The sequence below is a fragment of the Malus domestica genome, chromosome 11, assembly GCF_042453785.1.
Source record: "Malus domestica chromosome 11, GDT2T_hap1".
NCBI classification, from domain to species: Eukaryota; Viridiplantae; Streptophyta; class Magnoliopsida; order Rosales; family Rosaceae; genus Malus; species Malus domestica.
Window position 1 is genome coordinate 24,835,339 of NC_091671.1, and position 72,089 is coordinate 24,907,427.

Sequence of the window (72,089 nt, forward strand, 5' to 3'; positions counted from 1 at the left end):
GTCTTGCAGGTAAGAACAAGGCCAAAGGAAAAGACAGGGAAAAAGCATGATATAGGATACTCTTTCTTTTAACCCTGATGATATGAAATATTCTTGCTCTGGTGTAGCTTGTTTGCAGAGGTATTATCGGGGGGAAAGAAAGCTGAGTATTTCGAGAGGCTTCGTTGGGAGTGCCCTCTCAGATATGAGGAAGGGTTGAGCATTTTTGAAGGTGCCTGTCCGTTGAGGATGGAGGTCGACATATATAGGAGTCTCCCTAATAACAAGTAGTAATGCTATTCCTTTACCTTGCTTGGTCACAGCACGGTAGTGGGAGCTGCCAGCTTCACGTGTGTCAGAGCACTTTGAAAAAGTGCTCTGTGGTATCTGGAAAGCTAATGTTACGTGTGAAGATTACAGACAAGCTTTATCCAAGGAGATTTGGCTCTCGAAGTTGAGAAAGCGGTGCCTCTTCGGTTTTTGAACAAGCAATCCTGTCGGGGATCTGGCTCTCGAGATTCGGAGAACGGTGCCTCTTCGATTTTTGAGAGAGCAATCCTGCTGGGAGTCTGGCTCTCGAGATTCGGAGAGCGGTGTCTCTTCGATTTTGGAGAAAGTAATCATGTTGGGAGTCTGGCTCTCGAGATTCAGAGGACGGTGCCTCTTCGATTTTGGAGCAAGCAATCTTGTTGGGAGTGTTTTCTCGAATGTGAGTAAAGGTAGGGCATGTTTGCTAGTCTACCTTACCACGGAGCATAAAGGTTGACACACAGGGACTTTCCAATTATCCAGCAGTGGTGCTGTTCCTTTACCCTTGTGGGTAATAATATGATAGCTAGACCTTCAAAATTTATATGTCTAAACTTTGTTAGTGCTGTTTCTTTGCTATTCTTTTACCCTTCTTGGTCATAGCGATGTAGTGGGAGCTGCAAGCTTCACGTGTCTAAACTTTGTCAGAGATCTTTGGCAAAGTTATCTGTGGTACCCATGAGCTGATGGTGCGTGTGAAAAATGGATGATTGAACAGTAAGGTTCACGTGCTTTCTACTTCACCAGAAATCTTCAACAGAATGCCTGTAATTTCAGCAAAGCTGAGTGTGCATGTGACAGGTGCTGACAAGGCTGAAAAAAGCAGGTGCCTCTTCGATTTCTGAGATCGGCCCTCGTGGTCTCTGAGCAGCCCAGCTTTTAAGAAAGCAAGCGCCTCTTCGATTTCTGAGATCGACCTTCATGGTCTTTGAGCAGCCCAGCTTTTGAGAAAGCAACCCAGCTTTTGAGAAAGCAAACGCCTCTTCGATTTCTAAGATCGGCCCTTGTGGTCTCTGAGCAGCCCAGCTTTTGAGAAAGCAAACGCCTTTTCGATTTCTGGGCAGACGCCTCTTCCATTTCTGAAGCTCCGTCGAGTGCAGATTTTTATAAAGGCTGACATTAAGTTTCAAAGCACACTTGAATCTTCACCAGTAGAAGCTCCCTTCTTGCACTTCTAAGATCTTGATTTGTCCGACCTCTTCTCTCTTCAACACCTTTGAAAATGTCTGGCCCCTCCGACCGTCGTTTTGACTTGAACCTTGTTGAAGAGGCAGCCACGCCTTCTCCAGACAACATATGGCGCCCATCCTTCTTATCCCCTACTGGTCCTCTTACCGTTGGGGATTCCGTGATGAAGAATGATATGACCGCTGCGGTGGTGGCCAGGAACCTTCTCACTCCCAAAGATAACAGACTACTTTCTAAACGGTCTAATGAATTGGCTGTTAAGGATTCTCTGGCTCTGAGTGTTCAGTGTGCAGGTTCTGTGTCTAATATGGCCCAACGCCTATTTGCTCGAACCCGCCAAGTTGAATCATTGGCGGCTGAAGTGATGAGTCTCAAACAGGAGATTATAGGGCTCAAGCATAAGAATAAAAAGTTGCACCGGCTTGCACATAACTATGCTACAAACATGAAGAGGAAGCTTGACCAGATGAAGGAATCTGATGGTCAGGTTTTACTTGATCATCAGCGGTTTGTGGGTTTGTTCCAAAGGCATTTATTGCCTTCGTCTTCTGGGGCTGTACCACATAATGAAGCTCCAAATGATCAACCTCTGATGCTTCCTCCTTCTAGGGTTCTGTCCAGTACTGAGGCTCCGAATGATCCCCCTCCGGTGCCTTCTCTTTCTGAGGCTCTACCGACTACTGAGACTTCTCCTAAGCAACCTTTGTGAAGGCTCCCTCTTGTTTGTTTATTTTGACTTATGTATATGTACATATTTGTAACTTATCGGAGATATCAATAAATAAGCTTTGCTTCGTTTCCAACATATTGTGTTAAATACACCAAAGCCTTCTTCACTGAGTGGGGTCGGCTATATGAATCTTAGAACGCCATTGTGCTCGGTCCTGTGTCATGTCCTCTGTTAGATCCAAATACTCTAAGTCTTTTCTTAGAGTCTCTTCCAAAGTTTTCCTAGGTCTTCCTCTCCCCCTTCGGCCCTGAACCTCTGTCCTGTAGTCGCATCTTCTAACCGAAGCGTCAGTAGGCCTTCTTTGCACATGTCCAAACCACCGTAACCGATTTTCTCTCAACTTTCCTACAATTTCGGCTACTCCTACTTTACCTCGGATATCCTCATTCCTAATCTTATCCTTTTTTAAATTGTTCTATGCATTTTATGCCATATATATATATATGTTAAAATACTATGGTATGGTTGAGTTTTAGATTGGATTATGGCATATCTATATGCATATTATCAGCATATAATTACTGTGAATGCTTTGAAGTACTAAGTTGAACTACGAATGACTTGATCCTGTTTAACGGTACGTAAGAAATCCAACAAGACAGTTAGACGCAGCCATAAAACAATCCAATTTTAACATGGTACTTGATTTCTTTAAGGAAAAAAGTTATGATGATTAACAGCATAGAGATTAACCATGATTTTATTCTGGTCTATCACTCGGTTTAGTTCCGATTAAGAATGTTGGGACGTTAAAGTGGTTATGCCAAATGACGTTGTGGATGCCCAGGTAAGCTTCAAGTGAGTACTTGTTGATGATAGTGATTTCAATGTGTATGGTTATGTTTTTATGCATTTAATGCTCATTATCCTGCACCTCGGTGTTAGTGCTCTGCTCGAGAATAGGGCCTAGCCTTCACATGATCGTAGCACTTGAGCATATTTATTTATACCCAGCCTGTCGTACAGACCACATTAAGTGGTTTCGACTCATGTGCAGGAATTGGTTGCCTATGAGTCATACAGGCTGCATTAGGCAACTCTGACTTATGTGCTAGCATTGATTGATGAGATATGGATGAGTCGTACAGGTCACTATAAGTGAATCCGACTTATGTGCTAGCATTGATTGATGAGATATGGATGAGTCATACAGGTCATTATAAGTGACTCCGATTATGTGCTAGCATTGATTCATGAGATATGGATGAGTCATACAGGTTACTATAGGTGACTCTGACTTATGTGCTAGCATTGATTGGTGAGATATGGATGAGTCGTACATGTCACTATAGGTGAGTCCGACTTATATGCTAGCATTGATTTATTGAGCATCTAATTATTTATATTGCTCATGAGATGTTGTGTCGTGATATATTTATGGATTTACTATTGATATACTTTTGATTTTACATTAATATATGGTATGAATTTTGGAAACTATACAAGTGTTACAGCGAGGGGTTATAACGATTTAGAAGGTTTTATTTAAAATTTTATTTTCAGGGCCATTCACCCTTGCTTTGTTTCGTCCCTCCAGGATTTTTTTTTTAGTTGAGCTTTCTTATCGACGACGATTTGTGGCAAGTCGTAGTATTGGAGATTACCTTTGACAGTATGATTTTCAATCCACTCTACTGTACTTTACTTATGCTCTAACATCACGTGTGAAATGGGTTCATTCCCGCTCACAGCGCTCTCTTATGTTTAGACACTTTTAGGTTTAAATTTATTCACATATTCCACCTCACCACACTTTATGGCTTTGTCACCTTCCAGGTGTCGGCCAACACAACTTGATTCAGAGTCCTGGTGGACAATCTGGGTCAAGATGTGTCATAAACTGTCTATGTCGCTTATAACTGACATTGACTGTCAATGTTACTTATAACCGACATAGTTTTTAATCTTTTTAAATGGTGGTGTCGTATAAAAAAAGAATGATGTGTAAATGGTGCGAATAATATAAGCACACAAATTAAACCCTCTTTTGACAATTGTAGCAAAGTATGTAAGTAGGGATCGTTCTAAACCGGGGATTATGAGGGCTTGCTAAAACCTCTAAACTGACTCAAAAACAAAAAGAAACAAAGTTAAAAATGTAAACCAAAGACTTTAAAACAAGAAAGTAAAAGGGGGATTTGGGTTTGGTGAAGTTGAAAGTAAAACAAATAAACTAAAACTTAAATAGATTTTTAAGTAGGCAGATTATAAAACGAATTTGAGAAATAAGATGATGGATGGATTAGTTAGAGGTCCGTTCTTCACATATGACACACTTGTACATGAATCGATTTCCAATTGCTTTTCAATAAACTATGATGCTCAACACCCCAGATTGACCGTGATGCACAAATTAACCCTCAGATTTTCCTTTACTTATTGAATTGGATGAATGCATGCGACAATCCAAATTATTCTCTAAAAAGTCCCCTATATGAATGCATAATAGAGATACAATCAGAGATCATTACGTTAAATGAAAATCATAAGTGTTGACGAGGCAATTGTAACTATGAATGCATGATACGTTTGCCAAGAATTCAATTAACGCGATTGTGACAAGCAACCTTCACTACTCATGAATATAAACTTGTAACAATTAGGTGAAACTCATTTATATTCTAGCATCTAATTCATGTATGAAAACTAAGTATGCATCCTTAATAAACATACAAGAATCAGTTATGAAGAAAATAGATAATTGAATTGCAACCATAACTTATCAAATCACAATTGGAAGAAATCAATTCATATCACAAGCATGTTCATGGCTTCAAACTTCCCCCTAACTAAATAGGGGTTTAGTTCCTCATGTTCACAAAGCAAAGATAAATAGAATTATACATTGAAAACAAAAGAAAGAAAACACCTAAACGTTCCAACGATCCATGTTGGATAGCAAGCACGTACAAGAACTTTCCTTTTCTTCTTTGCTGCAACACAAGGTTGGAGTGATGTTTTGAAGGGTTGGTTATGTGGAGGAATGGATGGGTAGGAGTTTAGATTGTAGGGAGAGGCAAGGAAAGGCTTAGAGAATGATTAATTTCTGGATGCCTTCAATGAGGCTGCTGCCATGGGTATTTATAGGGAGAAGATGGACTTGTTTAATTCAATTTTCTGGTGGAAATCAACAAGGATGCACACGGCATGAAGTGGAGGGTAATGGTGGGTTAGGTCTTGAATCATCCACTCAATTTCTGTGCACAATCCACTCATTTTCTGTTGAGTTGGGGATGAATCATCCACTCAAATGTCATGGTGAGCTAGGCATTGCATCATCTTAAATGTCATGGTGAGTTAGGCATTGCATCATCACTCAAATTTCTAGTGGAAAGCAACAAGGATGCACGGCAAGGATGTGTTTTTAGAGATGAATCATCTACTCAATTTCCTAGTGGGTTAGGTATTGAACAATCACTCAAATTTCTGGTGGAAGTGAGTCAATACCCACGGCATTGATGAATTTCTGGGGTAGGCATAGTTTTGAGTGAAATTTTGGTCAATCCTTCTAGAAACCTATCCCTTCTTGCAACTTGTATTTGTTTCACCAGATTTTTAGCATGTTCCTAGCCTCATTTGATCTTCAATTTCGTCCAAACTCCTTGCTCCATGCATATGCACTTCATTCCAAGCCCAATTTTGCTCCTAAAAGCTCCAAAATGCTCCTTTTTGCATACTTTGACAATAAAACCTGAAATTGCACGAAAATGACTTTAAACACTAAACTAACTAAGGAAAAATAACATAAATGCATGAGAACAAGCCAATTAAGTCGCATAAAAATGCTCCTATCAGTAAATTAACTTGACAAACAAATTAAACCTTATTGATGACAATTGTAGTATTAAGCAAGTAGGGATCGTTCTAGACCGGGGATTAACTAGGGATGCTAATCAACACAAATAAGACTCAAAAACACTAAACTAGACTCTATAGACTCAAAACTAACTTAAAACACTCAAAATAGCAAAACTTGATGAAATTGACTCAATTCTAGACCTAACAAGTGATTTGGACGAAAATAAACTTAACTTGACTCAAAAGACTAAAAGAAAACAGGTTTTGACTCTAAAAACAAGACTTAAGAAAAAGGGATTTTGTTTTGACGAACTTAAAACTTAAAAACAGAAACTTGTAAAACAAACTTAAGAAGACACGAAATTGATGAAATAGAATGGTGAAAGGCTAGTTAGAGGGTTCATTCTCCACACATGATATATGCATACAAATCGATTTCCAATTATTCCTTTGGCAAACCATGAACGACAATGCCCCAAATTAATTGTATTGAACTAATTAATTCTCAGATTTCCCTAGATTCATTGAATTGAATGGAAAACACATCACAACCAAATTATTCTTTATCAAGTTCCCTAACTATGGAATACGCATGATAGAAACACTTAACAAAGATCATTAAGTTGAATGGAAACCATAAGCATTGACGAGGCATTCATAACTATGAAAAGCATGTTACTCTTGCCTAGGATTTACTTAACACTATCGTGACTAGCGACTTTTACTACTCATGAATATAAGTTCATAACGATTAGGTGAAATTCCCTTATACTCTAGCATCAAATTCATGCATGCAAACTAAGTATGCATCCCTAATTAACACACAAGAACAAGTTCTTAATAAAACAGATAAGTAAACCACATCCACAATTCATGAAACAATAACTAGAGGAAATCAATTCATATAAAACATATGATCATGGCTTCGAATTCACCTCTAACTATAAAGAAATTAGTTCCTCATGTTTGCAAATAAACAAAGATAACTTAAATTAAACTTTGAAAATAAAAGATGGAAAACACCTAGAAATGCTCCAACGATCCCAAAGGCTGGGGCATAGGCACGGCACCAGTTAGCTCATTCTCCTTCCTTCCTTGCAATACTCACGGCACAATGAGGGGTGAATGTGTTTAAGGGATGTATGAGTGTAGAGTTGGAAGTATGCCCACAAAGCCACTCATTTGATGTAATAGCTTTTGGAATACTTATTGTATTAAAATATTATATGTTTAATAAAGGGCAAAGCTTATTGTTAATCACTATTTATTGTATCATGTGTTTAAGCAATAAGGGAATCCAAGGAATGTATTTAATCTAAGAGATAAGTGATTTAAGTAAGTTAGATTAACGAGACCTTTCTCTTATGTTCATTCCTAAAACATTCCTAGCCATAGGATTGAGTATGACTAGTCTCAAGTCATTTAGTGTTGGACACTAAGACAAACACATAGGTGCTCGAAAGAGTAATCGAGTACACTGAACAACGATCAAAAGAGAGTCCGAACATACATGTCATGTAAGAACTCGTTAGTTGCAATATGCAAAGTAGTCCTTTGACCTGAGGCATCATAGATGTCTAATGCTTAGGTCCTTGATCTTTGATCATGTCAAAGGGATTCCATCGAGAGTGTCCACGGCATTGTTGGGGTCAAGCTATCTAGTCATATAGGCATATGAATGCACAACAAGGGATCTCTAACCTTCCATGGTGGAAGGAGAATACTCTAAGATATGATTTGGGAGTCTTTGGCCAAAGCATACGAATATGACTTAGGAAGTATGTTCCAAATCATATTCAATTGAATCATATAGAAAAGTATTACATTGGATAGTAGACATGAAACAAACTATCACTCAAACAATGTGATTAAGAGTATTGTATTAGATGTTGGAAATGTGCCCTAAAACCAATCATATGATGATACTTTACGGACATTTCACAAGTTAAACTAATGCAGTTTAAATATAAAGGGCAAAGATTATTGTTTTAAGCCGTCTCATATAAATGTTATATGCTTAAACGATAAGTCCAAGGAATATGTGATTGGGAGAATGCAATCTAAAGAAGTTAGATTCATGAGACCATTCTTTCGTAGACACATCCTAAACGTTCCTAATCATAGGATTGCCAATTGGGCATTGACAGTCCGTTAAGATCAGTACGTGCTGTATCTTCTCTCAGGGAGAGTGACTAGTCTCGAGTCATTGGTGTGTGTGACATCAAGACAAGTACGTAGGTGCTCAATAGAGAATGAGTTCACTGAACACGATCAACGAAGAGTTCTCATATTCACGTCACATGAGAACTCATGGTTGGGATAATGCAAAGTAGTCCTTTGACCTGAGGCATCATAGTTGTCTTATGGTTAAGTCCTTGATCTTTGATTATGTCAAAAGTCACTCCAAAAGGAGGGTGTCCACGGCATAGTTGGGGTTAAGCCACTTAGCCATAGAGGCAATTAAATGCGCAACAAGGGATCTCTAACCTTCAAACCGTTTGAGGGAGAATACTCTATGATATGATTAAGAATCTCTGGCCAGAGTATGAATGAGATTTAGGAAAGTCGTTCCAAATCACATTCAAGGTAATCATATAAGCACACGAATCACATTGGATAGTAGACATGAATAAACTATCAAACCAAACAATGTGGTCAAGAGTATTGTATTAGAGAAAGACCGTATTGCATTTGTAATCCTAAACTGAATAGGTTCTCTACCTCTTCTGATTAGCTTGGGTAACCATGATATGCTGCTAGGTGTCACTCTTGGTTTGTGGAAGCCCTAAACGTGTATAAACACTAAAGGGAGAATTGAAAGTAAGTTTCAATTCACAATCGATTTGAAAGAGTTTTAATCGCCCACTGCCTCGCTAAAAGGAACCTAATGGATCGTACACCGTGTAAGGTGGAGATTGAAGAAACAATGGAGATGAGTAAGAATAATTAAATGGTTTAATTATTTATGGTAAAGATTAATTAATATGTTAATTAATCCAACGAATAAGTTTGTTAAAGACCTCGGGATAGTTTTGGACCTTAAGGCCCAATGGGCTTCGAATGTCAAGCCCATTGACTTAAGTTGTATGACAATTTAATGAATAAAGATTCACAAAGGCCCAAAAGCCCAAATCCCTTATGTGGCCGGCCATGTGTGTTGAATTAGGGTTTTTGGTTCTTTAGGTCATTTAAAGAAGTGACTATATAAAGAACTTTATAGCCTAAAATTCATTAAAGGGTTCTTTTGGAGAAAATTGGAGAGAACATATCTCTCCTTTTCTCTCTAGGAGGCCGGCCCCCTTGGAGGGATTAGCTAGCAATCCAACTCCTCCAAGGTCACTCATTTCTTCTCCAATCTAACCTTGGTGTAGACACTTAGAGGTTCTCAATTTTGGGAACTTGGAGAACCATATTCTTCCATCCAAATCCATGGATCTAAGAAGCAAGGAATGAAGGCCCTCTCTTTGGGTGATTAGCCTTTGCTTATGCAAAGAGGAATCTACAAAGGTATAAATTTCAACTCACTTTGTTTTGAGTTGAGTCTTGGTTCACCAATCTACTAGGCTTTGAATTTCATGGGTAATGTTTTATTTTTGAGTGCATGCTAGCATGTTTCCGCCTTTAATTGTTAATTGCATGCTATTTGATGTTGCTCAAATGAACATGTTTTCACAAAATCATCCTTCATTAGAGAAGGACCGTATTGCATTGTAATTGTAATTGGATAAGTTCTCCAACCAATTCTATTTAGCTTGGGTAGCCATGACATGCTGCTAGGTGTCACTCATGGTTTGTGGAAGGCCTGAAGATTAGCAAACACTAATCTTAATCAAAGGGAGAATTGAAATGAAGTTTCAATTCACAATCGATTGTTAAAGAGTAACAATCGCCCACTGCCTCGCTAATTGGAACCTAATGGATCGTACACCGAGTAAGGATGAAAGTGAAGAAATATAAATGAAATGGATAAGCAATTAAATGGTTTAATTGAAAATGGTCAAGGTTAATTAATTAGTTGATTAATTATACGAAAGGTTCGTATTGGCTTTTAAGTTAGTTTTGGGCTTCGGGGTCCAAAAGGGTTTGGTCCACTAGATCCATTATGTTTAAGTTGTATGACAACTAAAACAAATATGGGCAAATAGCCCAATCACTTAAGATGGCCGGCCATAGTGAGGGAAGTGGGAAGATTTGCTTAATTGCAAGTTTGCCACTCACCTAAGAAAAGAGATATAAAAGCATCTTTATAGCTTTTACCTCATTAGTGTTTTGTTTAGACAAAGATGAGAAACACTTTCTCTCTTTTTCTCTAAAAGAGGCCGGCCACTTAGGGAAGAGATAGCTAGCAATCGTTTCTTCTCTAAGTCATCCATTTCATCTTCACACCTCATCCTTGGTGTGGAGACTTAGAGACACCAAATCTTTGGTGTTTTTGGAGATCCTTTCCTCACATCCTCAAGGAGCAAAGGAGCATCAAAAGGAAGAAAATCACAAGGAAGATCCAAGGAGCTAGGAGGTGACTTGAAGGCCCTCCACTTGGGTGAATCCCTTGTGTAAACAAGGATGAGCTTCAAGGGTAATGAATCTCTAAATCCTTCTTTCTCTTTAATGTTGTTGAAGTGTCTCATGGTTCACCATTCACTAGGCTTTGAAAGTCATGGGTTTTAGAATTGTTTTTTAATGCATGCCTACTTGAATATGTTAATAGTTTGCCTATGTGTTCAAATATTCTCACATGTTCTTAGCTAGGACAAAATTTTTCCTTCATGTAGAATTATATGATAGAGGGTGGTGAATGATTTATGTGGCAAGGGTTGGTATTTATAGGTTAAAAACCCACTGCACAAGGTAGCAAAGGAAAAGGATTTTGAAGGCCTAATTTGTATAGGAAATTAATACACAATCCTTGAAGGAAAAGGGTCTTCTAGAAGTCAGAAATCCAAAGGAAATAGGGAGAATAGAATCAAGTTTCTAGAACTTCTAGAAAGGTTTAGGGCCCCAGATTTGTAGGACAAGGAATAAGGCCTTCTAGAAAGGTTGTTTTGTGGCTGATTTCCAAGAAAAACAAGGGATAATGTGCGGCACCGTTGTAGGAGTGGATAAGGGCTTCTAGAAACCAATTTTAATGTGTTTTATTTGTATAAATATCCCTTATAAATAGCTAGAGTTCAAGCACAAACTGATTTGGAAAGGATAAGATAAGATAAGGCTAGTTTGGATAAGATAAGGTTGGTTAAGGTTTTGGATAATGTTCCTTCTTTTGAACTAATTCCTTATCTTCTTTGTCTTGGATTTATTTCTTCACTCTTTTCAGCTCATTCCTAGCCTCTTGAACTTCAAATTCGTCCATCCATCTTGCTTCATTCATAAGCTATCCATTTGATGCCCAAAACTGCCTCAAAATGCTCCAAATTGCACTTTCTTGCCAACTTTGTCATATGGACCTACAAACACATGAAAATAGCATAAACACTATAATAAACACAAACTAACTATGAAAATGCAAGAAAACAAGCTAACTACGTCGCATAAATATGCTCCTATCAAATTCCCCCACATTTAGCTTTTGCTAGTCCTCGAGCAAAACGAAACAAACAAAATAAAACAAAGTAAACAAACCTAGACCTTCCAACATTCGCCTCAGAGATTTCCAATGCAACATGACATGCTAAAAATCACTACTCACATAGATTTTAGCTATCCTTACCCTCAAGCGCATACTTAATCGCAGTCACCACTCACTAGCTCGCATTTAATCAATTTAAAACATGGTTTTGATGGTAGTAACATGCCTTAGAGAATTCCCTTAATTCTTCACCGGATATACTCATCTATTTTCACACAGATTTTCTGACTACACTCCCTATACTAGGTATATGTGAGAAGATTGATGTAAACATGTAGACTAGCCACTCACATATGTTTTAAGCAAAGAAGCACTTTCTGGAATTATTAATGCATGCATATATATATGATCTCATGAATGGAATGCTACTACTTAGACGCGAGAACCAGGGATACCATATGCTCATACCAATCCCAAACTCCACAGATTGAAACACATAACACTCAAGATAAAAGTCTAAAGGTTGTAATGAGGCTAAGGGTATTGGCTAACAAAGAAAGGTTAAGGATAAACAAAGGTTCTTAAAGCAATAGTAAGCAAAGTAATGAAATTGACACTTAGAATTCACTTTTGAATGCAGCAAATAATTTGAAACACTAAGGGGATTTTGTACAACTTAAGGTCATATTCAAACTTTTTGGACCATTTCTTCAACAACCAATACTTGTGAGTTAATTCTCACTTATTTTCAACTCTTTTTCTTTTCTTTTCAAAACTTTTTTTTTAATTTATACCCGTGCCCTATTTCTTTGGCACACAAAAACACACTTTTGAAACCCTTCCCCCACACTTGTTTTCTGCAATAATGTTGATCAAAATGAATTCCCTCTAAGTCATGCTTCACCATACTTTAAGAACAAGGGTGTGGATAGTCCTATTCTAGGCTAGGTCGGGATAATGTGGCTAACAACGAAAATAGGCTAAAGAAGGCTCAAAAGGGTTAAACCTACAAAACAAATGCATGGGATGAAGGCTTTTTGGCTCTGGTGGTAACTACTAAACAACTTCATCTTGTTATATGTTATGCACTCAATTTTAAGCTTTGAATGAAACGGGCATGAGTTCTAGTATTTGGAACTAAAGTGATAAAACACATTCTAAGTAGCAACCAAGCAAAGAATAATGAGATCATGCAATGACTTTAGAAAACAAGAAATCATAGATTACTAACTCTCCAAATAAAGTTTAGGCTCAAGTCTCTCAGGGTTGTAGCGTTAGTTTGAGTTCCTTCCTTCAAGCATGTTACAAAACTGATTTTTCCTTTGTGATTACATGTGAATTCGTAAACTATAACTATAACCAAGCATAAACCAAAGAGTATATCAAACTTCCATCCATGTTTGTAACGTTCTTTAACAGTCATGCAATTAAAAACCAAATCCTCATCATTGTGTTGGAAGGTACCCTAAGACACAAACACACAAAAACAACTTTAAAACGACTCTTTTTGGGTTTTTCAAAACTCTTTTCGAATTTTTTCTTGAATTTTCGTATTTCTTGTTAAAGCCATATAAAGACACATCAAAACATACTAAAAACACTCAAAAACAATGAAAAACAACCTTTGAAATGTTAGGTGGTAAAATCCTACGAATTGTTCAACAAAAACATTTTGTTTACCCCCCCCCCCCACACTTAAACCAAACATTGTCCTCAATGTTGCAAACATAGACTCACATAAAAACAAGCAAATAACATAACTAGCAAATAAGACAAATATGGCAAAGTAAAAGCAATAAAGAGTAGGGTTTAGGAACGCAAATCTGGTTGTGATGCCGGAGCTTCCTAGGTCTTCCTTATTTGCATGGGTTGCCTCCCAAGAAGCGTTTGCTTTAACGTCTTCCAGCCGGACGATACCTCCGTTTAAGCTGCAATAGGGCCAACGGAGGGGTACATTGTCCATGACATACTCTTCAAAAGCTGCGTAATATGGCTTCAAACGATGTCCATTTACTTTGAATTCTTGTTGCGTCTTCAAACTTTGAATTTGAACTGCACCATGAGGAAAAACATTAGTAACAACAAAAGGACCAATCCATTTGGAACGCAACTTACCCGGAAACAAACGAAGATGGGAATTGAAGAGTAACACTTTCTGCCCTATAGAGAACGTCTTGCTACGAATCATCTTATCATGGAATGCCCTCATCTTCTCCTTGTAAATGTGAGAGTTATCATAAGCTTCGTTCCTAATTTCCTCAAGCTCATTTAATTGCAATTTTCTATGGAGACCTGCGGCATCAATGTCCATATTGAATGTTTTGACGGCCCAATGTGCACGATGCTCTAACTCAATGGGAAGATGACATGTTTTCCCATAGATGAGCCGAAATGGTGACATCCCAATTGGTGTTTTGTAGGCAGTACGTTATGCCAACAATGCATTATTCAAACGCAAGCTCCAATCTTTACGAGTTGGCCCAACGGTCTTTTCTAAAATCTATTTGATTTCCCTATTCGACACCTCGGCTTGCCCACTTGTTTGAGGACGATAAGGTGTTGAAACCTTATGGGTGACATTATACTTCTTGAGCAACGCCTCAATGGTTCGATTGCAAAAATGGGACCCTCCATCACTAATGAGTACTCTAGGCATTCCAAACCTTGCAAATATGTTAGTTCTAATAAAATCTGCAACCACTTTAGAATCATTAGTATGGGTGGCTTTTGCTTCCACCCATTTCGACGCATAATTAACCGCAAGTAAAATATAAAGGAAACCATGTGAGGAAGGAAAAGGACCCATGAAATCTATACCCCAAACATAAAAAATCTCAACTGAATATATAGGGTGTTGTGGCATTTGGTCCTTTGCACTTATATTACCCATTCTTTGACAACAATCACATGTCATGCAAAAGGTTCTAGCATCTCTTAAGATAGTAGGCCAATAAAATCCACATTCTAAAACCTTATGTGTTGTGCGTTGTGTGCCAAAATGACCCCCACATGCATAAGTGTGACAAAACGTTAGAATCAAATGAAATTTGGAATTATGCACACACCTACGTATAATCTGATCAGGGCAATGTTTCCACAAATAAGGGTCATCCCAAACATACAACCGTGCATCTTTCTTGAATTTATCACGTTGGTGTTTACTTAGGGTGCTTGGGATATGCTTAGTGGCCAAATAGTTAACTAGATCGGCATACCATGGCTCACTTACCTTAATGGACAGCAGCTGCTCATCTGGGAATGTCTCCGGGATGGGCACGGCATTGGCATCTTCTTCATGCACCATTCGGCTCAAGTGGTCAGCCACCACGTATCACTTCCTTTCTTGTCCTGAATTTCCACGTCAAAGTCTTGGAGAAGTAACATCCAACAAATAAGCCTTGGCTTGGCCTCATTCTTTGTGAGCAAATACTTCAAGGCTGCATGATCAGTGTAAATAATAACTTTAGTTCCAAGTAGATATGAACGAAACTTATCTAAAGTAAATACAACAACAAGAAGTTCATTTTTAGTGGTGGAATAATTCAATTATGCATCATTCAAGGTCCGTGATGCATAGTAGATGACGTGTGGCTTCTTGTCCTCATTTGTCCCAAAACAGCCCCTAATGCATAATCTGAGGCATCGCACATAAGCTCAAAGGGAAGGCTCCAATCTGGTGGGACTATGATGGGGACCGAAGTTAGTCTTTCTTTGAGGTGATTGAACGCCTTCTCACACTCATCATCGAACTTAAATGTCACATCCTTTTGAAGAAGTCGGCAAAGGGGTTGGGAAATCTTTGATGAATCGCTTATAGAATCCTGCATGTTCAAGAAAAGAATGAACCTTTCTCACCGAAGTGGGAAAGGGTAAGTAGCGTACAAGATTTATTTTTGATTTATCACCTTCTATTCCCTTTGCTGAGACTATGTGACCTAAAACTATGCCTTGTTTAACCATAAAGTGACATTTTTCCCAATTCAAAACAAGGTTAGTTTCAATGCACCGGTTTAAGATTAAAGTGAGATTATCTAAACAACCATCAAATGAATCACCAAAGACACTAAAATCATCCATGAAAACCTCAATGATCTTTTCCACAAAATCTGAGAATATACTTACCATGCATCGTTGGAATATGGCTGGTGCATTACACAAACCGAATGGCATTCGACGATAAGCAAAAGTACCAAATGGACAAGTAAAGGTAGTCTTTTCTTGATCATCTGGAGCTATAACAATTTGATTATATCCCGAATAACCATCAAGAAAGCAATAAAAAGAATGACCGGCTAACCTTTCAAGCATTTGATCAATGAATGGCAAAGGGAAGTGATTTTTCCTTGTGGTGGCATTGAGCTTCCTATAGTCAATGCAAACTCTCCAACCGGTTTGGATACGAGTGGGCACAAGTTCATTCTTCACCACGGTGACTCCTGATTTCTTTGGGACAACTTGAATCGGTGAAACCCAATGACTATCTGAGATAGGGTAAATGACTCCAGAATCTAGAAGCTTGATAATTTCCTTTTTCACAACTTCCATCATTGGAGGGTTGAGTCGGCGTTGAGCCTCTCGAGTTGGTTTAGCCCCCTCCTCTAAAAGTATGCGATGCATGCATGTTGTAGGGCTAATCCCCTTAATATCGGCCAAGGTCCATCCAATGGCTGTTTTGTGCTCTTTCAACACCCGAATCAACTTCTCCTCCTCTATAGCAGTGAATGATGAAGAGACAATGACGGGCAACGTCTCTTCATCTCCCAAAAAGACGTACTTTAAATGATCCGGCAATGGTTTAAGTTCAAGAACAGGGGCCTGAATTATTGAAGGTAACAACGTATTAGTAGAAACAGGAATTGGAATTGAGTTTAGGAGCTTACCATGATGTTGTGGTAGTGATTCAAAAGCAGCCACAATCTCGGCATGTGTTTCATTAGGTACGGCCAGATCGGGCTTCAATCCAATTCCTTGTTCAATTGTTGTTTCAAGGGGATCTTCTTCCAACAAATCAAGATAATCCTGCACCAATTCATCAAATACATCAATAGAAAAACAAGAATGATCATCTTTAGGAAATTTAATAGTTTCAGAAATGTTAAAATCAATAATCTCCCAATCAAATTCCATTGTTAATGTCCCCTTAAACACATCTATCTTGGTACGTGCTGTTTTTATAAAGGGCCTCCCAAGTAGGATCGGCAATGGGGTGACATTGGGTGAATCCTCTATCTCTAAAACATAGAAATCTGCTGGGAATATTAAGTTATCCACCTTCACCAAAACATCTTCCGAAACTCCTTTCAGATATGCATTAGAACGATCGGCTAATTGAATTATGACACCATCATTTTTAAGCTCTCCTAAGTTCATAGATGCATAAATTGAGTATGGGATGACATTAATTGAAGCTCTTAAGTCTAACATAGCATGTTCAAATTTAGTATTGCCAATAACACAAGGAATTGTAAAACTACCCGGATCTTTGCATTTAAAGGGTAATTTCCTTTGCAAAACAGCGGAAACATTCTCACTTACCTAGACAATCTCTTTGTTTGAAATTCTCCTCCTTGTTGTACAAAGCTCTTTAAAAAACTTAGCATACCTTGGGACTTGCTTTATTGCATCGAGGAGCGGTATATTGACTTGCACTTTCCTAAACATCTCTAGAATGTCTTTCTCGTTCTCTTCCTTCTTTGATTGCCTAAACCTGCTAGGAAAGGGCGCATTTAGTGGAATAGAACTAGAAATATTCGAATTAGGACTTACCTTAGTCGAATTGGATGGTTTGGAATTGGAGGATGGCTGCGGTAAAGGTTTCTCCAACCTTGCCGTGGGCTTGGCTTGTTCTTCCTCCTCAATCAGCAACTTTTCATCCTCTTTTTGACTTGTATTGGATGTGTTTGGCTTGATTCCCACTTCTTTTCCGCTTCTCAACGTTATGGCTTTAGTGGATTCAAAGCCTCCCTTCAGATTCACAATGGTTGAACTAGGGAGTTTTCCTTCTTCACGAAACTGCCCCGTAAACTCAGAAATCTGCCCTATTTGTTTCTTCACTTCACTCATCTCCTTAGCTTGATTTTGTTGGCCCTGTGTAAGTGAATTCAGTAATTGAAGAAGTGTAACATTATTTAAGTTCGAACCTAAATTTTGTTGGGCAGATTGTGGTGGGACTTGTGGTGGTACATATGGCCTTTGAAACACCCTAGGTGGTGTTTGCCGAAATCCCCCTTGTTGGGCAGGTTGTTGTGGCTCTCTCCATTTGAAATTTGGATTATCTCTCCACCCCGGATTGTAAGTATTAGAGTATGGATCACTCCATGGCTGATTTGGTCCTTGATATCCCACGGCATAGGCAGTTTCCCACCCTCCATTCTCAATCAATTGAGGGCATTGATCATTGAGGTGCCCTTGCATAGAACACACGCCACACACACTTGGTGTATTTCCTTGCACTTTGCATCCTTCCATAAACTGTGAAAACATAAAAGTAAGGTTAGTTATTTGAGATTGCAAATCAGAAACGGAACTTACCTCATTCAATTGTTACTGTGAGGTGTCTCTTTGCCCAACACCTTCATATTATTGTGCATTCAACGCTCAGTTGGCAATTAGAACCTTGGCAGCCATCGGTGTTTTATCCACCAAAGCACCTCCCACTAAGGCATCAAGCATTTATCTTTCAATTAGTAGGAGTCCCTCGTAGAAATATTGAAGTAACAGCTCCTCCTTCTCCTCCTCTTCTCCCCTTCTCCTCATTTCAATCACCATGGATGAACAATTCGAGGAGCAGCATTCCAAAACCAGTACGTTTTAAATTATTTGTATTACGTTTAGTTTGTGTTCTAAATTTTGATTATGTTATTAAATTGAGTTTGTATTTTCAATCTTCACTTGAGATACCTTATCTGTGATAGCTCGTCCCAAAAGATATTCCTTGATTATGTGAAATGTCTAGAATACCCTTGGATGTTGAGTACATTGTGTGTGATGTTGTGGTTTGAGTTTAGGTTTAGACTAATTTAATTAGTTCCTAAGTTTTTGGAACTTAAAATTTATGGTTGTTGTTTGTTGTGATTGGCTGCAAACTGGACCACACATAAACACACACCAACCCATTCCCTTACCCGTTGACCTTTCTCTCTCCTCTCTTGATGCGAAAATTATCTTAACACACAAATTAAACCCTCTTGTTGTCAATTGTAGTAAAGAATGTAAGTAGGGAGCGTTCTAGGCCGGGGATTATGAGGGATTGCTAAAACACTTAAAACTGACTTAAAAACGTAAAATTAAGTTTAAAATACCAAACTAGACTCAAAAGATGCAATACAAACTAAAAAGACTCAAAACTAGTTTAAAAGACTCAAAACAGCTTAAAACAATGAATTAGACTCTAAACTGACTCTAGGGATGGTTTTGGATGAAATTAGGTTCTAACTTGACTCAAGACACTTAAAAACACAAACCAAAACATATTTTGACTAATAAAACACTTTAAAGTAAAGGGGGATTTGAATTTAGGCTTACGTTGGTTGTAGTGGACGGCATAGAGGGCATATGGGGCTGCGGAAAGGGTGGTTCTTCCCTTGCCGTGGCCTTGTTATTCTCCTCTTCTTTGAGCAGCAACTATTCATCCATGTTTTGGCTTGGTTTGGATGTCTTGGGTTCACCTCCAACCTCCCGAGCACTTCCCAAAGTGATAGCATCATGGATTTCAAAATCTTCCTTCAAATTTTCAATAGTTGAGTCGGAGAGTTCACTTTGCTCTTGAATTTCTGCCATGAACTCCATAATCTGCCCAATTGGCTTCTCCAATTCACCCGTCTTCTTGGCTTAATTTTGCATCTCTTTGTTTCCATTTTCTACTTCCTGGTTCAAAAAGATGAGTAACTTATTAAACATATCATTATCCAAAGACGTACCTGAATTGAATTGGGCAGATTGTTGTAGTGGCTGCATAGGTCTTGAATAGAACTCCTCTTCTTGCTGCCAATACCCATCTTGTTGGAATTGTTGAGGTTCTCCCCACATGTAATCTGAATAATCTCTCCAATCAGAATCGTAAGCGTTGGAAAACATGTTGTCCCATGATTGGCTATGGCCTTGATAACCCCAAGCATCTTCATTCGCAGCGAATTGAGAACATTGATGAGTTGGATATCCTTGCCTAAAGGACTCACCATATGTAGGGACACTTTGCATTGTGGTCCTTTCGGCATATTGTGACAATTGAGAAGTAAGTTTCGCCAATTGAGCTTGAATGGTAACAAAATCCATGTCTTACTTCTCTAGTACCTGAAATCAAGGAAACAAAACTAAATCAAATATCATAAGTAAAAATAAAAGACACAAATAGAAACAAAGTCAGTAAATAAAACAAAAGACATGAAAAAGAAACAACAGGGGATTAGCACAGTTGCTAATCCCCGGCAACGGCGCCAAAAATTTGATGTGAAAATTATCTTAACACACAAATTAAACCCTCTTGTTGTCAATTGTAGTATAGAATGTAAGTAGGGATCGTTCTAGGCCGGGGATTAGGAGGGATTGCTAAAACACTTGAAATTGACTTAAAAACGTAAAATTAAGTTTAAAACACCAAACTAGACTCAAAAGATGCAATACAAACTAAAAAGACTCAAAACTAGTTTAAAAGACTCAAAACAGCTTAAAACAATGAATTAGACACTAAACTGACTCTATGGATGGTTTTGGACGAAATTAGGTTCTAACTTGACTCAAGACACTTAAAAACACAAATCAAAACATATTTTGACTAATAAAACACTTTAAAGTAAGGGGGATTTGAATTTAGGCTTACCTTGGTTGTAGTGGACGGCATAGATGGCATATAGGGCTGCAGCAAGGGTGGTTCTTCCCTTGCTGTGGCCTTGTTATTCCCCTCTTCTTCGAGCGACATCTGTTCATCCATGGTTTGGCTTGGTTTGGATGTCTTGGGTTCACCTCCAACCTCCCGAGCACTTCCCAAAGTGATAGCATCATGGATTTCAAAATCTTCCTTCAAATTTTCAATAGTTGAGTTGGAGAGTTCACCTTGCTCTTGAATTTCTGCCATGAACTCCATAATCTGTCCAATTTGCTTCTCCAATTCACCCGTCTTCTTGGCATGATTTTGCATCTCTTTGTTTCCATTTTCTACTTCCTGGTTCAGAGAGGTGAGTAACTTATTAAACATATCATTATCCAAAGACGTACCTGAATTGAATTGGGCAGATTGTTGTGGTGGCTGCATAGGTCTTGAATAGAACTCCTCTTCTTGCTGCCAATACCCATCTTGTTGGAATTGTTGAGGTTCTCCCCACATGTAATCTGAATAATCTCTCCAATCCGAATTGTAAGCGTTGGAAAACATGTTGTCCCATGATTGGCTATGGTTTTGATAACCCCAAGCATCTTCATTCGGAGCGAATTGAGAACATTGATGAGTTGGATATCCTTGCCCATAGGACACACCATATGTAGGGACACTTTGCATTGTGGTCCTTTCGGCATATTGTGACAATTGAGAAGTAAGTTTCGCCAATTGGGCTTGAATGGTAGCAAAATCCATGTCTTACTTCTCTAGTACCTGAAATCAAGGAAACAAAACTAAATCAAATATCATAAGTAAAAATAAAAGACACAAATAGAAACAAAGTTAGTAACTAAAACAAAAGACATGAAAAAGAAACAAGGGGGGATTAGCAAAGTTGCTAATCCCCGGCAACGGCGCCAAAAATTTGATGCGAAAATTATCTTAACACACAAATTAAACCCTCTTGTTGTCAATTGTAGTAAAGAATGTAAGTAGGGATCGTTCTAGGCCGGGGATTAGGAGGGATTGCCAAAACACTTGAAATTGACTTCAAAATGTAAAATTAAGTTTAAAACACCAAACTAGACTCAAAAGATGCAATACAAACTAAAAAGACTCAAAACTCGTTTAAAAGACTCAAAACAGCTTAAAACAATGAATTAGACTCTAAACTGACTCTAGGGATGGTTTTGGATGAAATTAGGTTCTAACTTGACTCAAGACACTTAAAAACACAAATCAAAACATATTTTGACTAATAAAACACTTTAAAGTAAAGGGGGATTTGATTTTGACGAATTTGAAAACAAAACAAACAGATTGTAAACTAAAACAGATTTTGGACGAATTTGGGTAAACTATGGATGATGGTTTAGCTAGAGGGTTCTTCTCCACACATGACACACTTGCACATAAACAAATTTTCAGTTGTTCTTTCGATAAATCATGAAACTCAACACTCCAGATTAATTAAGTCCGCTTAAATTAACCTTCAAGTTCTCCTTAAGTTATTGAATTGGATGGGAAAGCGCATACAACAATTCAAGCATTCTTCAAAAGTCCTTTACGTGAACAGCACAGTAAAGATACAATCAAAGATCATTAAGCATTATGAAAACTATAAGTATTGACGAGGCATTCGTTACTATGATGAGCATGAAACTCCTGCCAAGAATTCATTTAACGCGATCATTTATAAGCGACCTCCACTACTTGTGGATATAAGTTTGTAACTATTAGGTGAAACTCCCTTATACTCTAGCATCATATTCATGCATGCAAACTAAGTGTGCACTCTTAATAAACATACACGAATAAGTTATCAATCAAGCAGTAAAACAAATTGAATTCACAACTTATGAAATCACAACTAAAGGTAATCAAATCATATTGCAAGCATGAACATGGTTTTGAATTCCCCCTAGCTAAGGGGGGTTTAGTTCCTCATACTTACAAATTAAAGATAAACAAATTTAGACATAAAAAACAAAAGAAAGAAAACACCTAAACACTCTAAGGATCCAAGTTGGATAGCAAGCACGTCCAAGCACTTTCCTTCCCTTCCTCTGCTACGGCACAAGGTGTTGGTGAGTGTTTGAAGGGTTGGTTGTATGGAGGAATGGATGGTGCTCACGGCCAAGGAATGAAAGTGTAAGTGTATGGAGTTGTGAGATGTGAATGTAGTGTCTTTGGATGGATCTCTTTTCTCCATCCTTTGTTATGGTGAAGGGTGGATGTATTTATAGGCTAGGGAGAGGACCAGCATCTAATTAAGGTGGTAGTGGTGTATGTTGTGGTAATGAGTGGATGTAATGGGTGTAGTGGGTGAGTGTTGTGGTAATGAGTGGATGTAATGGGTGTAGTGGGTGAGTGTTTGGTAATGAGTGGATGTAATGGGTGTAGTGGATGGATGTTTGGTAATGAGTGGATGTAATGGGTGTAGTGGATGAGTGTTTGGTAATGAGTGGATGTAATAGGTGTAGTGGATGAGTGTTTGGTAATGAGTAGATGTAATGGGTGTAGTGGGTAGATGTTTGGTAATGAGTGGATGTAATGGGTGTAGTGGATGAGTGTTTGTAGTTGTAGGTCAACACACTTGCACACACACACATACTGATTTCTAGCCTTCTAATCTTCAAAAACATCCATCCTCATGTCTCCATGCTTGCACTATCCAATCTTGGCCCAAAAATGCTCCAAAGTGCTCCAAATAGGACTTTGTTGCCAACTTTGTTATTTGAACCTACAAACACACGGAAATAGCTTAAAGTACTAAAATAACTAGAATTAAACTAAGTAAATGCCAAGAAACAAGCTCACTAAGTTGCATAAATATGCTTCTATCATCTCTCTCTCGGTTTTCTTCCATTTTCCGTACAAGCGTACAGACAAACTTCAAACTCTCCCTTCCAGTCGTGGATCAAGGCTGTGAAGGTAGTCTTTGTGTTCTTTGTGAACTCAGGAACACACCCATACCAATTGTAGTACATGAAACCCTCGAAAAGTCGAGAACCCTAGAACCCCGATTTAGAGTACTGTTCATGCACTCGTGATTGTGAAGTTTTCAAGGAATTTTAAGGTTATAGGGAGCCTTAAAACGTCTTCGTGAAGGTCGGAGAAGAAAAACGAAGTGATTTGGACGTCGGGAAGCACAAGTTTAGCGAGTTGCAGGTTTGGCCGGAATATCGAAGGTTTTTCAGGCGACTTTCCATTGATTCTAGGTCCCCAAAGTTGTATGAATATGTTCTTCTCATCTTAAGCTTCATTTTGGTACTAAATTCGTGAATTTTGGTTGAGAATTGAAAAAGATATGAAGGTTTCAATATTTTTCTAGAAACCGACGATCGTAATGGCACCGACGACGGTCTCCGGCGATCCAAGGAGGACGAAGAGGAATATTTCGTCAAGTCTGACAAAATATTCTAACGGCGTCAGGTAACGCCGTTAACTTCTATTAAGGTTTAATGGAATATTCCTAACGACAGTTAAGTTTCGGTTAGGGTTGGCCACGCATAGGGGCGTGTCTAGTCGTGCCTTGGCCGGCGCGTGGCGGTGCGTGGGTGATCAGAAAATTTTTCTAAATTTGGGGATGTTCATGAGGTTGAGTAGATCGTGGTGGTATATTCAAATACCCCATTTGAGCAATGTATGAGAAGTTATTTCCTAGTTTTGTATATGTGCTTTAAATAACGTTTATTCAATTATTTCGCATATAGGTGAGACCTATCCTGAGGACGAGCACCATCAATCAAGGCTCATGGGGTACGACCCTTTGACATATCAGTGAATGGGCTTTTGGTTTTCCGTATATACCTATATACTTGAGTTTTTTCGAGAAAATGAATTTGAATGATTATACGTTTTGAAATGTCATGCAAAGTATCTGCCTATTTTATTTATGCATTAGTAGTTGCATATATTTATGATTGGTGCTGCAGACGCACAGGTAAGTGCTAGGTAAGTTCATAAATTAAAGATATGAGATTGCTTCAGTTTTGTGAGATATGATGTGATGTATTGAAAGCTAATAAACCTGCACCCCAGTGTTAGTGATCCCGCCCAGAGTTAGGGCACAATCCTTCACATAATGTTCACCTCCCGCACCATATGCTCACCGTGGATCCAAGTTAGGTGCACAGGCTTGTCGTACAGACCACTTTAGGTGGTTCCGACTCATAAGTGACCCGCGATTATTCGCATAGTCTTCATGTGATAGTAGCACTTGAGGTGGTTCTGACTCGTGTGCAGTAAATGAATTTGATTTGATATGATTGAGATTGATTATGAGCTATAAACTCAGTCGTACATATTGAGTTAGAGGGATTTGGCTGATGCAATATCTGGTATTGATATATTTTGTCTGAATTACTTATGGCATTGCATTGAGATACTTTGGCATGGTATACTTCTATGGATTTTCATCTTGAGTATGATTTTTGATACAGCTTATTATTATTATTATTTTCTGGGAAATTATACAGGTTTTACGGTGAGGGGTTAGAACTTTTGAGAAATGAAATGATTTTGAAAAGGTTTGTTTTTGCCCACTCACACTTTCTGTTTTGCGCCCCTCCAGGTTTTAGGTAGAAGTGCTTAGTGGATCACGAGGATTTCGACGGGGTTCTGACAAAACATCATTAATGTAGGATCACCTTTAGATGTTGTATAATTAGTGCTTGTCCTGCTTGACTGCATCTAGGATATTTATGCTCTGGTTGTGTATTTCACACTTAATCTCATTCTAGCACCTTATCTTAACTAGTACTGCTAGTAGTTGGCTTTTATTTACCCGTATTTCTCTATATCATTATTGCTTCTACACTGTGCATATGGTTACGTCACGCTTACGTGACGGCCAACATGCCTCGATCTTGGTCGGGGTGTGTCATTATCAAATATTATGCATAAATTGAAAATTGGTCTTTGTTTAGAGCTTTTATGTAGGTTTTGTTTTTTTAAATATGCATCACAAATGTTTTTTTGTTATTAACAAGGAGCAATGCCTCAACGGAGAACTCGAAGTTGTGGAATCCCAAATTGTATATTCTTTCTTTGACGAAGGATTGGCGCTTGATTGAGGAAGATGAAAAGCAAGTCGAATGTAGGTATATTTTTTTATTTTTCTTACAAATTTTATAATTAGTAAAAGATTATAAATATAATTAATGAACTTATATAAATATATATATGTGTGTGTGTGTTTCTTACAAATTGTATAATTAGTGAACTTTTTAAAGATTTTTTTTAATTATTATCAGTTAGAAATCGAGGGAAACTTTTTTTATTTTTATTAATGGTCTGTAGTGTCGGTTATGGGCGACAATATAGTTGTTTAATGTATTTATTAAATAGTTAAGTGGTGTCACCTGTATCCGACATGAGTTTCAATGTTACTTTTATTTGACACTACTATCTTTTTTTTTAATTTTATATAGCTTTCCTTTTTCTTGGCGGATTAAGGTGACTAACCGACATCAAAAGCCTTTTCGTGATGCTAGTAATGGTGTCGGTTCTTTTATCTGATATTACATGAGTTTATGTCATATTTTTCCTAAATATCCAACATAAATGGGCTTGTTCTGTCCCTTTTTAAAGTGACTACTGGGTACTTTTGTAGTAGTGTTATACTCGATCACCGCTCATAGAGGTGCACAAATTTAGTTCCAACACAAACTTTATCAACGTAACTACGACAAATGCATGTGTAGCTCGACCATCTCGACCATTTCAAACTTGAACATGGCTAGTTTCGGGTCCCATATTCATCCTATTTGAATGCATTCACCACAAGCTGACAAGCCTAGGCTGCATGGCATTAGTCTGTATTTAATTTTGCAATCTTTTTGAACGTAATGAATGACTAATGAAGACATATGCATGTGCTCGCAGGGTCGGTCTAGACATTTTGGAGGACCTAGGGAAAAATAAAAATAGGGCCCACAAACCTACAATACGCAAAAAAATTATGTTTTTCATGTGATTTTATTTCTTAGGTATTTGAAATTTTAATAATTTGAATAAGTATTTTTCTTTGTCAGATAATCAGTTCGTCATATATAGAAAAACAATGTTACATTGTAAATGTGGTCATAAAGAAAAGAAGATTGTCATATGGTAAAAATACTAGTCAAATGAACAATACTTGATGTCTAAAGTGTCTGACTTAACAATGCAATTTTCTAAGCAAAAGCCTTGTAGATTTGGTAGAAGTGAAAGTTCCAATTTTTGCAGCTGCGTGAAAGTGATCTCATTTTCTAAATAATCTCTATGCTTGCCAAATTAAATTGGTAAAGACATACATACCTTATTTTGTTGAAAGTTAAATTTGAATTGGAATGGATATAAAAAATATGCGCCTCTAGTTAGCCTTCTTGATGAATTAACCAAATTTTAGTAATTATAATCAAAGGTAAAAGAAATTAACAATCAAACAACAGCTGCGTGAAAGTGATCTCATTTTCTGAATAATCTCTGTGCTAAATTGGTAAAGACATACATACATTATTTTGTTGAAAGTTAAATTTGAATTGGAATGGATATAAAAAATATGCGCCTCTAGTTAACCTTCTTGATGAATTAACCAAATTTTAGTAATATAATCAAAGGTAAAAGAAATTAACAATCGAACCGGGACTTCATAATTACTAGAAAAAAAAGGCAGCAACGCCTCTAGTTAACCCTTTGTTGAATAAACCAAATTTTGTTAAATTTAAGTATATAAAAAAAATTAACAATCAAACAAAAATAAGTAAAAAAAGAAAGAAAAAAAGGGCACATAGAATAGTTCGAACATGGGCCCTCGTTGTTTCGGCTTGGGTTTAAAAATGAAAAGGGCCGCACGCAGCAGCTCAGAGCAGCAACATGCCTTCATTCAGGCATTTCAAACACCTTCTATGGAGGTTCAGAGGGATGAATTCCTCGCTCTTCATGTGGATTTTCGATGATCGGAAGTGGGGCCGCACCTTCTTGCGCTTATGTGTCTTTGCCACTATATAAGTAAATTTTTACTATAAACACAATGAACAAGATGTACAAAAACATAAAGCATCTATTTCAACAAAAAAATATATAAAAGTTGATTGCAAACTTCATAATTAGAGTAAAGAACTATACGGGAGTATGTCAGGACTTTTTTTGTCGGGATAAGGTCGGAACACTATAGATAAATTCGGATCGGAAATTCTATATTATAGGAATTCTTAAATGCATTCCAATTTTTCAAAAAAATGTTCTATTTCAGAACTTTTGGGTTCAAATTTGGAAGTTTTACTATCTCAATCAGAATTACCATTCCAACTTGGACGCTATTATTGGGATAACCCTAATGGTTTTCCTTTTCAAAATGAATTTTTTGGTTCCTATTTAACCTTAAGATATTTATTTAATATCAGTGTTCTAAATATCGGCCTGGGCGGCACCTAGACGCTACAAGGTGCCCAGCCGCTTCGATTAGCCCATAATCGGGAGAAATATTGGCAAGAAAATTAGGCGGGCACGGAGGTTGCTTAGGCGGTGCTTGGGTGGCCTAGGCTGCGACTCGATGACCTAGGCGGTCTGGGCGTTTTAGACTTTTTGTCGTTGCAGAGAGCTGCATACTTGTTTTGGTTCTGTCTTCTGCGTTTCAACAAGATGAACGGAAGAAGAAGATGAAATGAGTTTCTCTCTCTTCCCACTCCCCCACGTGACAGACATGAGTCATGACCACTCCACCTTTTGTTTTAATTTTTTTTTAAATTAATTAACTTCTAATCAATTGTCAGGACATATAACAGACATTGAACATTGTGTGGTGTGCCCCACATCCCATTTTTGTGCTTTCCCCATCTCCTTTTTACAGACTACTACAACGTTTACACCTTTACATTTTTTTAAGTTCATTCACTATATAATAAATAATCTTTAAAAAATATTTATTAAGTAATACATACTTATTATCATATGAACTTTCATCTTATGGACTTATACCATCTAATTCATTAAAAAATAAAAATCCTATCTATTGGAGAGACATTGTTAAATACTCTTTTTGCATTTTAGCGTTCTTTTATTATTTTATCCATGAATTTCATACAAGTATATTTTTTTTTTAAGTGTCAATATGCACTTATTTACAATATATACAATAAATTTACCTAAATCCGCCTAGCCGCCTAAGTGCTAGGTGCTAGCCCGCCGCCCAACTAGTGTCTAGAGTTTTTTAGAACATTGTTTAATATAAATACAAAAATGCATAGTCACAATTTTATTTTGAGTAGAGTGATAAGTTAGAAAGTTAGTAGTTAAGGGAAAGAATGGGTAGAGATCAAACTCACACAAAAATGTATAAATATGATTGCCTTTTGTTACTACCTTAAAACGCCATGTGCAAGTCGCAACTTTTTTGTGGACTATGAACTGATTAACTCTTACGTATTTAATGCTCCAACAACCATTTATACCAAAATGTTGAGTGGGATAAAGAAAGGCTGAACATTACTTTTAAAGAAAATGTAGGAACAAAGTTATGATAGAAAAAGACTCACAGTTATTATGCATGACCACATCCAACTAACATGGACATGAAATATAAATCCTCTTGTTTCATAGTTGCTTTTAATTCAAACCAATTTATTACATATCCGAGATTCATCCTCTAAAACAAGATTCATGAAAGATAACCCTCAAATTTGTGATAAATGGCTTGGTTAAAAGTAGAGCAAACCATTTTCAACAAGAAGCTAGGTCGGCACCATGACCATGCATGAACAATAATAACATCTTATTATAAATTAAAAAAGCAAATACAAATTTAAGCTAGCCATCAAATAAGGTCTCCACCTATTCTTGAGCAGCCATGGATTTAGCCTTCATACGTTGCTTATGAACCTCGGATGGTGTTTTCACATCTGTTGCCAACCCTAGAGCCTCAAGAAATTTTATGATGTACCAAGTCACGTCAATCTGCCACCATTCGAGGCCTTGTCGAGCTGAGTATTCAAAAGCATGGTGGTTATTGTGCCATCCTTCTCCAAGTGCGAGCAACCCCAACCACCTAAAGAAGTTCAAGATTTTACATAAATAAATACTTGTACGTCTTTGTATAAAATATCAAATTTTCAAAATAAATTTTTATATCTCAACTATGAATATGATATATACCAAAGGTTTTTAGAGAGATCGCCGGTGTTCCATGGCTGATATCCCCAAATGTGGCCAGCCGAATTTACAAACAAAGTGCTATGGAAAACAATCACCATCCTCACGCCCTGAAATCATAAGGAACTTATTATTCAAACTTATGAGGGCTAGCTCTGTAGCTATATACATATATGCTCAAAGATGAAAAAAAGGGAAATTTAGAAATCTAGCTCTCTCACCATTGGCCAAACCACGAAGGGAAATCCACCGATGTAGTATAGTATACATCCAAGAAGAAATGAATGTAGAAGGAAAGTGTGATGAAGAAACACATAGAATGGCTGCTTCTTCATGTCTTCAACATTCCGAAGACCTCCGTACTGAAAATTTAACATAACAAATATTAGCAAGTATTTGTACCAAAAAAGAAAATTCAATTAAACAAAAAGTGAGGAAATTATCAGTTCAAAGTCTGAGAGAGAAAGTGTGTGGCTTACTCTTCCAAATCGAGAACGGCTGTCTAGAATCCAACCCATGTGACTATGCCAAAATCCCTTAAGTGGGCTGTGAGGGTCTTTCTCTGTATCGGTAAATTGGTGATGGTACCGGTGTGTGCTCACCCACTCAATCGGGCTACCCTGCAAATGAAAACACATCAAACGCAGCTTTTCTCATTAACCTAATGCAGATCCTAGTAAACATAGTCCCTATAACAAATATGGAAAGAAGAAAGAAGAGAAAAATAACAAAGTTGAAAAATGTTGATATTGCTATGAGATGTTTTGACATACGTACCTGAACTGAGAGAACCCCACAATAGGCAAACAAGTACTCGAGCAGTTTTGGGAGCCTAAAGCTCCGATGAGCAAGGTTTCTATGGTAAGAAAGAGTGACTCCGAAACCAGTGACGTAACTCAGAACAAGCATCAACCAAAATGCTGTCCAAGTGAAGTAAAACGGTGCAAACAAACAAAGGACATGCGCACTCAGAAACATACCAGCTGTGACAATGTCAAGCAGATTCCATTTCCTCCCCCAAAAATTTGCACAAGGAGTCATAAGAAGGGTGACCCAAATCTTCAAAAGACCCATGTTATGAAGGACGTTCCCCTCAGCTTCTAATTCTACGGATTTTACTTGTAATTTTATGGATTGGCTTCTTTTTTTAAGGACGTTGTATTGCACTTGTATGGGACGAGTGATTGTGGAATCGGTAAGTTGGCCATAACTTGGCCTCCTTACTTATAGTGAAATAAATAATTTAATACGTAGCTATCTCGCCAGGTCATGGTAGGTGAAACTATTAGGGTTTACTTATTGTAAATTTCCCAAAAAAATCTCTAAGCATGTTCTTAGGGTTTTGCATTTTTGATGAAATTTCACAGTTAGAAGTTTACCTACTAATTTAAATGTCACGGTCCAAGCCATACTTGCAGCTGCTAGCTATAGAGGAAATTCAATTCAAATACAAGAGGTCAGAAAAGGGAAAAATAGGACTCTATAGGCCGAACGTAATACAAACCCAGCTGAAGCTCTTATTACCAAACCAACCGCTTGGAGATATTTTATTATATGTCAGATACAGTAAGAGCTGGTAAATCAATAAGCTTGCTTTTGACAACCACCTAAGCTGTAACATTAAATAATATCTGCTCGTTCTCAAGGAAAATTAATAATTCGTTTTTTTACCGGCCATCAGATTACACGGGAGAAATCACCACCATTCATTTATTATAAATGTGCAGCTGGTTAACTCTTTTCTGTGTTCAAATTGTGCCACATGATCCGTTATGTGATGCATTCAAAGCATATTTAATAAAACAAAATCATCAACTAATAACATTACCATTACACATCACTTGTCTCACTATGTAGTATTGAAATATGTGGTATAAAAAATAGTATAAGTAAACTGTTGCTCTATTTTTATTTTGAATTTGGAGAACATATTTTTATTAATTATAAAACTTTTCGACGTAAGACATGATTGTGATTACTTAGACGTAAAGTTAAAAGAAAGAAGCACCGTTTAATCAAGGAAAGTAATTAAAGAGTTGGTAATCACAAGTTTAAAAATTGAATATCACAGAAGTTTTTTAAACCTTTGGCTTGTTTGGATAACTTTGAGCTGCATCGCCTGAAATTTGGCGCCATAAATATGAATTTGAAGGGAACAAAATGATTTAAAAATGAGTAAGTTTTCGGCTGGAATAATAGTGGTGGGACTCCATGTAGTCGACAATTTCTCTAATTAAGAATTCTGCCAAACAATTATGAGTATATTTGAGTCGGTCGATATGATCACCCAAAGCAGATGCAACCTTCACTTGGGCGAAGTAACTTTTTTCTTTGGACAAATCCTTTCTGAAGAAAGGAAGAAGTATTATTAAAAAAGATAAGTACAAGACACAAGCCCACAAACAAATATTAACAATACAAAAAAGGGGCCATCCGAACTAACTTACAAAAGCCCAACCCAAAGCCTAAAAACTTAAACAGAACTCTGGAACATTCCAGTTTGCTTCCACTACCGTAACAGTGATTCCCGATCATCCAAACCCAATTACCCAAATCGACGCCACAACTCCCACCAAGCAACATCGTAGAGATGAAACAAAGGGATACCCTGTCTCCCAGCCACTATCGTTGCACCGGTCTCAGCCAAAAAATGAAAGAAGCCCATGGAAATACCATGGACAGCACTGCCAACAAAGGCAGACAGAAAAGGAGGTGGTGTTGTAAACACCCGAGCTAGCGTAACTGGAACTCTACACACCTTCTTGGAAGAGCGCAACAAAATGCCTTGAAAGCTGACTACAGACCGGATCGAAAAAGGTTGAAGAAGATGGTCACTCATAAGGAAAACCAGACTAGATAAAAAGGGGAAGGAATGATGGGGAGAGAGGAAGCAAAAGGAACGAAAGAAGGAAGGAGAAAGAAAGCGGCCAGAGCATCCACCGACCCTCGCCACGGTGGCAACGAAATTGAATAGTTTGAAGCTACTCACACAAAGGTAGGAAAGACTCTCAAGAAGAGAGAAAAGCTCTCACACTCGTAGAGAAAAGAAAGTTTTTTTTTTCCAAATGTAGGGTTTTATTGATAGAGAAAAAGATAGAAGAAACCTTGCCACATGGTTTGGGTCACTTGGGCGAAGTAACTTGTACATGAAGTTCATGGTGACATCCCCCACTTCCAAACTGAAATAGGAAATGGTTAAAACAACTGGAATGATTCTTGTCTCTTAGCTTTCACTACTGACATTCAGGCATCATCTGCTTTCCTGGAGTCTTAAAACACTCGTGTTTTTCCCGTGAGAAAAAAGTGATTGTCACAAGTCAGTCTAGATTCTAAGCTCCTAAATTAGGAATCATGAAATCAAAGCATATCATAAAACCAATTTTGAAAACATATAAGTATAGTATAGTTTAAAAAGCAAAACCCACTCAAACACTGTATGATTGTTACTGTCTTGCCCTGCACGTTCTTTGTAATCTTTGCGATACCAACCCTAAAGTGAATAACCCATACTTAGTAAATAAATTGAAAACTACGAAGATTACTGATGAATGAGTCCTGAACTACTATTTCGGGCGTTCGAAAAGCTCATGTTTACCATAGTGCGCCGCCGCACGCACCAATCAGGGCAGGTCTAAACATTTTGGAGGTCTTGGGCAAAATTAAAAATAGGGCCCACCACTAGAACAATTTAGGTCTTTTATGACTTGAAATATGCGGCATACAGTACTGGCATGCCTTAAATGATATTATTCACGACATTCATATAGTTCATGTCGTAATACTTGCACATAATCTAGCATTCACGACATCACTTTTGTGCAAGTCATTAAATAAAAATATTTACAGCGTAACCGTTGTGTGTCGTATTTGACAATTTACATGACTCACTTTCCTTCTCTTTTAAGGCATTACGTTATGTCGTAAAGTGAATTTTTTTATATATTTGGGTCCCTACCTTTTATGGCACGAATGATATGTCGTAAATAATAGTTTCTAGCTTCGCGCCTAAACTTTCCCACTCTGCACCTAACAAAAAATGTGTGGGAAATTATAGCGCCATAATGAAATATCAAACAAGTGAAATTCTAGACCATTCCACTTCACTTTCCCCCTTCTTTCTCTCTGCCTTTAAGATTGCTCGTTTCTTTCAAACCACCATGACCCAACAGGATACCCATATTTATTTACCTAGACAACAAACCCCTCTCTCCATCTCTTTGTCGCGGTCCATGGCCTCATCTCCATGTCGCTTGTTGTCCACCACCGAAAATTCAAGAACCCAGGAGATCCATTCCGCCAAAACTCAAATTGACACCTAAATCTTCCTCTCCCAGACACACGAGACCGCCGTTTTTCTTCCAATGTTCTAATGTTGTAGTTTTTTTTTTTCAAATTTTTATTTTAATTTTTATATAAAATTGGTTTTGAATTTACAGGTACTTTTCTCCAGTAGCCCCTCCACCTGTACATTCGCACTCCGCAACCTCCAATTTGGGTTGATTTTTCTAAATCTATATGTATTTGTGCCTGGCCTTATTATTATGTGATTGAGGATTCTTTAACTTGATTTATTATTACATATGGAGGATTTTTTTAATCAGTTTTCTATTTGCTTTTTATTTTTCAGTATTTTTCTTTTTGCTGTGAATTTGGAGGATGAAATTATTTTTCTGGGATGCTTCTGTTTTTCTTGTTGTTTAAAGGTGAAATCTTTCTGGCTTGTTGCTTATACAAGTTAATAAGAAAATAATGTTTAGTAATTTTAGGCTTCGTAGATGCTTTGAAATTGAACCATACATAATTGTTTAAGCTGCCACTTTATACTCTGCAGTCAATTCCAAGAGCTATCATCGATGTTTTATGGAGAAGCGATTTTATTGTGTGAGGTTCTCTTTGAATCCAGAGCAGTGAGTGCTCGATACTTGAGTAGTTTTAAAAATTAAAAACATAAGCTACTATTTATTGGATATTAGGATATTAATGCTCTCAATTGTAATGTTTATCTTTTAGTTGCTTTGCATTGTAATCCTACGAGTCCCGGAGGCTTATCTCCTCATGTTGCTTATGTATACCAATACTTGTATCACTCATATGAAAATCAATGAATCGATCGGTTTTTACTAATGATGGAACTTGTGCTTATTGGTTATATTTGGTTTTTGGGATCACTATCTAATCCATAGTTTGTAATACAATTCAATATTTTTTGTCTTTTTTGTGTTTTTAGGCTTCTACATTTGGATCTTTCTGAATGTTTGGTTAATTCATTTTTTATATTAATTTTCAATTATAGGTTGGTACTTGGTTGCTTGACTTCTAACCCTTTTTGTAGATTTTCTGGTTTAAAGTTTCAATGTATATTTCATGTATGTTTGTACAAGAGTGAGTTCGGGTATATATGAGAAGAGAGAGGGAAAAGAGATGGGAATGATGGCTGCAGCAAGTAGCCGACTAGAAAGAAGAAGGCGTGTTGCCTACTTAAGACATTACCCCAATCAGTTTCCTCCCTTAAATCAAGGGAAAGGTGATTTACATACCCTTACCCTAAATATTACAATGAGCCTTACCCTAGAGATTTATCTTAGGGGTCACCTTGGTAGTAGACTCCATACGCAGGATCAGTAGATGCAACATCAGTAGATATAACATCAGTCATATGCAGCATCAGTAGATGCAGAATCACTGATGCAGCATCAGTAGATGCAGAATCACTGATGCAGCATCAGTCAGATGCAGCATCACAACACTTTTACTAGCTCATATGAGGAATTGAGTATTTTGGGTTTCACTGTTTTTTTAGGAATGGTCTCTTCGTGTACAGTTAGGTCCATTAATATGGAAAAAAATGGTCCAAATATCCAAATAGCCTGGGCAGCAAATAACTTTTGTGAATCCATTTATGTCCTTTGCAGGTCAATCATGCTATACGTTAGATCACCACCTATATTTCCAAGTGTAGTGACAAATATATATAGGTTAAGTGATTTAATAACTTAAATAAGTGTTAATATCCCACCTTTAAGTGTATTGTAGGAAATGTATCAACACTTTTTTTTCTTGTTATAATGTTTTTTTTGTAAGTTATAAACTTATATATGCATTTGAACAACATTTGGGTTACCTAATATTTTTTATTGAGTGAAATAGTTTTTGATAGGTATGCTGGAATGGATTCTGTTTGTACCATACTTGACCAATCCCGAAACTACTGAGAACTGGTCAACGTTATACCGTCAAGGACCCAGAAGAGTTTCCCTCCAACCAGGAAGCCAATCACAGTGCAACACGTGTCGACATCAGAAACCAATCACAGCGCAACACGTGTCAACATCAGAAGCCAATCATAACACGACACGTGTCAATGTCAGAACAAAGCCATAAACTCTTATATAAAATGAGATCATTCTCCCACAATATTTCCTAATGTCATTTGTACTAAATAATTCACTAGTACTCACTAAAGGAGAGCTTGAACTTATGTACTTGTGTAAACCCTTCACAATTAATGAGAACTCCTCTACTCCGTGGACGTAGCCAATCTAGGTGAACCACGTACATCTTTTGTTTGCTTCCCTGTCCATATCCATTTACATACTTATCAACACTAGTGACCGAAGCAATCTAGCGAAGGTCACAAACTTAACACTTTCTGTTGTACCAAAGTCCTCGCTGATTTTGTGCATTAACATTTGGCGCCGTCTGTGCGAATGACACTTATTCCCACTATCTTCAGCTTTGTTAAGCTGGTTTCCACCATTCGTACACTCTCTTTTGACCAGGCATCCCTTTCCAACATAGGGAGCGAAGGAAGCCACAACACACAGAATCACACCCCTCTTGCACCTGGTGCAAAGCAACGAAAGAAGGAACAAAAGAAGTTTGCTCTTCAGGTTAAAGTCGATGAGCTGGAGGCTCAGAACAACAAGATAGCGATGAAGAATGACATCCTCCAAGAGCAGTATGAAAAGGTCTTCAAGATGCTCCACGAGGCTAGATATACTAAAACACACGAGCTCATCACCCCTGTGGAAGTCAACCATCAACTGGGTGCCCCCCAACACGGATGGTCATTTGCCCTTAACATGGGTATTCCTGTTGAGGAGAGAGCTACTCATCGAAATGGTGACCAACATGAGACTTCTCTCAACCCAGCTGCTTCGACCAGAAGCAGGAGGAGTGGAGGAAGACACCTCCTTACAGAAGGAGTGGAAGGGTTGAAAGTCGTCTTTCGCGACTGTGGAGACTTCCTAAAGCAACGTCGAAACAATTCCATCCATGTAAGCTCGAAGATCAATGACCCAAGGGTCTCTGAAAAACTCGGTCCCCTCCCATGTCCCAAACTGGCTACCAATTTAGGGAAGGGGCAACAAGTCCTAGAGAAACACGAACGTATAGGGGACTCAAAGATGTTCCGACAAACATACCTTGGAAGTCAGTACGGCGAGTCCAGGGAAAAATCACATGCTCTTAATCAAACCTTCCTACTTCCACGAGGAGATGGAGATTTACGAAAGAAAGCTCCAGTGGTACATGACTCCACTCAAAACCCTCTTGTCTTACAGCTTCTTAAGGAAGTAAACAAGTTGAAGGCCGAATGACAAGCTGAGATACCTGATTGGAACTAACCTAGGCTTGGCTTTCTTACAATGAGGATCCTCGACACCCCCTCCAAGCAAAGATAAAGCAGAAGCTTGGCTTGTAACTCTATACTGGAAAGGATGACCCGATTAAACACCTTAACCTCTTTGAGTCCACAATGGCATACCGGATGCACACCGACAAAGAGCGATGTCTTCTTTTCCCCTCCACCCTATCTGGCGGAGCTCTAAACTGGTATTGTCGTCTTCCACCTAAAACGGTAGACTCATTTGAGGAATTGAGGAAACTGTTTGTTTCTCAACACATTTTCCAGACCGATCACTTGCACTCTGCGGATGACTTGTACAATATTCGCCAGAAGCCAGACGAGTCATTACGTATGTATGCTGGCCGCTTCAGCCATGAGCATTCCCATTGTGCCAAGGCAGACGACAAAACTACCCTCAAAGCCTTCACGGCAGGCCTACATGATTGTTTCTTCAAGTACATGAACAATGCCAACACTTGGAAGACTTACTCTAAGGTGATGGCACATGCTTACAACTATGCCTCCGCTGAGGCAATGACATATCAAGGGAAACCCCCCACAACCACCCCTTATCAGCAAGTAAGGAGTGGAAGCCAAATCCAACCAAATGAGAAGACCTCGACTTTCCAAACGGCAGCGGTGCCTCCTCATGCCTTACTTAATACTTTGTCAAGTCAACAGACATATCAATCTCAAGGCAAAAGGAAAGATTTCCATCCTCACCGGTCTCATTTTAATAAAAGAAGTAAGGGACACTATCGCGATAACCAAAGGTATCGCCATGATAATGCCCGCCCCTAGCCAGTCAACACAGTGGGCCAAACACATGTCAGGACAGGCCCTACCCTGAGGTATGAGACATACACGCCTTTGAACGCCACATGCATGGCCATTTACCCCAGCATAGCACACCTGATACCGAAGCCAATGTCGAGGCAGTCAGGTTACAAGCCCACAAAGAACACGGGCACGTCTTGTTGCCACCACGAACATAACGACTATGACGGCGAGAAGTGTATCACCCTTCGTGATCATATTAAAGCTTTGGCTTGTGAAGGAAAAATTGATTGATTCCTTCTTCACCCTTCAAGGGATAACCATAACCAACACCAAGTGAATGTGATATATTCCATAAGCGGCGGTACACCCATATTTGAATCTTCTAATAAGGCCATGAAAAACAGCGAACGAGCTTTAAAGCCTGGCCATCAAGTATTTCACGTGGAAGACATCATGGGAGGCAAGTATCAAAAGCCTAACTGGGATCCAATATGTTTCTACCCTGAGGAAGAAAGAGGTATCATCTACCCTCATAACGACCCACTGATCGTGGAGGCTCACATAGCCATCTTTGAAGTAAGACGAATCCTGGTAGACACGGGGGCTTCAGTCAATATCATGTTTGCTAAAGCTTTCAGGGCACTTAATGTAGCTGAACACTTGCTCGATCGCTTAATTTCTCCTCTAATAAGCTTCTCCGGTGATATCGTGCAACCTATAGGGAGCATACACTTACCTTTCACCATTGGTACAGGCCCTTACACAGCTACCATTACCACTAACTTCCTGGTAATTGATTGCCCAACGGCAGACGCACAGGCATCAATGATCTTAAAGCCATGGTATCTACACATATGTTGTTGATGAAATTTCCAACCTCCTATGACAAAGGTTACATCAGAGGAGATCAACTTAGTGCACGGTCATGTTACAACATTTCGGTCAAGCAACAACACTTGCATGTGCCCAAGGAAACCTTTTCTATACATGACCAAGTCATAAAGACCAGCCTGGACGAAGCCAACTTGGATCATCCTGGTGGCAACAGTTAACCCGATGATCCTCGAGATGACTCTTTCACCCAGCAAACACAACCCGCTAAAGAGCTAGAGAAGGTTTCTATATCAAAAGATTATCCAGATCGCATGGTGAAGATTGGCACCACCTTGTCACCACTCATTCGGTTGGCATTGATCTCTTTTTTGCAAGAGAACACTGAGGTCTTTGCCTGGTCATATGAGGACATGCCAGGCATCTCTCCCGATATCATATGTCATCGCTTGAGTATTGACCCCAGGACCAAGCCGGTGAGACAAAGCGTAGATCTTATGACGTTGAACGATACGAAGCAATGAAAGCAGAAGTTGGAAAACTCAAAGGCATAGGCTTCGTCCGTGAAGTCAATTACCTAGCATGGGTAGCAAATGTGGTCATTGTTAAGAAAAATCCGACTAAAGAAAGTCTCGTGCTCCAAAAGGTCTTGTGGAGAATGTGTGTCGACTACACCGACTTAAACAAAGGATGCCCGAAGGATAGCTTTCCTCTTCCTCTCATTGACAGACTTATAAACTCTACGAAAGGGTGTGAACTCCTAAGCTTTATGGATGCTTACTCAGGATACAACTAAATCCTCATGAACCCTCCGGACCAAGAACACACAGCTTTCACTATGAACAGGGGACTATATTGCTATAAAGTCATGCCCTTCGGCCTAACGAATGCAGGAGTGACTTATCAGAGACTAGTCAATTCAATGTTCGCCGAACAGATTGGGAAGAGCATGGAAGTTTACGTTGATGATATGCTAGTCAAGAGCAAACATGATGACCAACATATCGCTAACCTATCTGAAACTTTCACCATTCTAAAGAGGTATCGAATGAGGTTGAATCCCAACAAATGTGCCTTCAACGTAGGCTCTGGCAAATTCTTAGGCTTCATGATAAGCCAATGAGGCATTAAGGCTAATCCCGAGAAGATCAAAGCAATCCTCGACATGAAGGAACTGGTAACTTCAAAGACATCTAGAGCCTTACTGGCAAGGTGGCCGCCTTAACTAGGTTCATCTCTAAGGCCACAGACAGATGTGCTCTTTTCTTCAAAGCACTTAAAGGAAGTAAGAAGTACATTACGTGGACTGATAAATCTGCTGAGGCATTCACGAACCTCAAAGACTACATGAGTAAAGCCCCTTTGCTCTCCAAACTTGAGGTTGGTGACACTTTCATTATCTATCTGTCGATATCAGCTTCAGCAGTAAGTTTCGTTCTCATTCAAAATGATGGTAATGTCGAACGGCCTGTCTACTACGCTAACAAGGCCTTACAAGATGCAGAGACACAATACTCCAACATTGAGAAATTGGCTCTAGCATTGGTCATGTCTGGTCAAAAACTTCGCCCTTACTTCCAAGCACACTCCATCATCGTGCTTACCAATCATCATTTTCGACAGATACTCCAAAGTCCTGACACTTCGGGGTGAATGATAAAATGGGCGATAGCATTGGGTGAGTTTGACATCTCCTACCAACTAAAGCCAGCTGAGAAGGGCCAAGCAGTGGCAGACTTCATCGTTGACTTCACATATCCTGTTGACATTGTTTCTACGCCTAAAGAAGTGGTTTCATTACCCTCGGAAGCTCAGAAAGTAGAACCAACAGCCCTAGCATGGAGTCTATATGTTGATGGCTCGTCCAACCAATAGGGTTGTGGAGCAGGATTAGTCCTTACGACCCCTGACAAAGTGGCGATAGAGTATGCTCTTCGTTTCAAATTCAAGGCGTCGAACAATGAGGCCGAATATGAAGCCCTCCTAGCAGGCTTACGTTTGGCCAAACACCTTGGGGTTAAACGAATTGATATCTTCAGTGATTCTTAATTGGTGGTTAACCAGGTCACCAACAACTTTGACGCTAAGGATAGCTCCATGGTAACATATCTGGCACAAACACAATTGTTGCTCAAGCACTTCCACTACCAGATCACCCAAATTCCTCGAGCGACAAACAGTCATGCAAATGCTTTGGCTCGCCTCGCCTCAGCGGTGGAAGACAAGATTGGGAGAAAAATTCAGGTCAAATTGTTGGCAACACCAAGCACTATGGCTACGGAAGTGTGCAACTTACAATAGGGGGATAGTTGGATTAACCCGATTTATAGATTCCTTGCTCATAGCACCCTTCCTAATGACAAGGTCCAAGCTAAGAAGATTCGATACAAGGCTACCTGTTACTTGATCATTAATGACCAACTCTACAAGTGGGGTTTTAACCTACCATACCTAAGATGCCTTACGCCCGCAGAGGTGGAAATTGTCCTTAGGGAAATACATAAAGGAGTCTACGGAGATCATCTTGGATCTCGATCTCTAGCACACAAGGCTTTTCACCAAGGATATTACTAGCCAACACTCCACCAAGATGCCATCAGAATATCTTGCTCATGTGATAACTGTCAACGCTACGCAACTATTCCTCACTCCCCTCCCGAGCCGCTCACTCATATGATCAGCCCTTGGCCCTTCGCCTAATGGGGACTTGATTTGATAGGCCCAATGCCTGCAGGGAAAGGTAAAGTCCGCTATGCAATCGTTGCAGTTGACTACTTCACAAAGTGGGCTGAAGTAGAACCCTTGGCAACCATTACTAAGGCAAAAATAGAAAACTTTGTATGGAAGAACATCCTTTGTAGATTCGGAATTCCCAATGCGATAGTCACTGACAACGGGTGACAGTTCAACAACAATAAATTCAGGATGTTCTACTCTAAGTTTAATATCAACTTATATTTTGCCTCCCCAGCTCATCCCCAGTCTAATGGACAAGTCGAAGCCATCAACAAAATAATCAAACGAACTTTGAAAACCAGCTTGGACAGGCTAAAGGTTGTTGGCCAGAATTTGTACCCCAAGTTCTTTGGTCATACCGCACTTCGTATCGGACATCAACAGGAGAAACCCCATTCTCACTAGCCTTTGGTACAGAGGCAGTTGTCCCCGTTGAGCTTGAGCAAGCAATGCTCCAAGTCCAGAACTACGTGCAAAGCGAAAATGACAAATAACTTACCCTCAACTTAGATCTAGTCGAGGAACACAAAAACCAAGCTCACTTGAGGAATGTCACCTACAAGCAGCGCATCTCCAACTACTATGACTCAAGGGTCAAACCTCGTTCTTTCCAAGTGGGGGACTGGGTATTGAAGAAAAGATTACTCTACGACAGAGTCCCGAGTCAAGGAACACTTAATCCAAACTGGGATGGACCATTTGAGGTTGTTGGCATCAGTCGCCCTGGCTCCTACAAGCTTAGAAGCTCCGATGGCAAACCCTTAGCCATCCATGGAACACTAATCACTTGAAGTACTATTACAAGTAAACTCACATTGTACAAGTGTTAAGCTTCAGCCGTTCGGCATCTTATGTAACGAAAACTATTTGGCATGAATTCAATAAAAAGGTGATTAAGACAACTCGGTCCTAATCCTCTTACATTCCTAGCAATGAAACACTCGGGTTCAAAGCTTCAACATGAATGCTTCCAACATGAAACAAAGTCTAAGTATATGTCAACAAGACTATACAAATAAACAAACAGCTTCACAGTATATTCGTTCAATCATACATTCCAACACATTCATACATAAGCCAACTGTGCTTCAAAAGGGTTCAACATACTTTGTGTAATTCGACACTTGCTACAATGTGCCACGACACCTTGCCCATATTCTCACAAATCAGGTGATGAAATGTGAAGAAGGAACTCATCTTCATGCCACCAACCAGGTGATGAAATGTACAACCTGTACTCTCCTTCATGCCATCAACTAGGTGATGAAATGTACAACCCGTACTCTAATATCATTTGGCAACTTGCCACTCATGCCACCAACCAGGTGAAGAAGGAACTCATCTTCATGCCACCAACCAGGTGATGAAATGTACAACCCGTACTCTAATATCATTTGGCAACTTGCCATTCATGCCACCAACCAGGTGATGCAATGTACAACCCGTACTTTAATATCATTTGGCAACTTGCCATTCATGCCACTAACCAGGTGAAGAAGGAACTCATCTTCATGCCACCAACCAGGTGATGAAATGTGATGAAAGGTGATGAAGGAACTCACCTTCGTACCACTAACCAAGTGATGAAAGCAACTCACCATTCATTCCACCTACCAGAAGACGAGTGGTACAACCTGTACATGTAAACTCCTAGCATTCACAAATAATCAAAAATCCTCAAGCTTAACAACTCAACTAGAGGAACACTTATGCCTAACAAGAGTTATAGTCACCAACAAAGTCTTATGACAAGCCAACAATAACTTCAGTGCATAGCATACGAAGATCAAGCTATTCAGCCTTCCTGCATCTGCTTCAGACATTTCTCATCTATAACAATGCAAACACTACAACTCGTAAAAAGCTTCACACACTCTTGATCAAGACAGTGTGAAGCAAAACCAATTTATGGTGCCAACAAGAGCTTCATCAAAGGAGTTCAACCACAATTCTCAAAAGCTTCACACACTCTTGAACAAGACAGTGTAAAGCAAAACCAATTTATGGTGCCAACAAGAGCTTCATCAAAGGAGTTCAACCACAATTCTCAAAAGCTTCACACACTCTTGATCAAGACAGTGTGAAGAAAAACCAATTAATGGTGCCAACAAGAGCTTTATCAATGGAGGGCAACCACAATTCTCAAAAGCTTCACACACTCTTGATCAAGACAGTGTGAAGCAAAACCAATTTATGGTGCCAACAAGAGCTTCATCAAAGGAGTTCAACCACAATTTTCAAAAGCTTCACACACTCTTGATTAAGACAGTGTGAAGTAAAACCAATTTATGGTGCCAACAAGAGCTTCATCAATGGAGGGCAACCGCAATTCTCAAAAGCTTCATACACTCTTGATCAAGACAGTGTGAAGCAAAACCAATTTATGGTGCCAACAAGAGCTTCATCAATGGAGGGCAACCACAATTCTCAAAAGCTTCACACACTCTTGATCAAGACAGTGTGAAGCAAAACCAATTTATGGTGCCAACAAAAGCTTCATCAATGAAAGGCAACTATAACTCGTAGAAAGCTTCACACACTCTTGATCAAGACTGTTCAAAGCAAATTCAATTTATATGGTTCATCCAAACTTTCGACTACTACAAGGTGTGGCTTACATCATAATATCTTGCTTAACAGTGTGGAGCAAAATTTGTATGTGTTGTCTCTCTCACATTTTCAAATTTCTAGTTTCCAAAAAAAAAAAAAAAAAACAAAAACAAAAAAAAAGGAAAATGGGAAATTCAACAAATTTCTAGTTTTCCCAAAAAAATAAAAAATAAAAAATACAAAAGGAAATTGGGAAATTCAACAAAGCTTCATCAATGGAGGACAACTACAAATTCTCAAAAGTTTCACACTATCTTGATCAAGATAGTGTGAAGCAAAATCAATTCATGGTACCCAACAAAGCTTCACCAACAAAAGCTTCATCAATGGAGGGCAACTACAAATTCTCAAAAGCTTCACACTATCTTGATCAAGATAGTGTGAAGCAAAATCAATTCATGGTACCCAACAAAAGCTTCAACTCCAAAGCTTCACCTACAAAGCTTCAACTCCAAAGCTATACCTACAAAAGCTTCAACACAAAAGCTTCACCTACAAAGCTTCAACTCCAAAGCTTCAACACAAAAGTTTCACCCACAAAAGCTTCACCCACAATAGCTTCACCTACAAAAGCTTCACCTATAAAAGCTTCACCAACAAAAGCTTCACCCACCACAAAAGCTTCACCCACAAAAGCTTCACCCACTACAAAAGCTTCACCCACAAAAGTTTCACAAACAAAAACTTCACCCACAAAAGCTTCACCCACCACAAAAGCTTCACCTACAAAAGCTTCACCTACAAAGCTTCAACAGAAAAGCTTCGCCTACAACAGCTTCACAGTATCTTGATCAAGATAGTGTGAAGCAAAATCAATTTATGGTACCCAACAAAGCTTCAACCTCAAAGCTTCACCTACAAAGCTTCAACACCAAAGCTTCACCTACAAAGCTTAAAAAAATATATATATGTATATATATATATATATATATATTTTCGAAAATTCAAAAATTCGTAAATTCGAAAATTCGAAAAAAAAAATTCAGAAAAAAAAATTGCCTAGGCCTCCTCTTCTTGGGGCCAAACAACTTTCATAACAAATATATATGAAGGAGGAGTTTTGGGCTACCATTTAGAAAGGAAATGCCTTATTCGTCAACTCCCTCGACCGGAGACTTGGGGGACTCCGACCATATGCTACTGCACCTTGATACTCGGAAGTCTCACGACCACTCAGTGACTTGGATTTTTCAAGTCTCCAACCGAGAAGTTTTCCTCACTCGAGAAATTAAGGGAGCACTACCTCAACATACATGATTCACTCACAAAGCTTCAACATACAAGCTTCAACAAAAGAAAAAAATTCAAAGAACTTAGTGAAGAAGGCCTTGGTGTATTTAACACAATACGTTGAAATCTCCAATAAGTTACAAATATGTACATATACATGAATCAAAATAAACAAACAAAAGGGAGCCTTCACAACGGTTGCTCAAGAGAAGTCTCAGCAGTCAGCAGAGCCCTAGAAAGAGGAGGCACCAGAGGGTGATTATTCAGAGCCTCAGTATTGGGCAGAACCCAGAAGGAGGAGGCACCGAAGGTTGATCATTTGGAGCTTCATTACGCATTACAGCCCCAGAAGACGAAGACAATAAATGCCTTTGGAACAAACCCACAAACCTCTGATGATCAAGTAAAATCTGACCATCAGATTCCTGCAACTGGTCGAGCTTCCTCTTCATGTTTGTAGCATAGTCATGTGTGAGCATGTGTAACTGTTTATTCTCATGCTTAAGCCCTCTAATCTTCTGTTTGAGACTTATCACTTCAGCCGCCAATGATTCAACTTGGCGGGTTCGAGCAAATAGGTGTTGGGCCATATTAGACATAGAACCTGCACACTGAACATTGAGAGCTAGAGAATCCTTAACAGCCAACTCATCAGACCGTTTGGAAAGTAGTCTGTTATCTTTGAGAGTGAGAAGGTTCCTGGCCACTGATGCGAAAATTAACTTAACACACAAATTAAACCCTCTTGTTGTCAAATTGTAGTATAAATGCAAGTAAGGATCGTTCTAAACCGGGGATTAGGAGGGCTTGCTAAAACCTCTAAACTGACTTAAAAACATATAAACAAAGTTAAAAACACTAAACTAGACTCAAAGAACTTAAAACAAACTCAAAGGACTCAAAACAAGCTAAAAACGCTCAAATCTGCCTAAAAGCACAAACTAGGCAGATTTGGACTCTAACACACTTTTGGGACACCTAAAAACACAAATCAAAACAAATTTTGACTAATAAAACACTTTAAAGTAAAGGGGGGTTTTGGTTTTGACGAATTTGAAAACAAAACAAGTAAATTAAAGAAGTAATGAAATCTGCACGAATTTGAGTAAATTGAATGGATGGAAGGCTAGCTAGGAGGTTCTTCTCCACACATGACATACTTGCACATAAACCAATTTTCAGTTGTTCTTTCGATCAATCATGAAACTCAACACCCCAGGTTAATTAAGTCCGCTTAAATTAACCTTCAAGTTCTCCTTAAGTTATTGAATTGGATGGGAAAACGCATACAACAATTCAAGCATTCTTCAAAAGTTCTTTACGTGAACAACACAATAAAGATACAATCAAAGATCATTAAGCATTATGAAAACTATAAGTATTGATGAGGCATTCGTTACTATGATGAGCATGAAACTCCTGCCAAGAATTTATTTAACGCGATCGTTTATAAGCGACCTCCACTACTTGTGAATATAATTTTGTAACTATTAGGTGAAACTCCTTTATACTCTAGCATCATATTCATGCATGCAAACTAAGAGTGCACTCTTAATAAACATACACGAATAAGTTATCAATCAAGCAGTTAAACAAATTGAATTCACAACTTATGAAATCACAACTGAAGGTAATCAAATCATATTGCAAGCATGAACATGGTTTCGAATTCCCCCCTAGCTAAGGGGGGTTTAGTTTCTCATACTCACAAAGCAAAGATAAACAAATTTAGACATTGAAAACAAAAGAATGAAAACACCTAAAAACACTCCAACAATCCAACTTGAATTGCAAGCACGTCCAAGGGTCCTCCTTCTTCTCTTTGTTGCGGCACAAGGTGTGGTTTGATGGATGAGTGGTAAATTATGGTGGTGGATGGATATAGGTGAGTTATGGTGAAGGGTGGATGGGTGGATTGTGTTCTATTTTTGGTTGGATGAGTGCCACGGCAAGGGAATGGAATTGTATGTGTTTGTGGGATGTGGGAATATATGGATGAATGTAAGGTCTTTTGAATTGGATCCCTAGTTATGGTGAAGGGTGGATGTATTTATAGACTAGGGAGAGGAGTGTATGGAGTTGTAATGAGTGGATGTAATGGGTGTAGTGGGTGAGTGTTGTTGGGTGGTTGAAATGAGTGGATGTAGTGGTAGGTGAATGTGTTGGGTGGTTGTAATAAGTGGATGTAGTGGTAGGTGAATGTGTTGGGTGGAATGGGTGGATGTAGTGGTAGGTGAATGTGTTGGGTGAAATGAGTGGATGTAGTGGTAGGTGAATGGATGTGTTGGGTGAAATGACTGGATGTAGTGGTAGGTGAATGTGTTAGGTGACATGAGTGTGCTAAAATGGTTATTTATAGGGAGAGGATGATGCACAAACTTCAAATTTCATCCATTCCTTTTGCTCCAAGCATATGCTATCCATTCCATGCCCAAAAATGCTCTAAAATGCTCCAAAATGCACTTCTTTGCCACATTAACCCTTTGGACCTACAAACACACGAAAATAGCTTAAAATACTAAAATAACTACGAACTAACAACATAAATGCCAAGAAACAAGCTAACTAAGTCACATAAATATGCTCTTATTAGCCACCACTGCAACGCTCATATCATTCTTCATCACAGAGTCCCCAACGGTAAGAGGACCAGTAGGGGATAAGAAGGATGGGCGCCATATGTTGTCTTGAGAAGGCATGGCTGCCTCTTCACCAAAGTTCAAGTTAAAACGATGGTCGGATGGGCCAGACATTCTCAGAAATGATGAAGGATAAATGAGGTGCAATAAATCTCTGAAGTACAAAAATAAAGGGAAAAGTCCTGCAAGCAATAACTCTCTGAACGTATTTCTTGCACACAATTGGTGCCCCTATAAAAGAAAGGGTAATAGGGTCGTTGGTTCAAAAATCGAAGATGCACCACTCTCTGGATTTCGAGAAGTAGATTTTCCTGAGTAAAATATGTTGACAATTCCCACACGTAACATCAGCTCCTCGGGTACCACAAATAACTTTGCCCAAGATCTCTGACAAAGTTTAGACACATAAATTTTGAAGGTCCAGCTACCCTACCATTACCCATAAGGGTAAAGGAACAGCACCACTACTTGATAACTGGAAAGTCCCTGTGTGTGTCAACCTTCGTGCTCCGTGGCAAGGCAGACTGGCAAAAATGCCCAACCTTTACTCACATCGAGAAAACACTCCCAACAGGATTACTTGCTAAAAATCAAAGAGGCACCACTCCCTGAATCTTGAAAGCCAAACTCCCACCAGGATTGCTTTCTCAAAAATCGAAGAGGCACCGCTATCCGACTCTTGAGAGCCAGACTCATAACAGGATTGCTTTCTCAAAAATCGAAGAGGCACCGCTCTCTGAATCTCGAGAGCCAGACTCCCAACAGGATTGCTTTCTTAAAAATTAAAGAGGCACCGCTCTTCGAATCTCGAAAGCCAGACTCCCAACAAGATTGCTTTCTCAAAAATTGATGAGGCACCGTTCTCCAAATCTCAAGAGTCAGGTCCCCAACAGGATTGCTTGTTCGAAAACTGAAGAGGCACCGCTCTCCGAACTTCAAGAGCCTGATTTCCTTGGATAAAGCTTATCTGCAATCTTCACACGCAACATCAGCTTTCCAGATACCACATACCACTTTTTCAAAGTGCTCTGACAAAGTTAAAACACGTGAATCTTGCAGCTCCCATTACATTGCTATGACCGAGAAGGGTAAAAGAACAATGTTACTACTCGTTGTTGGGACAATTCCTATATATGTCGACCTTCATCCTCCACAGCCAGGAAAACCTGCAAATAAAAAAAATGCTCAACTTTTGTTCACATCTGAGAGGGCACTCTCAACAGAGTCTCTTAAAATACTCAGCTTATTTCCCCCCCGATAATACCTCTGCAAACAAGCCACACCAGAGCCAAAGTATCTCATATCATCAGGGTTAAAAGCAAGAGTATCCCATATCATGCTTTTTCCCTATCTTTTCCTTTGGCATTGTTCTTACCTGCAAGACAAGGAGAAAGAGAGCAATAAGTCAACACTTGGAATCAAGCTTCCAGTCAGGAACTGACTACCTAGAACTCCTTGCCTGATTACTTACCTGGCATTGCTCTCGAGTACTCATCTTCAACATCTTATGCTTCCAGAAAAGATACCACATCTGCCTGAGGAACATATATGGCAAGTAAGAAGGATACAAGAAAGCATATGGAGACAAGCGCAACAGAACACGTGCCGATTCATCTATTACTTTGTCAACAGCAAAAGTATCCCGCATCATTAAGGTCAAACGCACTCTTGATTTGATGGACTTGTTTTGACCCTCAAATTCTTAAGTCGACCTTATACTCTAGAGGAAACCAGAAAACCCTTAAGCCCAGTTCAAGAATAAGCCTGTGGAAAGTTACTTCTTCAAAAGTAAAAGTATCTCATATCATCTCTTCTCATTTTTCTTCTCTTTATCCTTCATGCTGCTTGCAAGATAGGGAGAATGAGAACAATCAGCAGGAACTCAAAATCAAACTTCTGATCTGGGACTAATTGCTGGGAGTTCTGATTGCTTACCTTGTCTGTCATCTCTTTCAACAGATCTCCTAGCTCGGTGACTTGGGGGACTCTTACTACATGGTTTGTATCGCGCTTGACCAAGCTTGAAATTACAAGTAAGCTTCAAGGGAAATTGATACATTACCTTGTGCATCTCCACCGGTTAAGAATACCACCCCTGGATGGAGGAAAAGTACTTTCAGAGAAGATGCCACATCTACCTATGAGACAAATAAGGCAAGTGAAAACGATACCACACTTCAGTACTTAGAAGTTTCGTGATTAATCAGGCTTGGATCTTGCAAGTCCCCAACCGAGGAGCTTCCCTAACTCGGGAACTTAAGGGAGCACTGTTTGTACCATACTTGACCAATCCCGAAACTACTGAGCACTCATCAACGTTATACCATCAAGGACCCAGATGAGTTTCCCTCCAACCAGGAGGCCAATCACATTGCGACACGTATTGACATCAGAAGCCAATCACAATGCGACACGTGTCAACATTAGAAGCCAATCACAATAGGACACGTGTCAATATCAGAACAAAGCTAGAAAATCTTCTATAAAAGGAGTCATTCTCCCACAATATTTCCTAATGTCATTTGTACTAAATCATTCACTAGTACTCACTAAAGGAGAGCTTGAATCTATGTACTTGTGTAAACCCTTCACAATTAATGAGAACTCCTCTACTCCGTGGACGTAGCCAATCTAGGTGAACCACGTACATCTTATGTTTGATTCCCTGTCCCTATCCATTTACATACTTATCCACACTAGTGACCAGAGCAATCCAGCGAAGGTCACAAACTTAACACTTTCTGTTGTACCAAAGTCCTCGCTGATTTTGTGCATCAACAGATTCCTTCCCAAATCTAAAGCGGTAAGTAATGGTGCCCAATGAATTATTAAATCTGAGGCACCAAGTATTTTAAAAAATTTAGACTAATATTAATCCATACTATTCCAATTCAGTTTCCTCTGAAAGAGTTTTAATTATGGTGTTGGGGATTTGTTAATTTTGCTCTCTCTGTATGATTTGGTTGGGATTGCAGAGTGACTTGGGTTTCTTTGTAGACATGTCCCGAACCTTTAGGTCAAGTGGGGTATTCAGTAAGGTTCTACTTTGGCAAAGGAGATTGAAATGTTACAGACTTACATTGATACTGCAATCCAAGTAATATGTTTTGAAAATCGAAATAATCTATGAGTATGTTGTAGTAGTAGTAGAATAACATTGGGGCATAGCCTAGTACTCTGTGAGTCTATTGTAGTAGTAGTGTAGTACTTTGTTTAGTTTATACTATTGGATAAAAATGGTAATTTGATTGAGTTCCTTTGGTATGATTTATATTCACTTATTTATTCTATTTCTTTTTACTATTTTTCAGGTAGCATTCAAGTCTTTGATGAATTTTTAAACGAAGAGGTTGCAAATGCAGCGGTAATGAGTGGAAAAGTTTATACTTAATTTTATTATTAAAGTCTTTATCAATTTCTAAGTTAACATTTTGTTTTGACTAGCTCTTAACTTACCAACCGAAACCATCTCCTTTGACTACTAGAGTATCTTGGTTGGGCACTTTATCCGTTCCCACTTTCCAAAGACGAAGTTGAGACAGGTTGGGAACTCTCTCTTTCTCTCCTTTTGTTTTTGTTCCCAAGAAAGTTGATTGGATTGAAGAAAATGGAACAAAAAGAAGTGAAAAAAAAATTGAAATTTGTTGGTGCTTCTGCTGATGTTGAATTTGTAATATATTAAGACCCAAAAACTAGATAAATGGCTAACTTTGATGTAAATTGATAATAGCAAGCCGCTAGGTCAAAAACAGTGAGCCTTACCTTAGAGTTTTTTGGGATATCATAATTGATAACCATATCCACTGATCGAATATCCAATCTTCTACTTGCCATATCAATTCTTCATGCGTGAAATGTTAGAGACTCATTCATTTATCTACTCGCAAGTATATGATTTTTATGCAGGTTATAGGAAATAGTAAAACTGTAAAGGCATACTTTGTGTATATTTTAGTCATTTGATACATGTATGAGTGTAATGTTGGAAATATGCCCTGAAAGTCAATCTTTGGAAGAAATCTTTCAGGACAAATGAATCGATGTATGGATGATTCTTATACATCAAAAGGCAAAGATACTAATTAGGACTATCTCAATAAACGATATAAGTCCTGAATAGTGAATCCATGGACAATGGATCGATTGAAGAAGTAATCTAAATGAGTTAGACTACAGAGACCTTCTTCACATAACCATTATGTCCAAAAGGTTCCTGGTCGTTGGATTGTCGGAGGGATACTGACAATGCTTAGACCGGTACATACCTTGTCCGCTTCAATTAGAAGGATGGAAAGTCTCAACCCATTCGTGTTGTGACACTAAGATAAGTATGTAGGTGCTCATTAAGGGAATGAGTTCACTGAACACAATCGAATCAGAGTACTTGCATGGAGGTCTACTCACATGTCAAGCAAGTAACTCAAATGGTTGGAATAATGTAAGTAATCCTTTGACCTGAGGCATCGTCGTTGTCTTGTGGTTAAGTACTTAATCTTTGATTATGTCAACGTCACTCTATTAGAATGTCAACGGCATAGTTGGGGTTAAGCCACTTAGTCATGAAGGCAAGTGTATGCGCAACAAGGAATCTCTAATCCTCGATAAGAGAGGAAGAATACTCTAAGATATGATTCGGGAATCTTCGGCCGAAGTATCGAGCGTAATAAAGGAAAGCGTTCCTATACGACTCAATTGGATCATATAAGAAGGAATAATCACATTAGGGGTTTGACATGATATATCCATACCCTAATGATGTGATTGAGAGTATTGTATTAGAGAAGGATTGAATTACATTGTAATTCCAACTGACTAGGTTCTTCGAATAAACTTCTACATTAGCTTGGGTAGCTATGACATATGGTTAGATGTCACTCATAGCTTGTGAGTTCTTCTAGATGATTAGATGTAGTCATCAAAGAAGAAAGGTGAATTAAAATGAGGTTTTAATTCACTAAGTGATTGAATTAAATATAAGCAATTGGATTGATGCCAATCACCTCACTGCCTTGCTAATTAGAACCTAAAAGATTGTTCACCACAACACTATTGTAGTGAGTAACTAATGGATGATGGAAATAATTAATTGGATTAATTAATTGTTGTGATTAATTTAGAAAGTCTAAAGAAATCATAAAAGCGATAAAGATCGTTTTGGGCTTAAGAAACGTTCGGGTTTAATTGGGCCCATTGGGCCTAAACCCATTGGGCTTTTATTCAAGCATTGGATGACTTGAAATAATAAAAGCCCAAAGCCCAAACAAACAACAAAGAGGCCGGCCACTTTAGGTGTGAAAAGAGTGAGATATTTAGTCAAGTGTTGACTAGGTTTCTTTTGTCTATATAAGCAACTTTATAGAGATAAAGTTCATTAGGGTTTTTGTGTGTTAAAAACAACAAAGAGGCAAAAGAAAAATAGCTCTCTAAACTACACAAAGGCCGGCCACCAAAGGGGTTTTTACTAACATCTCTTTCACCCTTTTGGTTATTCCTTCATCCTTCTCACTACACTAGTGGGTGAGGATCTTTAGAGGTTTCCTACTTTGGGAACTTGAAGAGAACCTAGGAGCACTCATTGTAACAAAGTGGAGGAGGCAAGGAGGGAAGCTAGGCTCAAGGATTTCAAGGAGCAAAGGGCTTGGAGGTGGTCCATCCTTGGTCTCAAGTCTATATCAAGAGGTATATGACTAACCTTCACCTTGTTCTTGATTCTTTAAAATGTTTTGATGCATTATATATAAACCTATGAACCTTGAAGGGGATTTGCATGACTATAGCTTTGATAATATGTTATAAATGCTTCCGCTGCTTTCGTATATTAAACCAGTTTTGAATATGCATGATAGTCTATTTGAAATCCCATTCTAGAAATCTCATAAATTTCCCTTCAATTGGTATCAGAGCCAATGGTTTATATATAATGTGTCCTTTTGGATTTTATGCATATGGGTATTAATATTATGCATGACATATTTATTGTTTCATTCAAAGTATGTTTGTCTTTTGTTTTTCAATAGTTGAAAAATGTTAGTCAAAAGTTGAGAAAGATATGTTTGCAAAAGTGTTTTGTATGCATGAATGAAAAATGAGTTTAAGACTAGTTTGACATATTATTTCTTCATTTAAAAGTATGTTTGTCTTTTGTTTTTCAATGGTTGAAAAATGTAAATCAAGAGTTGAAAAAGATATGCATGTAAAAGTTGTTTTGTATGCATAAATGAAGAATAAGTCATGAACAAAATTTAGGGTTTTGTTCAAAAGGGTAGGCACGGTTTTGGGGGTGGTTTTGGGTTGTGTTTGTGTTTTATTGTAAACCACTCACACATCCTATTAAAGCTTAAAAGAAGTGTTCTTGTCACTTTTGTTTTTGGGTTTGAAAAATCACCAAGAATGTACAAATCTTGAAATTGTGTTCATGGTTTTGTTCTTGGTGTTCATAATTGGGTTTTGGGTGAAAATGGTTTTATTTGGTTTTCATGCATGGTTTTATGGTTTTGGGTGATGTTCTTACCATCCATAACTATAGTAAAACTTATTAAAACCCTAGACTTGTCTAGGAGATTTCCATCAAACTTTCTCATTAAAGCCTTTTAATGCCAAAACCAAGTGACATGCAAATTTGGATTTTTTCTACTTTGCATTAAATTGTAGCATGTGGGTGAGACTTCCCACCCTCCCATTGAATGGCCAGCCTCCCTAGTGGATTTATCCACTTGTGGGGCTATTTTGTAATCTTTGAAAAGTTGATATTTATTTTGAAATATTTACGGTTTTACCCCTAACTTTTCATATTTACATTTAGGCCCCTACTAACTAGAAAGTTAAAATATTTGATTCTAATTTTGTTAGTTGTTTAAACTCATAATACTATTATGCCCATATGCACTAAATCTAAATGTTTATGTTGCATTCCCTTATGATTATTTAAATGTGTTTAAGTAGTTATGAAATGGATGACTTTGGACTTATGCCTTAAACGACAATTGAGCTATATGATAAGGCGCTAAAATCAAATTGTTTGAACCTTGGGAATGTGTTTTAATTACTGTTTAATTGGACCTTGTCACGTTTGACGTTAATCTATCTCTCCCCTTTTAGTATATGTAATTTATAGGAATTTGTACAAATCGGTTTGTAATTCTTATTACTTCTTAATCTCTATTCGTTAGTGGATTCCCTCTAGTGCTAGACTAGAGTTTCTTTAACTATTGGTAAGGAGACATAACTAAAAGAGGGTTTTGACATGAGATTAAAGATTAAAAGGGTCCAATGCCCTAATTAGCAATGAATGATTGTCTTTCATTTCTAATGGCTCAATGAAAATGGTTTTAATTGGATTGATAAGCACGTAATTAAATTGACACAACCTCCCCGAGTTTATATTCAACAATGATGGCTCGTTGTTGCAATAACCTAATAAGTCCATAGTCATCCAAGAGCCTAAGATAACTATAAAGTTCAAATTCAAAGGAATGCAAAAACCTTAGTAGTAGTAGTTACTTCCAATATTTGAAAAATTCGTTTTTGATATTGATTTGTTTTTCTCAAAACAAATAGTGGGAGTATCATACGCTACTAGACTATAATGAATACAATTAGTAGTTATATATATCTCCAATATTTTGAAAAATGTTTTGATATTGATTTGTTTTATGAAAACGAATAGTGGGGATATTATATGCTACTAAATTCATTAACTTTGGACTAGTAGTTATAATAGGACAATTTATTTGATTGTGATTAAATAAATAAAATTGATGAGACCTTAAAATCCCTCAACCAAACAATATTAAGTTGTAAGCGTAAGAGTGCTTAGAACACTTTTTCGTGGTCTTCCACCGTGGTAGGCTCCAAGCGTTTATGACTTGTACACCGCCTTCACCCTATCATGGGGAAGTGACAAAGTGCATGCTTATATTCAGGAGGAGTTTATTTAAAACATTTGATGAGGTTAAGGTAGGCAACGAGTGTGGCCAACATCGTATCATCGTGAGGTCATGCTTGAACCCCTAGCAAAACCGGCATGGTGGGAAAGAACTTAACTAAGAAACATAATGCCAACATCGTATCATCGTGAGGTATTATTTTCTAGAGGCCAAAAAGATGGGTAATCACAAGAGGTTGTTGTGAATGGGTACTTGTACCCTCTCATTATTATTGTTGCTAGCCGACATCGTATCATCGTGAGGTGGGCTTGGTAATAGTGAGCCTCCCATAACCCGCTAGGAGCTTTCTTTGAAATCTCCCGGATTCCATTATGGGGGATATGGAATTTGCCAAAAATAGTGGGTGGTGTCATTCGGTTTAAAGACCCAAATCGTTTGACTTAATCAACAATCAATCTAATTATTTTATTTGTTTATGTATATAGATATGGTTGGAAGCACACTCGCGAAAATACTCGACAAACATTGCCTAGAGGGGCACAATTTCCCATCATGGTATCGTAATGTCAAGATTCTCCTAACCTTGGAGAAGATTGTTTACGTACTAGACAAGGCTCCACCTCACATACCTCTTGGCCCTGACGCCACTGAGGATGAACGTGCTAAGTATGACAAGCACGTTGAGGATGATACACAAGCCAAGTGCTATCTGTTGGCTTCCATGAATTAGGAGCTACAGAGACAGCACGAGGGCATGGACAGTGCATCTTCCATAATACTCCATCTTACTGAGTTATATGGTGAAGGGACGCGCAACCGTCGCTTTAGCACTGTCTGTGAACTTGTGAAGACCAAGATGGTCAAGGGGGCTCCAGTGCATCAACATGTACTGAAGATGATAGGATTCATTGAACAATTGGAGAACCTTGGTACTCCACTTGACGGGGAATTGGCCCAGGACTTCATATTGGCTTCTCTTTCTGATTCATTTTCGCAGTTCGTAATGAACTACAACATGAATAAGATGGATAGCACTCTCTCCGAGTTACTAAACATGTTAGTAACCGCCGAGAAGACTATGAAGAAAGAGAACGTTGTAGGGACTGCTGCAGTAGCCTACAACAAGCCATCCTCTTCCAAGGCCAAGCTGCAAGGCAAAGGCAAAGGGAAGGAGAAGAAGTCCCCCACTCCTAAGCCGAAAGGAGGAGTGAGGAAAAAAGAAGGCAAAAGAGCCCAAAGGGACTTGCCACCACTGTGGAAAGGAGGGGCATTGGAGGAGGAATTGCAGGTTATACCTTGCAAGTCTTAAGGACAAGCCACAAGGTATGGTTTATGTTCTTATCTTCAATTCTAAATGTTAGATCTTCTAAATATTTATATTTGATATAAAGTGCTAATCACTTGTATAATTGTATATAGGTGGAGAAGCCAAGTAGAAGAAGAACAAGCAAAGAAAATATGGAGAAGGGTTCGGCCACTATGATTTTTGCTTACTACTTAGGAAGTTTTGTTAGGCATTTAAAGATTGTCTTTAAAACTTTCTTATTTTGTTAAGAACTAATTATATGGCTTCATTTGATGGAAGGCCACTATTAGTGCCTAAATGTATAAAGGCATTTATATTAGTCTCTAAATGTATAGAGCTAATACCTTTTGTATTAAACATTTTGAATGTTTGAACTATCATATTAATGTAATGTGAAGTATGCCTTTTTAATATACTATTTCCTTAAAGTAGTGTTATGAATTGAAAATTGTCTTGTTGTATCCTAGATGAGATACAAGAGTTATGTCACTCAATTGTAATGTGATAAACCAAACTTTAGATTTATCAATTATGGATAGATCTCACATGTAGGACATAAAAGGATACAATGAATCTTTAGATTTGGTTCCATTTGTCTACTTATGAGTTCTATATGAATTGACAAAAGTCTAGAGAATCCTTTCTTGATGAAAAGGAAGATCACATTATAATGATATGAGTAATAAGAAAAACGTTTCTTATATGGTTATCACTTGAAACACAATGATCAAGATCACTCTTGATTCAATTAGTAGTTTTGAACAATTAATTGGGCATTCTTGAAATTGTTTTAAAATGTCAATGGTGTTAGTGATCAAACCAAGAAAGAAGTGTCTAAATCTATAAAAGGTTTAAAGACTTTAGTCACTTGAATAACAAGACATTAAACTTAGTGAAGATTGAAACAAATAAGCTTGAAATGTTTCAAAGCTACTACACAATGTCTTCTACCAATATAATCCACTTTTATACATTTTGAATGTATGAAATAATTTCTCATTAAAGTCATGAGAAATAGTGGGAGGTGTGAAAATGGATATAAACTTGAATGTGATTGGTTTATAGTTGTCTAAAGAATAATAGTACTTGACTATTATTAAGAGTTTGTAATTTTAATTGTTAAAAGGACTCAAGCTCTTTAAACGTTAAAATTCTATGTTGTGTAACATTTAAAGAATAGTCTTTGAATGTTGGTTTCGTCAACCTAGCATAAAATGGTTATATGTTGGGAGTTGTCCATCATTCTCTTTTATGAGAACATGCTAATAACAAAGCATATGGACAAGTTGATGAAACAAAAGGGAATAAGTTTCAAAATGAGTCACAACATATGGTTTAACATCAAGACAATCCAAATTCAACATCTCATGTAACGATATTGCTCTATGTAGTTTTGATAGAGAATTATATCAACCACCTAGAAGGAATGGTTGAGTTTCTATATCCTTAGTAGGAGCCATGCTTCCACTAAGGAATTGGATAATTCTTATATGACTACACTAAAGGTCTTAGTATGACTAAAACTTGAAGTATGGTGTATGACATCGTATAATTAAATGAATAGACTTGATAAAACAAGTCACATGTTCAAAAGGAATTACTTTAGAAGGAATTCTTTTGTATGTGATTCGTTTAAATAACTTGTGTTAGCTAGGGTTGTTGATGGTCTCAAAATTGTTGAGACATCATCAATAAGCTAATGGATCTCAATGATTCTCAATGGATCCAAGACAAGTTAGTGGGAGCAATATGCATTCAAATCAAGAAAATTTAATTGTTAATTTTGAATGAATGCTAAGTTACAACAAGGCCAGTGGGAGTGATGTCATAATTTGAGCAACAAGATGTGAATAAAGTCTATTTGATAGACTTGATGAAACATAGATGTTACTCGAAAATGACAAAACATGACACGGTCAATTTTGAAGTATAGACTTGAAATTAGACTTACTGATATAGCAAGGCTATCTCAATAATGTTATATGGGAATTAAATCTCAAATGTTGAAGATTTAAGAAAGCATTTTCCTATGTGATAGGAAATCACTTTCATAACCCTTATAATGAATGTGTCATAAAATCGCAAAAGGGACACATGTGTTGACTTGTGAAGTAGATATCCAAAAGTGAAGAATCACATGTGCTGTCACTTTAAGATATTACTATATCCCAGGATCAGAACCAAAGCAACTGATAGAGTATTATTGCCTTTAAGAAAGAAACATCAGAGTGGGACTCTGGAAGCGTGCATTCACTTAGGTTGTTAACCAAAGTGAAAATAATCCATTTTAACAAATGGAACTTCATAATGGATGAAGTACTAATCATATGAATGAATTGTTAGTATTGTACTACAATGGTCTCAAGCTTGGAGCAAAGTTTGTATAAAGTATACAAACGAAATATATGTAGATATATAGTTTTAGAAACTGCTTCAAAAGGTGTTTTGAATGAAAGGGGTTCTTTTAGAATCCATGATTGAATCCAAACCATAAGGTCGTTAGTAGAGTACTACGACGTAATGGGGCGATAACTCAAGCCATGGAATCAAGGTCTCATCAAAGTATTTGAACACATTAAAGAGACATCATCAAATGTCTTGGAAACATTTGATGAGTAAATCCCTTTTAAAAATAAAAGAGATTAATACATAACCAAGTTAACCTACGAGCATAAACTCTCTCGACAAGATGTATAAGATACACTAGTGATTGACTTTAGTGCAAGTGGGAGATTGTTGGAAATATGCCCTGAAAGTCAATCTTTGGAAGAAATCTTTCAGGACAAATGAATCGATGTATGGATGATTCTTATACATCAAAAGGCAAAGATACTAATTAGGACTATCTCAATAAACGATATAAGTCCTGAATAGTGAATCCATGGACAATGGATCGATTGAAGAAGTAATCTAAATGAGTTAGACTACAGAGACCTTCTTCACATAACCATTATGTCCAAAAGGTTCCTGGTCGTTGGATTGTCGGAGGATACTGACAATGCTTAGACCGGTACATACCTTGTCCGCTTCAATTAGAAGGATGGAAAGTCTCAACCCATTCGTGTTGTGACACTAAGACAAGTATGTAGGTGCTCATTAAGGGAATGAGTTCATTGAACACAATCGAATCAGAGTACTTGCATGGAGGTCTACTCACATGTCAAGCAAGTAACTCAAATGGTTGGAATAATGTAAGTAATCCTTTGACCTGAGGCATCGTCGTTGTCTTGTGGTTAAGTACTTAATCTTTGATTATGTCAACGTCACTCTATTAGAATGTCAACGGCATAGTTGGGGTTAAGCCACTTAGTCATGAAGGCAAGTGTATGCGCAACAAGGAATCTCTAATCCTCGATAAGAGAGGAAGAATACTCTAAGATATGATTCGGGAATCTTCGGCCGAAGTATCGAGCGTAATAAAGGAAAGCGTTCCTATACGACTCAATTGGATCATATAAGAAGGAATAATCACATTAGGGGTTTGACATGATATATCCATACCCTAATGATGTGATTGAGAGTATTGTATTAGAGAAGGATTGAATTACATTGTAATTCCAACTGACTAGGTTCTTCGAATAAACTTCTACATTAGCTTGGGTAGCTATGACATATGGTTAGATGTCACTCATAGCTTGTGAGTTCTTCTAGATGATTAGATGTAGTCATCAAAGAAGAAAGGTGAATTAAAATGAGGTTTTAATTCACTAAGTGATTGAATTAAATATAAGCAATTGGATTGATGCCAATCACCTCACTGCCTTGCTAATTAGAACCTAAAAGATTGTTCACCACAACACTATTGTAGTGAGTAACTAATGGATGATGGAAATAATTAATTGGATTAATTAATTGTTGTGATTAATTTAGAAAGTCTAAAGAAATCATAAAAGCGATAAAGATCATTTTGGGCTTAAGAAACGTTCGGGTTTAATTGGGCCCATTGGGCCTAAACCCATTGGGCTTTTATTCAAGCATTGGATGACTTGAAATAATAAAAGCCCAAAGCCCAAACAAACAACAAAGAGGCCGGCCACTTTAGGTGTGAAAAGAGTGAGATATTTAGTCAAGTGTTGACTAGGTTTCTTTTGTCTATATAAGCAACTTTATAGAGATAAAGTTCATTAGGGTTTTTGTGTGTTAAAAACAACAAAGAGGCAAAAGAAAAATAGCTCTCTAAACTACACAAAGGCCGGCCACCAAAGGGGGTTTTTACTAACATCTCTTTCACCCTTTTGGTTATTCCTTCATCCTTCTCACTACACTAGTGGGTGAGGATCTTTAGAGGTTTCCTACTTTGGGAACTTGAAGAGAACCTAGGAGCACTCATTGTAACAAAGTGGAGGAGGCAAGGAGGGAAGCTAGGCTCAAGGATTTCAAGGAGCAAAGGGCTTGGAGGTGGTCCATCCTTGGTCTCAAGTCTAGATCAAGAGGTATATGACTAACCTTCACCTTGTTCTTGATTCTTTAAAATGTTTTGATGCATTATATATAAACCTATGAACCTTGAAGGGGATTTGCATGACTATAGCTTTGATAATATGTTATAAATGCTTCCGCTGCTTTCGTATATTAAACCAGTTTTGAATATGCATGATAGTCTATTTGAAATCCCATTCTAGAAATCTCATAAATTTCCCTTCATGTAAAACAATAAAACTGTGAAGGCATAATTTGGGATTTAGGTTTGTATGACAATGATTAGGTTTTCTTTCAATATCACTTTTCTTACTTCAGATTAAATGTGTATTTCTACATATAGCAGTACAATAGATTTTCTTTTGCTCCATGTGCTTATGTCTATGCAGATAGAGATATCAATTAATATGGTTCAAGCATTAAGAGTAGTATTTCACTCTCTCGTTTGGAGGTGTTCAAGGAAAAATGAAGTCTTTCAATTAACAAATTTCTTTGTTATTAAGGGCCTACTTGGTATTTCATGTGTAGTTTGATATTGACCTTAGCTATGTTCAACTTCTAATACATTTTGACAATATGATTATTTATGAAATTATTGTATTATAGTAAATGTGTAATTTTGTTGATTCTTATATATATATATATATATATATATATATATATATATATATATATAATTAAAATAAATGTAAATTACTGTATGCAAAATCAACAGTAATTGTTGATGCTAGTCTTTGATTACGATGTAGGATGTATGCCGTAATTGCTTTCATAGTATTATGACACTCAACAAACGCCGTATCAAATATAAATTACGGCACACATGTATGCCGTAATTGTTTTCGCAGTATTATGACACTTCATTAGCGTCGTATGTAATACCAATTAAGGAGCGCAAGGCATGCCTTAAAGACCATTTACGACACTTCATTAACGTCATATCTAATACCAATTAAGGCGTGCAAGGCACGCCTTAAAGAGCATTTACAACGTGTTTTGCGTAAATTATTCACGGCTACTAGAGAACGTCGTATTTGACAAAACATCTTTTACGACAGGGGCTTTTACTCATCTCTGTAAGCCTTATATGTATATTCTCATCTCTACCTGGCATGAGGCCTTTTGGGAGCTCACTGACTTCGGGTTCTGTAGGAACTCCGAAGTTAAGCGAGAAAGGGGCCAAAGCATTCCCAAGATGGGTGACCCACTAGGAAGTTCTGCTCGCGTGAGTTTCCAGAAACAAAACCGTGAGGGCATGGTCGAGACCCAAAGCGGACAATATAGTGCTACGGTGGAGTCAAGCCCCGGATGTGGTGGGGGCCTAGGTCAAGATGTGACACAGGATCTGTCCAAAGTTTCGTGAGGCCCATGGCGAAATTCCACTATAATGACATATTAGTTAGACAATTTTATTTATAAAAAAATCTAATTAATTTCATTCATAATTTGTTTTTTCAACCTACTCCTTCTCCATATGGTCCAGTAGTATTGCTCTTCCCTTGTAAGTGAGAGGTTTTAGGTTCGATTCTCGCCAAAGGTGAATTTGAACCACATTATTGTTAGTCATTTTGAGGTTTAGCCCATCTCCTCCTATTAGTGTAAATACTATCGTTTGTTAAAATAAAAAATAAATAAATAAACGAAATGACATGGAAGTTAATGATTGGATTATTAATGAGTAATGCTAAGAAGATTAAATTTGTAGATTAAATTTTGTAAACTAAATGACATAGAAGTTAATGATTGGATTATTACTTAAACGTTGATAAATGTGCTAATTTATTATTGGTGACATATTATTTACTTTGCAAAATAAGTCTACAAATTTAGTCTCCATAGCATTACTCTTAATTAATTGTAAGTCAAACTTAAATGATCTTACACTAATAACTACAATTAATCTGTTTGATAAAAGAAAACTACAACTAGTCTTTTATATTAATAAGCAAAAACACCAATTACTCCATGTAGCAAATCACCAATACAACTAGAACAAAAACAAAAAACAAAGAAAACAAAAACACCATCAGCGATAAAACAATTTAAACAAAATTTATTTATTTATTTATTTTAAAAAGGGATTGGTTGGTGGTATCGTCGCGACAATCTACTATTTCGATGGCTGGAAAAATTATGGAGACATTTTAGCTGCCTCCTGAGCACAATGTGTGATTCACCAGCGCTAGGAATCTAACCAGAACGTGTCATGTGGAATACATGCCTGAAATTCATCCCAAATCACTGAATCACCTTGTGGTGGTTAAATTAAACAGAATTTGAATGAGTAGAAATCAAATACCTTTAACTAATATTGAACATAGTTGCAAGTAGGGTACATAGTAGACTTGAACTTTTCAATTGGATGTAAATTCATACAAACAACCCCGCTTAGTGGAATAAGATTTGGTTGTTTTTGCTATTGACTTGACCGTTGGAGAACCTTTGGCCGACACACTCCCCCAGTCCTAGGCACGATTGTTTTACTGTTTTGTAACTTACTTATACTCGAACACTACTCACAGAGGTGCGCAAATTTAGTTCCAACACATAATTTGTCAACGTAACTATGGCAAATGCACATGTAGCTCGACCATCTCGATCATTTCAAACTTGAATATGGCTCGTTTCGGGTCGCATATTCATCCTATTTGCTTGCATTTCAAACTTGTAGCGATGGTGTGAAATGCCTTATATGCCCTTTAATCGTTGAGTTTTGTGTGTGTGTGTGTGCGTATAGGCTAAGGTTTTGGACCAATTAGTTCTATTCCTAATTAATTGGACCCAATTAGAACTAAAAGACTTAAGGTTGTGTTTGATTGGCTGCAAATTGGACTCACACACCCACTCAACCTGTTGACCTCTCTCTCTCCTTCTCTCTAGGAATTTTTCCCATTTTCCGTACAAGTGTACGGTCAACCTTTCAACGAGCTTCACCAGTCACGGATTGAGGCTGTGAAGGTGACTTCTGTACTCCTTATGAGCTCAGGAACTCATCCATACCCTTAGTTGGTTGTGAAAACTTGTAGAACTCGAGTTACCCGAACTCCAGTGAGGGCTGATTTTCCTCCGACGTGATCGTGAAGGTTTTAAGTGATTTTGAGACTTAAGACGGTAATATTTTTACTTTCCTAGCACGTTGGGTCGATTTTGGAGTGGTTTTAACGTTAGAACACTCGGGTTTATCAAGTTGCAGGTTTGGCCGATTTTCATGAGATTTTTTCGGCAAATTCCCGTTGATTTTAGGACCTTTGAAATGTACGATTATGTTCTACTTATTGGGGGCTTCATTGTGATATAAAATTTTTGAAATTTGGTGGAGAAATGAGAAAGATATTGAGGTTTAAAGTTTTTCCAGTTTCGGGTGACGCAAACGGCGACGGCGACGGCGACGGAATCCGATGACTCGCTGGAGAAGAAGGCAAATATTCTGTCAACTTTGACAGAATATTCTAACGGCGTCAGGTATATTTAACAAAATATTCCCTAACGCCGTTAGGGATTCCGTCAGTGTGCCAGGCATGTGCTTGCGCGTGGGTTGCACGTCTGGTAGTGCCTTGGCCAACGCATGACGGTGCGTGAGTGGTCGGAAATTTTTTCTAAAAATATTGGGTTGTTCCTGAGGTTGAGTAGGTCTCGGTGGTATATTCAAATACCCCAATTGAGCAATGTTTGAGAAGTTATTACCTAGTTTTGTTTATGTACTTCGCATATAGGTGAGACTTATTATGAGGACGAGCGCAATCAAGCAAGGCTCGGGGGTTACGACCCTTCCACATATCAATGAGTGAGCTTTTGGTTTTCAGTATATATACTTGGTATTTTTCCTAGAAAACTTAATTAAATGGTTTGATACTTTGAAATGCCATGTCAAATGCTTTCTATGTTTAATTGTGCATTGGTATGGTTATATATATATATATATATATATATATATATATATATATTGTTGCTCCACGCTGTGGACGCTCAGGTAAGCTTCAGGTGAGTATATTGATGGTAGTAATGGTAGTGAATATATTAGTGCTAAGATGTATTTCGAGCAATTTATTCTGCATCCCGGTGTTAGTGTTCCGCCCGAGGACAGGGCCTAGCCTTCACGTGATCGTTCACCTCCCGCACCACATGCTTACCTTAGATCCAAGGCAGGTGCCAGCCTATCGTACAGACCACATTAGGTGGTTCCAACTTGTAGGTGACTTGCGATACTTCGCACAGCCTTCACGTGGTCATACACTTGAGCGTACTTATTTACACCTAGCTTGTCGTACAGATCGCATTAGGTGGTTCCGACTCGTGTGCAGAATTTGATTGATGAGTTGTGGACCCAGCCGTACAGGTCACTTTAGGTGACTCCGGCTGGCATACTATTTCATATTGATTGATTGCACCTGGCTTACTTATTTCTTTCTGAGATTTGACATGGTATATTCGGTGGATTTGTTATTTTAAATATGACTTTTAGATATAATCGTATATGTTATTTTCTGGGAATTATACAGGTTTTACGGTGAGGGATTATTACTTTTGATAATGAAAGGATTTTGAAAAGCTTTGTTTTTGCCCACTCACACTTTCTGTTTTGCGCCCCTCCAGGTTTTAGGTAGGAGTTTAGTATTGTTGGTGGCTCACGAGGAATTCACGGCAGCTCTGACAGATTATCACTAATGTAGGATCATATTTGGTAATGTACGCTCTAGTTATGTGTAGTCATTTCTAATATCGCACTTTCACCTTATCTTATCTAGTGTTTTAGTTGGTTGGTTTTTATTTATTCGCATTTCTTATATCATTATTGCTTCTGCATTGTGCACATGGCTACGTCATCGTCACGTGATAGCCAGCATGCCTCGATATTAAGTCGGGGTGTGTCACTTGGTTGTTGTTGTTATTGACTTGATTTGATTATGAGAAAGAGGAAAAGATTTAGAAGAATTTTAAAATAGTGAATCCTTGAGATTGGTAGATTGTTTAATAATTGATGCTAGGTAAACCTTTTTACTTTTAGACCAAATTTGTAAACCATATGACGTGTCACCAATAAGAAATAAGCATATTAATCAACACTTAAGTAATAATCATATAATTAACAACCACATCATATGGTCAATGGAAATTGAAAGGAAACGAGACAAGAAGATGATTTGTTAAGTTTTTTCAACTCTTCTTTACGTTCGTCTTTCTTACGCGGGAAAACGCAGCACCATTTCCTTTTTACTTCAGTGTCAATTTTTTTTTTTAATTGTTTCTTTGAACTATAACTAAAAGAGGTTTCTAAGGTGCGTACGTCAGATTCAGACCTTGTCTGCAAACAAGAAATTGGATGAGAGATAGATTAGGGTTTTCTTCACTAGGAAAAAGAGGGAGAGATAGGGTTGTCTTCCCTGAGAAAGAAAGGTAGAGAGAATGAGGTGGTGAACGGTGTGAGCACTTGATTTCATGTGGATTGAAAATCTTCTTGGATAAGAGTTGACAAGGGTAGATCATCCAGAACATCTGAAGAAACCCATATTGTGAAGGTGAGTCTGTGAAGAAATCCAAAACCTCTGTTATAATCCATTTTCACTGCATTTGGGCTTTTATAAATATGGGATTTGAATCCATGATGGATAGTGGTTACCAGTGGATTATCTGAAATTGTGAAATTGGATTTTAGGCATATAGGTGCAAAACTTGTGCTGGGTTTTGATAAGTTGTATTATAGTTGTGTAGATTTGTAGCAGGTAGACATTGAAGTGTAATTCGATTGAGGATGAGTTAGAAATAGAAGAAATTATGGTGGAAAAAGAGGGTGTAGATACTGAGGATCAATCTAGTGCTGCGAGGGTTGGATTAGTTTTCCATCGGTAGACGATGAGTTGAAACCGAAATTGAAAATAGAGTTTGATTTGTTAGATAAAGGGTATACTTTTTTCAACACTTATGCACTTGCAGCAAGGTTTGAGATTCAGGAGCACAATAGTAAAAAGTCTAGTTACGGTAATTGTTGGGTAAGGAAACAATTTGTTTGTTGCAAACAAGGCAAAAAGAGGTTGGATGCTAATCCCAAACTCAATCGAAAAGGTAGGAGGGGAGATGCTAAAGCTGAGTGCAAAAAAACTTGACTAAATAGGGAATTGGTTGTGAAAAAGTTTGTTGTAATACTTTTCAACGAACGACACAACCACCATATGTCAAGTGCCTCACACTTATTTAGATCACATCATTGAGTTTTGGAGGCAAAAAAGGTGATTATTGAACAATGTGCGCAGGCAAATATTTCTATAATAAACAAGTGGGTTTATTGAATGTGCAAATTGGAGGAATTGGAAATACTAGTTGTACCCCCAAGGATGTATAATGGTGAACAGCAATTGCGAGCTCATCTAATCTGGTATCATGCGAAAATACTAAAAAACCATTTTGAGGATGAGAAAGAAAAAAATGATGATTTCTATTTCAAAATGGAGATTGACGAAGGCATACCACTTGACAATTTCTTTTGGGAGGATGCTAAGTACAGACGTGGTTATGGCAATTTTGGTGATGTGATTGTGTTCGACATCACTTTCAACACCAATGAGTATGACATGATGTTTACTCCTTTGTTAGAAGTTAATAATCATGGCCAAGCCATGATATTGAGTTGTGCATTCTTGAAAAAAAGATGAAAAAACTAAGCTTTGAGTGGTTGTTTGAAGCTGGGTAAGCCGCCCAGAGTCATAATTATAGATCAAGATGGAGCCATAGCAAACGTGATTGATAGCAAATTGAAAACCACATTCTATCAGTACTGCATATTGTTGGAAATGTGCCCTAAAACCAATCATGTGATGATACTTTACGGACATTTCACATGTTAAACTAATCTAGTTTAAATATAAAGGGCAAAGATTATTGTTTGAGCCGTCTCATATAAATGTTATATGCTTAAACGATAAGTCCAAGGAATATGTGATTGGAAGAATACGATCTAAAGAAGTTAGATTCATGAGACCATTCTTTCGTAGACACATCCTAAACGTTCCTGATCATAGGATTGCCAATTGGGCATTGACAGTCCGTTAAGATCAGTACGTCCTGTGTCTTCTCTCAGGGAGAGTGACTAGTCTCGAGTCATTGGTGTGTGTGACATCAAGACAAGTACGTAGGTGCTCAATAGAGAATGAGTTCACTGAACACGATCAACGAAGAGTTCTCATATTCATGTCACATGAGAACTCATGGTTGGGATAATGCAAAGTAGTCCTTTGACCTGAGGCATCACAGTTGTCTTGTGGTTAAGTCCTTGATCTTTGATTATATCAAAGTCACCCCATCGGGGTGTCCACGACATCGTTGGGGTTAAGCCACTTAGCCATGGAGACAAGTGAATGCGCAACAAGGGATCTCTAACCTTCAAACCGTTTGAGGGAGAATACTCTATGATATGATTTAGAATCTCTGGCGCCAGAGTATGAATGAGATTTAGGAAGTCGTTCCAAATCACATTCAAGGTAATCATATAAGCACACGAATCACATTGGATAGTAGACATGAATAAATAAACTATCAAACCAAACAATGTGGTCAAGAGTATTGTATTAGAGAAAGACCGTATTGCATTTGTAGTCCTAAACTGAATAGGTTCTCCACTTCTTCTGATTAGCTTGGGTAACCATGATATGCTGCTAGGTGTCACTCATGGTTTGTGGAAGCCCTAAACGTGTATAATCACTGAAGGGAGAATTGAAAGTAAGTTTCGAATTCACAATCGATTTGAAATGGTTTTAATCGCCCACTGCCTCGCTAAAAGGAACCTAATGGATTGTACACCGTGTAAGGTGGAGATTGAAGAAACAATGGAAATGAGTAAGAATAATTAAATGGTATAATTATATATGGCAAGGATTAATTAATATGTTAATTAATCAAACAAATAAGTTCGTTAAAGACCTCGGGATAGTTTTGGACCTTAAGGCCCAATGGGCTTCGAACGTCAAGTCCATTAACTTAAGTTGTATGACAACTTAATGAATAATGATTCACAAAGGCCCAATTAGTCCAAAAATATCCCAATGGCCGGCCATATTAGAGATGGAGTGGGTTTTGGACTTATTTACAAGTTTGCCACTCCAATGAATTAAGGTATAAATATAACTTTATAGCCAAAATTCATTAAGGGTTTTCTTTTGGAGAAAATTGGTGAGAACTTGTCTCTCCTTTTCTCTCTAAAGAGGCCGGCCCCTTGGAGGGTGTATCTAGCCATACTAACTACTCCAAGGTCACTCATTTCTTCTCCAATCTAACATTGGTGAAGATACTTAGAGGTTCTCAATTTTGGGAACTTGGAGAAACCTTTTCATCCATCCAAATCCATAGATTTTAGATGCAAGGAATGAAGGCCCTCTCTTTGGGTGATTAGCCTTTGCTTATGCAAAGAGGAATCTACAAAGGTATGATTTCAACTCACTTTGTTTTGAGTTGAGTTTTGGTTCACCAATCTACTAGGCTTTGAATTTCATGGGTAATGTTCTGTTTTTGAGTGCATGCAAGCATGATTCCGCCTTTAATTGTTAATTGCATGCTATATGATGTTGCTCAAATGAACATGTTTTCACAAAATCTTCCTTCAAGTGGTATCAGAGCCTAGGTCTAGTAGTTGGTGAATCCTTTTGGGTTTTGTAGTTCATAGTTTGTGATTTAAAAGTTGTAATATGTTACAAGCTATATTCTTGTTTCTTTGAATGTAAATTTTGTTAGAAAATTTGCCATCTCAAATGTTGTAGATGTAGTTCTTATGAGCATGAATATTAGAGCTAAAATTTGGTGCCATGATTTTGGGGATTTTCGGCCAAATACATAGGGTGAAATTTTGGGTTCTTGTTTGACTTGTTAAAAGTGTTTTCAAGTGACTTTTGGAACTCCTATGTACCCTAGTTTGGTTATATGTTATTTCCCTAAAGTTTGAATGGTTTTGGGATGTTTTTGGGTGAAAAATGTTCATGGAAATTTTTTGAGTTTTTCATGAATGTTCTTCATTGTTCTTGACATTTTAGCCAAGAACAAAAAGTTTTGTGTTTTGATTCAAAGTTTTGATTTATTTCATAAAGTTTATGTTTTATGTATTTTCAAATGTTTAAATGTTTTAGATATTTGTTTAAATGGTGTAAGAAATATTGGTGGGTGTGTAAAGATTAATTTCCTTTCACACACACCACTTGCACCACTTGCATGCTTTATGTCAAAACTCACAAATCAACACACACATCACTCCTTTCCTCTCCCAAAACCGGCCACCCTACATTATAGGGTACTTTTGGGGCTTTTATGCAATTACATAAAGTTTTGATACTTTTGTGTATTTGCACTTTGGCCCAAAAGTTTACATTTTTACGTTTAGGTCCAAAAACGCTAAAGGACAAATTGTTTTGCTCCTTTAATGAAGTTTTTGCATTGTTTAAATTTTGGGTTCTAGTGTAATTACATGAAGTAGTGGACTTTTGTGTTCTTACAAAGTGACCCCAAAAGTTTATGTTTTTGCAATATTGCCCAAAGGTTGTGGTAATTGCATTTTTGGCCCAAATTAGGTAGAGAACAAAATTGTTTTGTCTCTTTAAATGAGAATTGGATTTTCATTTCATTTAGCTCCATTTAAATCAATTTTATGGATACAAAAACCAAATGAAAATGTTGCATTCAATTTAATTAGTTAAAGCGTTAATTAATTAAAGGGTGATTATGAACCTAAGCCTAATATAATTGAGCTATGTGATAGGCCGTTTCAAATTTGTTTGAACCATGGGAATGTGTAGATTAGATTTTGGTTGTAATTTGATTTGATCAAATGTTGTAAAAGGGCATAAGCCCTTCTTTACTTTAAGGTAATTTGTTTTATGCAAATGTTGTAATGAGCATAAGCTCACCTTTACTTTGAAGTACTTCTTTCTTGCTTTATTTGATATGCATGAAAATGAAGTAGTTGGGTCCAACGCCCCTAAGACAACACGCCTTAATGTGATTAAACGCGTAACTAAAATCAATCACCATCCCTAGACCGAGATTCAACACAAGGCTCGTGTTGAATCTAAACAAAGGTTCATAATCATCCTAAGGCCCTAAAGCAACTATATAGTCCATCAATGAATGCAAACCTTATGTTAGTAGTATCATATACTCTTGCTTTAAAAACCGTTTTATAAGCATAGTGGGAGTATTATATACAACTAAAACAATCAAATGGACCAATAGTTGTAATAGGACCAAAATTGTTTTAATATAGATTAAAATGAATGTTGATATGTGATGAGACCTAAAAACCCTCAACCAAACCATTATTAAGTTGATAAGCGAGAGATGTTTGGAATATCTCTTCGTGGCCTTCCACCGTGGTAGCTCCAATCATTTATGACTTGTACACCGCCTTCACCCTATCATGGGGAAGTACAAAGTGCATGCTTATACTCAGGAGGAGTCTATACACATACTTGATGAGGTGAGTGTAGGCAACGAGGATGGCCAACATCATATCATTATGAGGCTATTCTTGAACC

General features: G+C 37.9%; 1 protein-coding gene across 1 annotated transcript; it reads right to left on the bottom strand.

Annotated features, from left to right (window-relative positions):
* Positions 1 to 28,941: 28,941 nt before the first annotated feature.
* On the bottom strand, positions 28,942 to 30,722 carry LOC103418271 (palmitoyl-monogalactosyldiacylglycerol delta-7 desaturase, chloroplastic-like). The gene is made up of 5 exons (XM_029098172.2): positions 30,295 to 30,722; positions 29,997 to 30,137; positions 29,739 to 29,879; positions 29,521 to 29,627; positions 28,942 to 29,413 (listed from the first exon to the last, which is right to left on the bottom strand). The coding sequence occupies exons 1-5, from the start codon at positions 30,589 to 30,591 to the stop codon at positions 29,200 to 29,202; spliced, it is 900 nt and encodes a 299-aa protein (XP_028954005.1). The 5' UTR covers positions 30,592 to 30,722; the 3' UTR covers positions 28,942 to 29,199.
* Between the last annotated feature and the right edge of the window lie 41,367 nt (positions 30,723 to 72,089).

Excerpts from the sequence above, each read along its gene's own strand:
- LOC103418271 (XM_029098172.2), bottom strand. The coding sequence starts at position 30,591 with ATGGGTCTTTTGAAGATTTGGGTCACCCTTCTTATGACTCCTTGTGCA. Across the intron at positions 30,138-30,294 it reads GTGGGGTTCTCTCAGTTCAG|GGTAGCCCGATTGAGTGGGT; the intron begins GTACGTATGTCA and ends TTTCATTTGCAG. Across the intron at positions 29,414-29,520 it reads GATCTCTCTAAAAACCTTTG|GTGGTTGGGGTTGCTCGCAC; the intron begins GTATATATCATA and ends GAACTTCTTTAG.